At 42.1% G+C, this 72,089-nt stretch overlaps 1 long non-coding RNA gene across 2 annotated transcripts; it reads right to left on the minus strand.

Annotated features, from left to right (window-relative positions):
- Window positions 1-2,981: 2,981 nt before the first annotated feature.
- Window positions 2,982-41,290, minus strand: LOC131401786 (uncharacterized). Of its 2 annotated transcripts, none has more exons than XR_009217963.1 (3): window positions 41,061-41,290; window positions 11,105-11,218; window positions 2,982-3,390 (listed from the first exon to the last, which is right to left on the minus strand). It is a non-coding gene; the product is annotated as an uncharacterized LOC131401786 (long non-coding RNA). The 2 variants fall into 2 exon arrangements; XR_009217962.1 differs by lacking the exon at window positions 2,982-3,390 and adding an exon at window positions 9,759-9,956.
- Between the last annotated feature and the right edge of the window lie 30,799 nt (window positions 41,291-72,089).

Here is a 72,089-nt window from a genome sequence, read left to right on the forward strand (position 1 = left end):
GGGTGGAAACAGACATCACTTAGGAGAGAAGGAGTATTAAGGCACTTTGTGTTTTAATGAAGCACCCAACTCATTTTTTTTCCCACATAAAAGTAATTATAAATTTTTCTGATTTAAAAGCCTGCAGCTCAATTATGTAATTGCCTAATAGGGTATGCGGGTGCTGTGGATCTTATCTGGTCTCAAGGGGACATAATCCGAGTTTCAGCGGCTTTAATGATGTATTTACTCAAGAGACAGGATTGACTCTAGCTGACAGCAAGGGGACCCACAGGTAAACATCATTTACATGTGACTGTTTAATTAGCCATTTACCCAAGAGATCAAAGTAAATATTTCTGAGCTTCATTAGACTCTTAGCCAAGTAATTTTTAGTAGAACTTTCTTAAAATTTGAAAATCTCTTATTCTTAAGATTTTTATCTACAGAGAAATATGTAACTCATGCTATTTACTAAAGGTGTATATTGTTTCAATACAGGGAAACAACCAAAGATACTTGATTTTGCTAATAGTAAAAGCATGACATGTAAATCAAAACAGTCCTAGAACTCACAAAAGCATTTTGTTTTAAAGTTCGCAAGGCTTGCCCTGCCCACGTCATTTTGGTAACATTGTTCTTTACAGCTGTGCATTTCTTCAGTCACAACCTAACCATTTCAGAAACTGCCTGCTTACTTCGATTTTTAAGGACAGATTTTGTGATTAATTTATTGGTAATTTTTATGATTGTCACTAAGATGAGATCAGGATGATTTAAAAGGGAACAAAAAACCTACGAGGGGAGGCAGAATAGCACTTGATTCATAAGTTATTAATTGGGCAGCCCCTTCTCATTAATAATGGAGTTATTGGGCCGGCCCCGTGGCTTGGCGGTTGGGTGCGCGCGCTCCGCTGCTGGCGGCCCAGGGTTCGGATCCTGGGCGAGCACCGACGCACTGCTTCTCCGGCCATGCTGAGGCCGCGTCCCACATACAGCAACTGGAAGGATGTGCAACTATGACACAACTATCTACTGGGGTTTTGGGGGAAAAAATAAATAAATAAAATTAAAAAAAAAAAAAACCAAGCAACACTGAGAGATCCTTTAAAAAAAAAATAATGGAGTTATTATTTGAAAAATTATGAGTGGATTGGTTGTCTGGAAGTGGGAATACGTTTTCTAATATAAACGACACCTTTTTAAAAAAAGATGACTAGATAGGAAAGGGCAGTAGACCACTACTTACTTCACCCTTGACACGGCTGAGATGTGACCTACTTGAGTGAACAAGAATGGAATACAATGTTGTTACAAAATGGTACTAGATAAAATGGACAACAAAACCGGAAAACAAATCCTTCTTAGGATCTACATTTATTGGGCCAGCCCAGTGGCAGAGTGGTTAAGTTCCCCTGCTCCGCTTCAGCGGCCCAGGGTTTACAAGTTGGGATCCCAGGCGTGGACATGTGCATGGCAGGTGCATCAAGCCATGCTGTGGCAGGCATCCCACATATAAAGTAGAGGAAGATGCGCATGGATGTTAGCCCAGGGCCAATCTTCCTCAGTAAAAAGAGGAGGATTGGCAACAGATGTTAGCTCAGGGCTAATCTTCCTGACCTAAAAAAAAAAAGAAAGAAAAAAAAAAAAGATCTACATTTATCAATAGGTGTGGAACGGATCTAAAAAACACAGGTTTTTCCTCAAGAACATGGTTCTTTCTCAAAGAACATTCACACAACTGGTATCATACCTCAAACAAAACAAAACTATAGGTTATTTATTGAGTCACAGGAAGTGCAGTGAAATGAAAATATGTGTGGGAAGGATAGCACAAGATTACCTCTGAAAAGGGGCATGGGCTTGAGGAGAAGCGCACAGGGGCTGTATCTCCGTAATAATTTATTTCAGGAGAAAGAAATTGGGGAGGAAGGAGGTTAGAGGAGGGAGAGGAGGAGAAGGAGAAAAGGAGGGGAGAAGAAGAGGAGAGAAAGAGCAGAAGAAGGGAGGGAAGGTGCGTGAAAGGGGGAGAGAGAGAAGCCAAGAGGGAGGGGGAAAAGGAGGACGGGTAGGAAGATGAGGAGAAGGAAGATGAGGAGCAGGTCTGAGATAAATAGGGTGCAATGGTAACGACACATGTGAGTCTGGGCTGGTAGGCATGGGATTCCTGGGTTCATTTTATCACTCTCTGTTTGTATGTTTGAAATGCTTAAAAAAGCACTTCTACTCTCTTTTAATCAAAGGGGCAAAGAAAGGGGGGCTTGAGAAGGACTGAAGGTGCTCTGAGAGGCTTGAGGGGTGATGGCCGAGGCTCTGGACCGCACAGCCACACAGGTGTGTGACTTCAGTGCAGAGATGGCAAGCCGCGCCTCCGGGAGGGGCACATGCAGAATCCTCGAACTTTGTGCATGATAAAAATAAAAAGGATCAAAGCCAGAAAACCCTATATTACATATAAGGATGAGAAAACATACATGAAACTAGACACGTTCACAAGACATTAAATTTAGGAAAGGAAAGGCCATCTCTCTGAGGATATGGCTTCTCCAGGGAATGACGAGGACCACGACGGGAACGCTCTAAATCTGGGCTCCTGGGTGGGAGCCCCTCCTGCCTTCCTTGGGAGTCTGCTCCATCGGTTCCCTTGTCTCTTCAGCAGCTCACACTCCCCTCTGTGCCAGCTCCTGAGTCAGGCCCCTTGCTGTCTTGTCTGACCCACAGCAGGGCTCGCTCCTCCCCGTCTCAGTCCCACTCCAAGCAGACAGAACTCCCCAAGGCGCAGCAGAGACCTCATTACAGCCCCGCTCGCAAAGCTCTACCGGCTTTTCAGAATCTACTCAACTAAACACAAACTCCTTAGCCTAGGCTGGACCCGGCACAACAAGGCTCCACTCCCTTGGACCTTCTCGCCCCCAGCCCACACACCAGCCACGGAAGACGGCTCTGTTTCCCGGGTCTCGATGGAGTTGAGAAAGAAAACCAGGATGCCACAAGAGGCTTCTAAGTTCCTTGGAAAATGCTGTGGTAGATATGCTTAATTAGGTTAGCTCCAAAACCTGAATCAACTTTATGTAAGGAGTTGAGATTCCTACATAAAACACTATGCAAAAGGCCTGAGAGCAGAAAGTTAAAACCAACCATAAAACCTCACTATTATTTAATCTTTTTTCAAATATGTTAACCATTGTTAAGAACATGACTATTTCCTTAAATGAATAATTTGTACATCTTGAAACTTATTAAAAAAAATAAAAATTACTAACCCCTGTCCTCTGGTCCACGTTTGTGACTAGGAAAACTTCAGACTTCTTAGCTACCTCTTCTGTGATAGAATTATCACGTTCTTTCAAGGTGGCCATGTGCTGACCCAACTGTGCCCTCAACAAGCCTGAGGCTGACGCTTGTTCAGATCTATAACACAGAAATAGGAGACACGTTAGAAATTTGTAGTACTGGGTTACTTATGAGATTCCCATATTTTCAAAGGCCCCTTAATCAAGTTGGTAAAAGACAGTTCATCCAGAAAAGTCTAGAACCTAATATATTCTGGACTAAGGGAATTTCCAGAGTCTTGGTATTTCTTTTTTAATTTTATTTTGGTTATGATTTCATTGCTAGATGAGCATTCTCAACTTTGGCTGCATACTGGAACTACCTGGGGAGGTTTGCAAAATCCAGGTGCCTAATGCCACCCCTACAGAGTCTAGTAAAATTGGCCTGAGGTGTGGTCCAGCCATTGGGATTTTTTAAGGCTCACAGAGCGATTCTAATGCGCGGCCATGGTTTCAAATCACTGCACAGATAGTCAGCCTCCTCTTAAGTGTAGTTAAGAGAAACAGATCACATTTCCATCTCAACAACAGTTGATTCCTGTTATATACTTACTATGAAATTTTTTAAAAATTAAGATATTATTAGGAAAGAGTTAAAAGGAAGCCTATATTGCTGCCTAGACTACGGTATTTAGATACTAAAAGGAACCAGGTTCCCTTAGGGAAATGCCCTGTTCTAGTTCTGGGGCAGGAAATGTACAAGATGAGCCTGGAAAACCTTGTCATACCAGAAAGCATGGAAGCTATCAAAGACTACTGAGTCATGTCAAAAGGCCTCAGAGGCCATCTTGAAAGGGTTCCTGCTGGCCAAAGATGGGACAATTTGAGCACCAAAAAGAACAATGAGTGCAATGGACTTAAACACAGCAAATATATAAAAATGTACAAGTTCATTTAAAAAATAAATAATAAAAAGTTTTAAAAATAATAAAAAATCTTTGGATTCAGCCTCAAAAAGGAAGGAAATCCCGTCACATTCTACAACATGGATGAATCTTAAGGACACTATGCTAAGTAAAATAAGCTAGTCACAAAAAGACAAATACTTTATGATTCCACTTACATAAGACACCTAGAGTAGTCAAATTCATAGAAACAGAAAGCAGAATGGTGATTGCTAGGTGCTGGGAGAGGGAGAAATGGAGAGCTATTTAATGGATACAGAGTTTCAGTTTTGTAACATGAAAAAGTTCTAGAGATCTGTTGCAGAACAATGTGAATGTACTTAACACTACTGAGCTGTACACTCAAAAATGGTTAAGATGGTAAGTTTTATGTCATGTGTGTTTCACCAAAATTAAAAATATAAACAAATAAACAAACCTTTGGAGGCTGCTAGGGTAACAACTTGATATTCTGAAAATTGGTAAGTAAAGGGATAGAATCAAGCATTTATCTTGCCTTTGTGGTCAAAAAATGCATTTCACAATTAACAAGTAGTTGCTGGGAAAAGTTCTTCCAACTAATAAATGCAGAAGAAATTAACAAATTAGAAAAGTCACCATTTTGTAAGTCCAAATTAATGAATGCATCTAGGAAATGATCATAATTTTGTGGAAACTGCATAACAGTAAACTTTATACTGAAGCATCAGTCTATCAATGTTCAAACCCACAGAGCAGTCTTCCTAACAACATGACAACCAGACATCACATGCGGCCTGAGGGGGGTGTAATAAGAAGTACAAGCACTGGGGCAGCCCGGTGGCGCAGCAGTTAAGTGCGTGCACTCTGCTTCGGTGGCCTGGGGTTCGCAGGTTCGGATCCCGGGCGTGCACCAACGCACCGCTTGTCAAGCCATGCTGTGGCAGCATCCCGTATAAAGTAGAGGAAGATGGGCATGGATGTTAGCTCAAGGCCAATCTTCCTCAGCAAAAAAAAAAAAAAAAAAAGAGGATTGGCATCGGATGTTAGCTCAGGGCTGATCTTCCTCACAAAAAAAAAAAAAAAGAAGTACAAGCACCACCTATGACGTTGTCTTGCCAAAATAACTGGGCTGGAGTATAATCATGTATCTGGATTGAACCAGCAGTTTACAGGTGATAGCATTTCGATCCTGATACAAACAAAGCAAATGTAAAATGACTTTTTTGAGATAATCAAGACAAACTCACAAGAAATAGGTATCAGATAAAGTAAAGAATCTTGTTAAATGGTAATGTATTATATCCTTATATGTTAGAGATATAAGTATTTGTGAGTATTTATAAGTAAAATATGTTGTCTCTTTTAAACTACTCAAAGAAAAAAGTGTGGATGAGGGAAAGATAAAACAAGACTAGCAAAATGTTGACAACTGGTGGATCTGGGTGAGGGGTACATGGGACTTCATTATGTTATTATAGTGGTTTTTGTGAATGTTTTAAAAATTTCAAAGTAAAAAGTTAAAAGACAGTGTACTAATGTCTGCAACTTACTTGGAAATGCATAAAAATAAGAGATTGTGACTGATGGATGGATGGAAATATGAAGAGACAGACATATGGGAGTGCAATCAAATGTCAATGGTAGAATCTGGGTGGTGGGTATATGGATGCTCATTACACAGTTCCTTTTACTTTTCTGTATGTTTGGAAATTTTCATAAGAAAATATTTGGAAAAAAAGTAAGTCTAGGTACAATTCAGAACCTTCTTTAATAAATCTTAATTGTTATAATCTTTGCCTGACCTAACTCTAGTTTTTCCCAAGAGTTGAATAAAGTGGGATGGGTCATCGGAATCCTTGAACTTATTTAAAAACTTCCCAGAAGGATTCTAAGGTTTCTGGCTGGTTTGGTAGAAAGCCCCTTCAGCAACTTGCCTTTCTTGGTTCTGTCTAGACCTCACCAATGTCATGATGCCACCCAATTCCTTTGTTCTGTTTCTATGTAAATGAAGCAACCTTTTTCTACATTTGGTTTCACAAGAGATTTCCCTACCGGGAAAATGCAATCACAGGCTACCAGCAAATTCTAGTCCATTCAGCCGTTACATTTCTCATAATGAGTAAATCAATTGTGCTTCTGGTCTGAAAAGATGCTTACTTAGGTTGAGTTAAACTTGGAAACAAGTTGAAGTAGGGTGAATTAAGTTAGTTAAAGTAGTTGGGATGGACTGAATTATCAGAGACCGTCTCGCTGGTGACTGATACACGTGACTTCTGCAGAGGCAAAGCCAAGGCAAGAGGCTACTAATGTCCCCACCAACTGTAACCATCCTTTGGGCTCTGGTATGAAAGAACTAGCTAAGGTTTCCTATAATTATTATACATACCTCACAAAAGGACAAAACCCATTAATTGACTTGCATGGGGTCAAATAGCAAATGAGCTATGGAAGGAGGTACAGCATCTAGAGTCTGTGACTTCTGAACAGTTAAGCCAACACTTACAGCACAAAACCAGGCTTTCGTGCAGATTGATTTCAGGACAAATTGGGTGAGGAGTACAACAGCCATGGCTCTCCTTGCATGGAGTCTTGCCCATGTTTCTACATAAACACACCAAATCAGAAAATTTGCAAAGTGGTACAAAGGATTTTTTTGTGTGTGAGTGAGGAAGACCAGCCCTGAGCTAACATCCAATGCCAATCCTCCTCTTTTTTGCTGAGGAAGACTGGCCCTGGGCTAACATCTGCGCCCATCTTCCTCTACTTTATATGGGACGCCGCCACAGCATGGCCTGACAAGCAGTGCGCTGGTGTGCGCCCGGGATCCTGGCCAGCGAACCCCGGGCTGCCACAGAGGAGCGCGAGCACTTAACCGCTTGTGCCACTGGGCCGGCCCAAGGTACAAAGGATTTAAAGGAGTTTTTTTTTTCTCTTTCGTCTACTTTACATTGGAAAATTTATAACATCAATGCCACAGAGAAAAAACAAAGTTCAATGTCAGCTAAATTATATACTCCTTTAATTAAAAAGATAATAAAAGAATAGACTTTAAACAGTCTATAATTAACTTCATACACTTGGAATGGCTTCCAATCAGAAAACTGCAATTTAAGTAAATGTACCAACATTTCCTAATTACAACTGATTTACAACAGATTGGTAACTTGACCAAAGTTTTAAATGCAGACAAAATAGTAAGTACCCTGAATTTTATTCTGAACATAATAGGCAGAATAAAATAAAGAGGTTTTTACATACTGTAATCCAAATAATATAAAGCTGACTCAATTTTTCAGCATGAGTTTGAGAGCACAATTGGGCAACTGTATCTGAAAGTAGCCACTAACAAGAGACAATTAATTAGTTGCACCTGGAAAAAAAATAAAATAATGAGTACTCTCAATATGGATTTCATATACGATAAAATTACTTAAGTAATCATTTTTATGTTAAAATATGTTTTCCAGAAGGCAATAATGAACAAATTTTTTATCAATTACCCCAAATGACATGAATTATATTTTAATAATTCACGATTGTCTAAAATAACAACTTGGTCTTCCACCTAATAACAGTAAACTTTTCATATGAAGGTCTTTGAACACTTAATCCCTGATATAACAAAAATCAATAATGATGATAGGAACGGTTTTGTTCTTTTTCCTTTTAAGATGCTTCACTTTGTGAGCAGGAATTCAGAAGTCTTCTCACTATCTTTTAGAGTACGCTGTGGGGCAGGTATCCCATTTTGCAGATGAGATTATAGTAAAGAGATAGACCTCGACAGCCATGGTTGGGTCGGGGCACAAGCAGGGCTGCCGCCACACCAAACACAGTTCTCTTCAACAGGCTTTAAGGAGTTCATAACCCATTAGAGCCTTCCTACTCTGCCTGGCTTAGAATTCTAATGACATCAGTGTCATTAACAATTAAGGAACAAAAGTAGATCAGTCTCTCCAAATCTGTGTTTCTGAAATAGTTTATCAAGTTGACCAGTTGACTGCTTTGGTCCAGGGGAGATCTCAAAGCAGATGGGAATATATCACTTAAGGGAGTGCCCAAAATAATTCCTGGGTGCTGAGGGGCACAGAGGGTGGCTAGAGCAAGAAGAGCAGCAAGGAGCCCGATGCCATGATTAAAACTTGTTAGAGGGGCTGGCCTGGTGACCTAGTGGTTGAGTTTGGCGTGCTCCACTTTGGCAGCCCTGCTTCACGGGTTCGGATCCCAGGTGTGAATCCACACCACTCACTCATCAGCCATGCTGTGGCAGTGACCCACATACAAGATAGAGGAGGATTAGCACAGATGTTAGCTCAGGGCTAAACTTCCTCAAGCAAAAAAAGAGGAAGACTGGCAACAGATGTTAGCTCAGGGCTAATCTTCTTCAGCAAAAATAAATAAATAAATAAAACTCGTTAGAAAGAATCTGTATTTAAAGACCTGACTGCTTATCTCTCAAAGGTCATATAAACACTTGGCACTTTTTCCAAGGCTAGACAGTGAACCAGTGACAATCAGTGTGCATTAAACAGCACCCCCAGTCACAACACACAATGCGGCATAAAAGGGCAATCCTAATCGTAACAGAACATAACACTGACATTAGTAACCATTCCTGACTTCTTTATCTGGCTTAAAAAAATGATTGTGGTAAAGAAGCAGTCTTGCAGCCTCCAGATATTAATTTTAAAATTTGTGTTGGTCATAAAGAAGGATCATTTCTTAGGGAAAGCTGATTTATACATAACTGTAGACCAACAGTCATGCAAAATGCAATCTTTCATAATGTAAATCAATGCTCTCTTATGCATGTTGAGAAACTATACAAATGTCTAGTCTAGTAGATGTAGATATTTTATCTCATCACCCACAATCACAGTTTGGCAGCGTAGGTTAAGAGAGTCACACAATGAATCATTTAGTCTAACAAGTCAGTTTGCACAGAGAATTATAAATGCATATATGCTTTCTACGCCACATACCACAACTGTGGTTTATGCAAAATAGTATATCAACAGATACAAAAAGCAGTGAGAAAGAAACAGGGGCCTGGTTACAGAGCCTCACAACACATAATCACCAAATGACCTACAGAGTGCAGAAAGACTCCGCCCCAGACAGCTTCTTCCACCGCCTTGTAAAGGAGTATTTGAGACTGCTGTTTTTTATTTTGCATGATAAAACAACAGGAAAGAGGGGGAGCCGGCCCCCTGGGTTAGTGGTTAAGTGCACGCGCTCCGCTACTGGCGGCCCACGTTCGGATCCCGGCGCCCACTGACGTACCGCTTGAACGGCCATGCTGAGGCCTTGTCCCACATACAGCAACTAGAAGGATGTGCAACTATGACATACAACTATCTACTGGGGCTTTGGGGAAAAAAAGGAGGAGGATTGGCAATGCATGTTAGCTCAGAGCTGGTCTTCCTCAGCAAAAAGAGGAGGATTGGCATGAATGTTAGCTCAGGGCTGATCTTCCTCACCAAAAAAAAAAAAAAAAAAAAAAAAAAAAAAACAGGAAAGAGGATTTTCTTGCATTGCCCTTTACTGCTTCAGGTTGAAAAGTTACTGACCCGGAAGGTCATTTCCAGCATTTTCCACAGTTTGGAGATCACTAGTACAGATGCAGAAGGTAATGTATACACATTCAGGACTTGTGAACCTCATCTTGTGCTCTGTTAAATGGAACATATGATTGGCCAAGTCTTCTTGTGACAAGGCCCTTTTAGAAACCATCATCTTGACTTCTCACGCCTTCATGGGATTTATGCTGAATTCTACTCTGAAGAAAATCATTAACATAAAACAGCCTATGTGGCACACTGAAGGTAGAGAAAATGATGTTAGATATAAGATAACCAGACCCAAAGCCCCTCTCACTCTCAGCGAAACAAGGTCCTTTCAGGTGGGCTTTCACAGACACTCATCTGCTGACCATGCTCGAGAAATAATTTGTTCTCTGCTAGTAAATAGTGGGGATATATTTTAATAAAAGGAAATATAGTCAGTCCCCAAAATAAAAATCAGAGTTAGGTCACTGGCAACAATTATGCAACATGAATTAGGCACCGACCAGGTGCCAACGCTGGACAACCCATTACACAAATTACACATATGTAATTCTATGACTTCAATAAGTCACTCAGATGCCACAAAGCTTCTGAGGCCATGAAAAGAAACCCACACTACCTAAAAGGTGGGTAGAGGGTATAGAACAGATTTCTGATTGACTCAGGAAGGATGTACAAGAATCATGGTTCACATGTGCCAACTACCCTGCAAATAATTAACCCCCTCTCTCTCTCATCCTAGCTTTATGGCCTTTAAGGGATATCCTTGAAGTGGTGGCTCTCAAACCTGAGTGAGGGTAGTTCCATTAAGGGCTCATTAAAACCCAGATGGCTGGGTCTTACCCCCAGATTCCTGATTCAGTGAGGCCTGGGTGGGGAAAACGTGTTCCCAGGTCTTGTTGATGCTGCTGGTCCAGAGACCATACTTGCAGATTGGGGGCCTGTATCTTCTAGATTGGGGGCCTGTATCACCAGCATGACCTTGGAAATTGAGGAATCCATCTGGGGTTTGGACTTGCCAATGACATCCCTCTAGGGTGGTGGCTAGACTAGATTATATCCTGGGTTGTTCACGAAGGTATGCTAATATACCAGATGAAGGCTACCTGTGCTCCCTCCCCCCAAGTAAGCCCTTAAAACGTTGTTCTGAGTAGGGATTGAGTGGATATATCCAATTAACAATTAGAAACAAATACATTTACAAAGAAGTTAATGGTCAAGTCCATAAAACAGTTAAACTGACAACTACAAGTGTCTATCCCAGTGGTGACCGTGTGGACTAGTGTTTTGTTTTCATTTGGAAGCATCTGGGAACAAGAATGGCCATCCTTCCACAGCAGCAATTTCATCCCAATAATACCTGACTTGCTTTTCATGGCTGCCACCTCCAGGTAAGAGTCTCGGAGGCTGGTGAAGGACAGCTGTTCCACAGGCTTCAAGGTCTTCTTTCAGAATGTCACTGTGATTATAGAGCCTATAAAATAAAACAGGTGCTGCATGAGATGTTTATTTAAGCACAGATGGCCCAGCTTCTAGAATCTACGGAGGTTCTTCGTGGTTTATTGACATATCTGTAATATAATCTAGACACAAAAATGCAGCAACCAGACTATCTCTCGACAAAGATGTAAAATGGGGCATTTTGAAAACCTTGTTTGTGTGTATGTGGCAGTTTTAAATCCATCAGTGGAAGTAACTTTTAACCCTTTGAAGACTTTAATGACCTTCAAATCGACAGCTATGCAATCTCATTCCACATTCCACCTGACTGATAGGAATGCTAGATAATCTTAACAGCAGAAAAGGCTAATTTTCTATTGTCAATCATAACAAAGTTAGATCTCCACAACTCATGTGAAATTTACTTAAATCGTCACTGCTAAGAAATTGAAAACTGCTGGCTGGATACTGGTTATGTCCTCTATTTCTGAACGCAGAAAAATGACTATTATTTCTCCATTCAGATCCCACTGCAATACAATTTTCTTTATTTTTAGTAAGAAGAGGAAGGGAGGGAAAGAGGGATTTAGCCTTCATTATCTATTTCCAGTCTACTGGGGGACTGGTCTAGTCTAACAATTTGGCCACTGTTTTAGGTTAGGTCTGTCACGGTATCATAGTAGCTTCCAAAGAGACTGATTAGAAACTTCCTTTAAAAACATGTCTATTTGGGGGAAAGCATGATTCTAAAAAGCTATAGGAGAAGACATCAAAGACAAAACAGTATTTCTACTTTAAAGAAGCTGATGACATACGTAGTTGGGAATATTCAACATGTACTCCAAAAAGAAAATGAAGCAACTTGTAAAGCAATGTGTTAATTAGCAACATCTTACTAACTTGTAGTTCGTACAACAGTGGGTTAAGTTACTGGATCCACTTGATGGCCATGTGCCTAATATCAAAAGGATGAAAGAGATGTGCTCTGTTTGTCTATTAGAGGGTGAGTGACAAGTGTAGGCTCAGGCACCCTGACTCTGAAGCAGGCTTTTATCCTGGGCAGGAAATACAAATGTCGTGTCATGTCCGTCCCCCACCCCCACCCCCCCCCACCCCCCATTCAAGCCCTATTCTGGACCCTAGGCCACCCTATGGGCGCTCCAGTTCCTTGCCGTGTCTCAAGCTCTTGTCTAAACTCTAAGCCTAAGATTCTTAGTCCTTCTGGGCCACATCCTGTGTTGGATCCTTCACCTCTGAGCTCTGCTGCCAAAAACCTTCCATTTTTTGATCGGGTTGTTTTGTTTTTTGTTGTTGAGTTGTATGAGTTCTTTATATATTTTGGAAATTAACCCCCTGTTGGATATATGATTTGCAAATATTTTCTCCTAGTTGGTGGGTTGTTTTTTCATTTTGTTCATGAATGGCCAACAGGCATATGACAAGATGTTCAACATCACTAATTATCAGGGAAATGCAAATCAAAACTACAATGCGATTTCACCTTACATCCATCAGAATGGCTATAATTAACAAGACAAGAAATAACAAATATTGGAGAGGATGTAGAGAAAAGGGAACCCTCATACATAACTGGTGCAAATGCAAACTGGTGCAGCCACTATGGAAAACAGTATGGAGATTTCTTATAAAATTAAAAATAGAAATACCATATGATCCATATATCCCACTACTGAGTGTTCATCCAAAAACATGAAAGCAACAATTCAAAGAGATTTATGCATCCCTATGTTCATCACAGCAATATTCACAACAGCCAAGACATGGAAGCAACCCAAGTGCCCATCAACGGATGAATGGATAAAGAAGACATGGTATATAGATACAGTGGAATACTACTCAGCCATAAAAAAGACAAAATCATGCCATTTGTGACAAAATAGATGGACCTTGAGGGTATTATACCAGGCAAAATAAGCCAGACAGAGAAAGATAAACACCGTATGATTTCACTCATATGTGGAAGATAAACACGTGGATACGGAGAACAGATTACTGGTTACCAGAGGGGAAGGGAGTAGGCGGAGAGTGAAAGGAGTAAAGGGACACATATGTATGGTCACAGATAAAAACTAGACTATTGGTGGTGAACACAAAGCAATCTATACAGAAACTGATATATGATATTGTGTACCTGAAATTTATACAATGTTATATGCCAATATGACCTCAATAAAATAATTTAAAAAATAAATTAAAAAACAAACAAACAAAAAACCTTCCAGACTCCTGGCCTATATGACTTACAGTACCTATAATACTTCTTTTTCCTTTGGCAAAATCTGGTTCCTAATTCTTCCTGGAAGGCTTTATCTCGTCACCACTCAATTCACAAAATAACACCTGCCCTTAAGAAAAGGAAGACAGGCCCATCGGAGGTAAGCCAATTTCAGAGCAGCAAAGGAGAGCACATAATCACTGGGAAGGCAATCAGGAGTTGTGAGGCAGTAGAGAGACAGAGAGCTCCTTGGCATCACAAGGGCTTGACTATGGAGGAGGAACTTCAGCTGGGCAAGATTTAGACAGAAGGGGAGATGACCCTTTAAGCTAAGGGGCGGCACAGGCAAAGGTGAGAGGAAATGCCATGGTAGGAGGGGTGTCGGGACCAGCAAGGACACAAGTCTGGCCAGGTGGGGGTTGCTGTTTGTGGTGATAAGATAGTAATGGGAAATAAAATTCAATATGAAACTCGGGTGAGAAAATAGTAATAAATCTTGCGGATTTCTGAGCTATGGCTGGTTTCTTGAAAGCAGTGTTTTTGAGAGGGTTAGCCTGGCAGCCGTGCACAGATGCAGTTGGTGAGGGGACAGACACGAGACCCAGACACAGCCAGGAGACTGAACTTGTGCTCTAGATGGCAGGGGAAGAGTGTGTAAGTGGGAGAGCAGTGGTGGGGGTGGCAGAGAGGGAGAACAGTCATTCACGGCTCAGCTGGGGGGAAGTCAAGCGCCTACAGCTGGTGGGGTGGGCTCGCGAAAAACTGGGGTGTGTGCCTCACTCAAAGGGCCAGTCACTCCCAGCTCCCACAGTGGAATGTGTCTCAGTGACGTCGATCTTCCTAGTTTTCAAGAGAAGCTGGAAATTCACAATTGCTAGTTTTATTTTTACGTGACATCTCCCAAATTTAAAAATCTGGCAGCTAATTCAAAAGGAGGTTAAATACTATGCTGGACAAACAGAGCTGGTCTGCAGGCTTGGGGTCTCCAGCTTAGACTGCCTCTAGTCTCACCTCCCACCCCAGGTGGTAGACCCTGAGCAAGGACCAGGGCTTGATGTTTTTGCACCTCCTCTGAAATGCTGGTACAATGGCGGAAGTCAGCAGACGCTCACCAATGCTGGGGTACCACAGTGGGGTATAGGCAGGGTGTTCGGGTGGCAGCAGCCTCCCTCCAGGGAGGAGTATTTTATCTCTGCCATTCTTAGGAATGGTGATAAGAGAAAACAGTTTTAGTGGTTTTATTACTGTTTATAAATGCTCTACAGACAATGCACCCTTTGTTGCCTGTATCCCCCACCCCCCCACCATGGTATGCCAGTGCTAAATAATACCTGATTGTCCAGTCAGGACAGATGCCAGATAACCTTTGTTCTTTTCCAATTTGATCAATCCAAATATCAGGCTTACTTAGACTAGCTCTTCTCATACTTGTCTAGGAGCTTCTCTGACTACCTCATTCACAGGGATCTTTCTTATCCCTGAATTCCTTTAGCACAATACAGACCACATCCTACATTGTACTGTTCTCTAGTTATGTCATGTCTGTCTAGTCTTCTCAACAAGACCAAAAGCTTGTTGAGAACAACAACTGGACTTCTGAATTTTTATCTTACTTGAAGTTTCATGTTGCACTCAGCACAATACTGAAGACATACTTAACATCACGAGTTGAATGACAGGCCAAGATTTAAACCTAGATTAGAGAAATCCATGACACCTATTTTTACAGTATGTTTTTATGCGGTTGCTGTTAGACCAGTCCAGGGCTTCCATGGCGTCCATGGCTTGGCAAGGAGCGATCAATAAGACGGCCACAAGTACTGTCTGCACAGAGCTTATGGTCTACTCTAGATTAATTCAGAACCTTCTCTGGCTAAAAGACAAGTTGGTCTGTGCTGAGGGTTTCTAGTAGTTATTTCTCCACGTGATACCTGACTTTAGCTTACAAAATATTCATCAGTCCTTTGCTGAAAAAACCTCTATTAAAGAATTCAAACACTATGGAGCTAAAGATTAAAGACTATGTGTTATAAAAAACACTATCCTAGAATTCAAGACCTCAATTTCTTTCATGTCTTCTATTTGCATTCCCATCAAAATAATTCCAGCTGGAGGGGCATCAGTCTGACCAGCCCATGCCCAGTCCTTCCTGGGGAATATATAGACGGGCCTGGCACTAACACACTGGGCCTTACCATCAGTTTGTCTCTGTGAACTCCAGCAAGTGGACAAACGTGATGGATGACAAGTAATCTCTAGAAGCACAAAAGGCACTTTAAAGAGGTATATTTTATTTTACCCAACAGTGCAGGCAGATAATAAATAAATTTTTTTGGCCAAATTTAAAGTAATTGCTTTCTAGCTTCATTTTCATCTTTCAGTCATACAGAATTTAAGAGAGAATTTAAAAGAAAACAACTCCACTCCAGGCTAATGGGAACACTCAAAGGAAGGTACAATATTTTTTGGAAGCAAGGAAGAAAGAAAAAGTGCCATGCTTTTCCTTTCAGTACTGCAAACTGAGAATTACTTTTTGGCAAAAATGACCCTGTATTAGGGCTGTAGAAAATAAACTTTTCCTTAACCCCACCAGGTAACTTCCACACATTCCCGTGGGTGTTCTATCAGAGTGGACATGTTTCAGTTGCAGCACTAAAGGCATGACTTTCAGGTTTTATTTTCTCTAGGGAACAACAGTCTCAAAATGGTGTGGTAATCACTGCCCATAACTAGTAATGAGTTTACTTCATAATTTACATAATATAATGTTACTTTTAAAAAGTTTTATACATTTACTGTATTTTTAATGAGACTGAAGAATAATAAAGCACCATAGTTGGTCACATCCAGAACAACGTTTTGGGGAAGGAAATTGTATTGCTAAATGAGCAACAACAAAAAGGCATCATCTGCAGAGGTGGTCTGTAGTTCTGAGTGTGGGGTTTAGGAACATCCCATATACAGAACAGTGGGCAAAGGGCAACACGACCGGCCTTTGCTTCCCATTCCAGTGCCTGCAGAACACTGGCCTGCACACTCAACTTCTTCCTTCTCATGGGTTTGACCCTACACTCCTTCCAAAACATAAGAAGGTTTTGATCTTTAAACTAAGAACACATGGCCTGGATAGAAAAGATTACTTTTAAAACCATCACTTTGGGGCTGGCCCGGTGGCATAGTAGTTAAGTTGGAGCGCTCTGCTTCGGCAGCCCAGGGTTCTCAGGTTCTGATCCCGGGTACGGACCTACACACCGCTCATCAAGCCATGCTGTGGTGGCATCCCACATACAACACAGACGAAGACTGGCACAGATGTTAGCTCAGGAACAATCTTCCTCACCAATAAATAAATAAATAAATAAATAAAGTCTTAGTTGCATATTTTATCTCTATTAAAAAAATAAATAAAACCATCACTTGATCACGTTCTGGTTCTGTTTTTCACATTTAATTCCCAAGGAAATTTGTTGATTACAATCAACAACATTTAAAATCCTCCTAAGACCCATGAGAATTGTTAAGTTTAAACAGAAGTAACAGAATGCATTCATGCACCCAACACTTAAAGACCACAACTGCTACAATATATAACTAAGGAGCCAAAGCGGGCTGTTGTCAGTCAAACCCTGATATGCTAATTCAATTTGTGTAGCTTACTGGTCATCCTGAAGCAATTTAGCACCTTCACCAATAAGAGAAAACCTCCAGTGACCTCCCACCCACAGGTACACAAATACAACAGAGAACCAGAGAGGTCTGTAGAAGCCCTACCTCCATAAAGATGCAAATTAAGATTTAAACAGTGTAACAATTGGCGAGAGCTAATCCTTTTACAGAGGTGTAAATGGCTATTGAGAACTGAATTCCGGCTGCTAGCTTTTGTTAAGTAGCATTACAGACAAGTTTCACCCAAGAGCAATGCCACCAATTCTGAAGACTATTGATAAAACAGTTTCATAAAGCCAGTGCAATTTGTTTACTCTGATATCAAGTTTCCTGACCATAAATCCAAACATGTAAATATAAACCACATCGAGAATTAGTGCCCTGGGAAAATAAACTGGGAGGAACTATCTCAAGCCTGACACCCGATGGCTGGAACAGCTGTATGTGCGGCCACAGTGAAGTCTGTATACGGGGTTTTGTTTGCCACACAAAACAGTTGTAGAAAGGACAAACACATACATAGTTAAAGAGTATTTTTCTTTTAACGGGCTGTCTTACAAAACCTATGTTTTGGTGGCTCCCTTGGTCCCCATTGTGCAGCCCCCTGGGTGGTCCCTTCCAGGGGGCCACTTGAAGGGAACACAATGCCAAAAATGAGGGAAGGAGGGGACAGCAACACAAAGGCCAACAGAGCGGGGCGGTCTGCAGCGGCAGGCTGCAGACTAGGGGTCAGCAAACAAGGCTCTCTGTTTAGCCCTGGAAACAAGGGCTCCTTCTCTATACCTGGAAACAGCGTGATTAAGCTGACAGCTTGAATTATGGGCTGCATTTTGTAGGGTATGGTCCGTCTGCGTTAAGGTCCTCTTTATTGTAGCAGAGGCCTCACAAGCAAAACCCTTGCCTTTTCCCCCTCTTTGGCTTCAAAACATCATTCTGTTCCATTTTAATTTTCAGAACTACTCCTTCTCCCATATCACCTTTCCTTTTTTTTTTTTTAAGTTGCTTACTGAGGTGCTGGGAGGCCTGAGAGAATTTATAATAGGGTGTTTCCCTCTACCCTTAAACAGAGATAACCAGCCTGAACCCATAATGAGATTTTAGCAGCCGAGTCATTAGCGATGGCTGCATAAAGGATGGTTCCTTTATGAAATGGATGTGTTCTTTTTTGTTTTTTATTATTTATTTTTTACCCCAAAGCCCCAGTAGATAGTTGCATGTCATAGATGCACATCCCTCTAGTTGCTGTACATGGGACACGGCCTCAGCATGGCCAGAGAAGCGGTGCGTCGGTGCGCAACCGGGATCCGAACCCAGGCCACCAGCAGCGGAGCGTGAGCACTTAACCGCCAAGCCACGGGGCCGGCCCTGAAATGGATGTGTTCTTAATTTGCTCTTTGATAGGTCTGTGGATCCCAAACAACACCTGAGTTGATAAAAATCCTCTTTGCTGGGAAGGTGAACACTGGAAACATTTACTCTTGCTCCTTGGATTTCCTTTAAATCAGCACAGATGTGTCGCCAGTGGGGTGTTGTCATTAGGGTGCTGGCTGCACCCTCCAATCTGAGGTGCACACAACGGATTTATGGAGCCAGTCACCTAAAGTGACCTAGCTTTAAATATCTGCTGCAAAAAAGAACATGGAGGGTAAATGTCTTATCGTACAACTTTATGCCTTTGATGGTGCTCAGGGTAAGCTACCCCAGGAAGCACCACTCTGGTATGCGGATTATTTCGAGCTGAAGACAATAAGGACTCAGAGAACTCAGGAAGAATATTTGAGTTTCCCCTCCCAAACTGCCTAAAGAATTTAAAACAAAAGATCTGTTTCAGGAAGGAGTTATTATCATGACTGCTATAAAGATAATGTAGGATAGAGGTTACAATAGAAAAGGCACCAACAAGCCCATCTTATCGGAAGCTCTGTCTCTCTGGCCACATGCTCTAGATGGCCCTGCGAGGAGTTACCAGACAATCATTTACAAGGGAAGTCTCCATTTGTAAAGGTATCTCCCTCTCTGTATTGGGAAGAGAGGGGATGACCTCATTTCTAGAGACTTATCAATGTAGAAGGTGAGGCCTTAAAACTGCATAATAAACCTTACTCTTGTTTATAGTGCTTTAGTGATAATCTCCTGTAACTAACACCCCCGCCCCCAACATCCTCCTTGTCTTTGGTTGGACATGGTATTTAAGACGAGAATCTCTGCTACTGTGTTGATAAACGCAGTGTCCCTGCTTTCTCCCATGTATACATGTTATTAAACTTGGTATTATTTTCTCCTGCTAACCTGTCTTGTTATTTGGCCAGCCATAAGAACCTTAAGGAAAAGGACTGAGGGAGATTCCTCCTCTTCCCCCGACACCTTTCAGAAATGTAATACAATCAGGCCTTGCATTTTGACTAAATTTAAAGAATACTATGAACATAATAAATTTTTTTATTAGACATTATCATAATTGGTTCTATAATTAAACTCTAGAGGGCGCTTTTTGTAAAAGGGCATCTGATATTTTCAGGGTAGAATCATCTTTGCTGGAGCTTAAGGACTAACAGAGGATCATAAAGCAAAACACCAGACTTTTGCTGTTACACGTCTCTCCGTCTGTCTCCACATGTGTGTATGTGCCGGTGCGGGTGTACGTGCGTCTGTAAGAGAAGAGACAAGGAGGACCAGACTGGGCTGGCAAAGATTATGCTACGTGAGGGGATTCAGGGAGAAGGCAAATCAGAAGGCATGATGGGATGGTGGATGGGCTTACTGAGGGCTCAGGCAACGTTCAGACTCTGAAATAAGTTAGTATGTCACTTCTCTGGGATAAGTGAGTCTCCTTAGAAGCCAATTAACTCTGATGAATGGGAATGGGGTCTAGGGCAGTCACCCTCCACTGAGGGAGAGCTCAGACCTGTAGGGCAGGTCCCTCCCTGGGTTCTGACTCAGTGTTCGGGGCCCACCTCCATGATGACAATGAGATGGGAGTGGCAGCACCCTGGGAGGGCACCAGCAGGAAGGAGACTGAACACTTGGCTATTAATGATTGCCTCCTGCTATGTGAGTATGGTAGAAATCAAAGACAGAATTACTGACAAAATTGTGCTGGTTTTCTGCTGGCTCCTTCAGAGGGCCAATACTGTATTAAAATGAAGAAGCTGAATCAATTTATTATTCAAATGCTCATTCACCTAAGAAGCTGCTAAAAGGAAGCCAAAAGAAACAAGAAAGTGAATGATAACAAACCATCATTATGAATGAATAAAGGGGATTAACCGGGAGGAAAGGCAGGTGGGATGCAAGCTAGGAAATAATGCCCTCCTGGGTAGACCCTGGGAGCCAGGTGAAAAGGCTTCTCCTCAGTGTGGAAGTTCAGGGGATGTAAGACAAGCACATCCCCAATTCCAGGTAAGTACACCTTTCAAAACAGCAGAAACCAGTTTCAGCTGTGCCCATGATTACAGATGTAATAATGCTCCAAAACAACCATGTCCAGCATACATCCATGTAATATATAACATCTGATCAGCAAGCACCATCAATCCCAGACCCAGCACTGGAAATTCTTTTAGGGATTCAATTATCCTAGAAAGTAGTGCTTTTCAATGTTTAAGGTGGCAGAACACCTGGAATTCTTAGAACTTTCTGTAAAATATCATGAAGTACTGATATACGTCATTTCATCACACAAATTAGGAACATTTTTACTAGCGGACAATGAATATATGTATACAATATAAAAATCAAACCACTAACACAAATACCCATGATGAAAAACCAATCTATCAAACCTAACAGGATCAGCTGATTTCACATTTTTCATTATTATTCATTTGGTACTCTCATTCATTTTCTCTTCCAGTAGGCAAGCTATAGCAGGTAACCAAAGTTTTATTAAAATAATTTTGAGGAAGTTCTCAAAATTACAAAGATTTATTTTCCTAAAAATTGGAAAAGACCACTTGACTCAATAGCAGGAGAATTCTACTGGAATATATCTGAGAATCACTGCACTAAAGAAAACGAATCTAGCATTGTTTTAAGCAGCAGATTCAAACACACTTCCAGTCCACAAAAATGACAAGCAAATTAAAATGAATTTACACTGACAAAGGAAAATAGAAAAAAGTTAGACAACTAGTTGAAGGCCATTAAACACAAGGTGTTCAGAAGTGCTCCTCACATCTCTCTTGTAGGTTAAAGTAATACTGTAAGTCTCCTAACTGGGACTCAAAATAGTGAGATTCAGTACAAAAGCACAAGAAAACATATCAAGGTCTCACTTATTGCTTTTTGAGTTTTTCTTATCTGCTTGGCCTATCTGCACAGATTCCCTCACAAAAGCCATCACTGAATGGAAGCTTTCCCACTCAGTTATCAAGCTCAAATGTTCCTTATCAAATCCCACCTTAAAATAACTTTCGTTTTTCTAGAAGCCTATCACCAATAGCTCAACAACTGCTCTTCAAAAGGTGAGAAATATAAGTTTAAGAGAATAAAAGGGAAGATGAGCCATAAGGAACTGATCAAGTCTAAGATCAAGGCGCTGGCTGGCTTGGTTCCTGGTGAGGGCCCACTTCCTAGCTTGCAGACGGCTGCCTTCTTGTTGTGTCCTCACAGGGCAGAGAGAGGAGGAGAGCTCTCTCAGGTCTCTTCTCATAAGGGCACTAATCCCATCACGAGGGCCTGACCCTCATAACCTCATCTAACCTTAGTTACCCACTAAGGGCCCATCTCCAAATACCATCACATTGGGGGTTCAGGCTTCAACATATGAATTCTGCAGGGACACAACTCAGTCCATAAGAACACCGCTGCCACCATCTTGTTCCTGGCCTAAGGATGAGGTCAGCACTGAGGATGACAGAGCAGGGAAACGGAAAGGACCTGGGTCTTTGATGACAAAAGTGAAGGGCAGTATCAACCAATCCCAGGGCCTGCTTTACTCCCGGACTTCCAGAAATAAACAAAAATGTGTTTATTGTTTAAGGCAGTTCGAGACAGTGTTCCCGTTATTTGTAGCCTGGTATATCAAGATAATTAATAGGTAAATGTTCAACAAGGCCAGAAAGCCAAGTTTGAAAAAAGAACTCTGATGGATGGCTTTTCCATAATTCAAATTTACATTTCATTGAAAAGAATTTAAGGGAGGTATCTTAAAATGACGATCCTGCCCCTGTCACTCTGCTCCCCTACCATGTCTCCTTTTTATAAATACCAGTAACAGCAGAATCTTTGCTCTTGGTGTGGCTGGGCCAGCACAAAGCAGGATCGAGGGGCTGTTCATGTGCTGGGTGTGGAGGGATAAGAAAAAGACCCCTGTAGCCCCTGAATGTGTTCCCCTGGCCTGCAGTGGTGCTATACTCTGCCACATGAGCCACTCCTTCAGCTGGAGTGACCAACAGTTCCCTAGACATGGGCCATGCTGGTCTATCTTCAGGCCTGTGCTCCAGCCATTCCTCTCTTAAAATCTGGAATGGCTAATCTCCTTTCATCAGCCAAACCAATCACCATGGCTATTCTGGTTTTCTATTGCTTGTAATAGCTAACCTGAATTTAGTGGTGTAAAACAACAATCGACAACTTTTTGTTATGCTCATGGCTTCTGCGGGTCAGGAATTTGGACAGGGCACAGGGCAGGTGGCTTGTCTCTGCTCTGCAATGTCAGGGACCTCAGTCTGAATATCATGGGGTGATGTGGAACACAGGTGACTGGAATTATCTGGAGGCTTCTACACTCACATCTGGAGCCTGGGCTGGACTAAATTCAGGCTCAGCTGGGCCTGCTGACTGCAACACTGACACACGGTCTCTCCCTGAGGCTTGTTTGCTGTTAGCCCCACTTTCTTGGAAACCTGGCCATATTCCAGTCTCTCCTACCTTATTTGAATCTTAAACAACCAAGACTTGACCCCTAGAGTCTCCTCTCCAACTTTTGAAACCATAGGTAAACTTGTTCCACTCAGAATAAACTACTTTTAGATCTCAAATTTGTATTGAAAGAGGTCTCATTTTTCTGCAGCCCTCGTGGAATTTGGGCTGCTGGTTCCCTCCCTAGCAGAGATGCAGGCCTGCTATATTCTCTCATCAGCCTCCCTAGTCTCTCTTTCCCCCTGCCCTCCCTTTCTCCCTCTCCCCAATCGCCTCCTCCCTCCCCTCCCTCTACATCTCTTATTTGGCTCCCGGAGTGCTGGGATAGGGCCTCTTAACACTCCATAGAGACATCTCCCCAAAAATGTTGTAACTCACTTAAACATCAAATGATAAGAGGGATTCTAGGAAAACAGTGGCAACACAGCCTTTATTTTTAAAAATCTCCCTGAATTCCCTTATATAAATATAAAAAAAAGATAGAACAACTAGGAGAGCAAACCAAAAATTCATGCATAATATCTATGACAAAATTATGTGACAAAATATGAGTGAGTGGAACAAACTACTGATAGCAACTAAACCCCCATTATATCTGCAATTGTACAGAAGGAAGTGGAGGGACAGCAAAAGTATGAATGACGTTCCTGAGAATGCAAGAACCTCCACATCGTCAAGCGGTACTCACTGGCAGGCTGAGGTGAGAAGGGCAGCCCATCTGGAAGGGGGCTGCAGGTCCATTTCAAGGGTTAGAACAGAGGGACTGCGGTAGGTGCAGGAGCAATCCGGGCCCTACCACTCCAGAACCTTACCAGTCTAAGTGCCCTTTCAGCAGAGCTCTGCACTGAGGAGAAGCTGCTGGGAGGGAACTCTAAATTGAACTTAACTGGGACAATAACGGCAGAGGAAGAATCTTCCCATTTCAAGTGGAGGAGGGGAAAAGAGCCAAGGGATCTAAGAAAGTAAGAGGCCACATACAAACATTCTGGGAGAACAACAGAAGAGGGAGCTCTGGAGCCATAAAACTAGGAAAGCCAGCCTGGCCCACCTGCCCCTCCTGAGTGCAGGAGAACTCCTCTCACCAGACATAGGCCCAGAAAAGATTCCAGGTCTCTTTATCAGTAAAGCGCAGGTAACGACACCTCCACTGCATAGGGCTGCGGTAGCAGATGAGATAATGTATGTAAAGCAGCTGGCACAGCATCGGGTACACAGTAAGCACTCAAAGATGATCGAAATTATTACCATTATTATAAACATTAGCATATCAAGTTTATATAACAACCTTAAGCCTAACTCTAACAAAAGATTAAAGATTTCAGTTAGGCCACAGTGAAGTGTGGTAAAACACCACTGTCCCACTCCAGAGGACATTTCCCAAGTTGTCCACCCCGGACTCAGCACCCTCCTCCGCAGAACAGTACTACCCAGTACATAATTGCTCAATTCTGCCTCTCGCCTTCCCTTTCCCCAGCTGCAGGCTGACCCTTTTCCAGCTGCTCACACATCCTTGCTTCAGAGAGCCTCTTACAGCTCCCTGGTCTACGATTTTCCTTTATGATCAATTTTCCACCCTGATTATCTTGTTTCTGGAAGGTATCTCAGGTTTTAGGAAAACTTCTGATCACACCCAATTGGATGATGATTTCCTGGTTGAACTCGCAGACTTCTGGAGCCTCGCTGGTGACCTCATGTACTGATGCTAAGCACAAGCTCTACTTACGGTGCATCATACCCAACACTTCTCAGTGAAAAGGGCTAAATAAAACAAACTGTCCATTTTGTCAGGATTCTGATTCATTGATGCTAGAAATTAAATTTATCAAATTGCTAAGAGTCAGAGTAGGAGAGACAGAAGCCAAGTTCATTTCTGACTTCAAAAAAAAAAGAGGTTGGCCATTCCCTTTATATGTCATGTATGTCCCTGCATCTTGACTTCCAGAACCACACTATCAGATTACCATTAACTATCAAATGCCAACATGTGCCAGCCACTGTACCAGGTGCTTTAGCTGAAAAAATCAATCTGATGAAGATAGTAAACTAGAACTTTGAAGTCAAATTTAATTAGTCAAAAGATGATACTGGTCAAAAGGAGATCCAAGACTATAATCACAAAAGGTCATGGCTCTGCCAGTCTTCCTGTGGTCTAGAGCAGGGAAAGAGAAAGAGAACATTCCAAACAAATCAGTAAGTTCCTGATTTGTTTCTTGTGATCATCTCTAGTTAAAGAAAGGGAATTAGGGACAGGGCTAGCCTGACAGGAGAAATAAAAGGGAACAGGTTCATATTCTGGATAATTTTTCATAAATGTGTACAAAACATAATATTATGAAATCACATATTCTCCATGTCAGCAGACGGTTATGAGTTTGGAAGGCTTTCTAGTAACCACACATAATAAAATAAGAAAGTACTGTGTATAATCTAAAAGGACAAATTGTTAAAAGACTTGGGAGGGCTCATCACAAGGAAAGAAAGATGAAATGGAAGGGGAGAAAACTGTTCCACCAATAGATTTAAAAGGTAAAACACAAACTAAATTAGAAATGACTTTGTCAAAGCTATGCATTTCATAACGAAAACTGAAAGTGGCCAAACAATATCTGGTTTCCCCGGCCTTCATAAAGGAAGCAGCAGCCAAGTGGAAGCGACTATGAGGGAGAAGGGAAGAAGACACACCAGGTAGGCTTCAGGGTGCTGATACTATTTCTTGACTGGGTGGGGGTTACCAGCTGTGTTCACTCTGTGATAATTAATGGAGCAGTACACTCATGATTTGTTCACTAGTATGTAGGCTATACTTCAATAATAAAATTCATTTTAAAAAGAGCACATGACAAGGACTTCTGCTTCTTGTAAAGGCATCCTAGGTAATGCAGGCCAATCCTTGCACTAAGAACAAAAAAAAGTATAAAAAATATCTCTTTGATAGCTTAGAGAGATAAGGCAGTGATGAATTACAGGATCAAAACCTAGAAAAAAAGGAAATTCAGAGAGATAAGCCTAACATCTGGGGCAATTTTTCTTTGAAGGGCATGTGCCAATTCCAGAAAAGGCAGCTGAGAGTCTGAGAAGCTGAGTGGAGCTCCAGGCAATCCCACAGAGTGGGAGAATAAAAACTGAAGTCCAGGTCTACCAACGAAGGGGAACCCTAATAAATCACCCACACTTTGAACTGGAACTTCAAAGGGCTGCTTCCTGTGGATAATGGTGAAACTGAGTCTGGCCCTCAAAGGGACCAAGGCCTGGCTTCACACTGTCTCAATTCTTCAACCTGGATGAAAGGGACCCAGGATCACTTCTGCCCCAGGCGCCTGCCAGAAGCAAATGCAAATCCTCTTTAGAGGAGGAAAACTTCCTTGTCCTCAAATCACTCCCAAAATGCTCCTACACAATATCCATTCAAAAATTGCCAGAGATTTGAGAAAAACAAGACAAGAGTGATTAAAAAGCGAGAGAAAGAAAAGAAAACAGAAGCAGACCCATGGGGAAGAAATGGAGATCCAGTCTCTAAGGTACTTATACTGTCTGGAAAGAAAGTAAAAATATTAATTAACAATAGATTTTGAAAGGTCAGAAACTTATAGATGAAACAAAAATTAGTAAATATATAGGTGATTAGAATCATGTAATTATTAAGCTCGAGCTAACGGAAACATACAGAACCCTACCCAATGAAGAGTGAATATACATGTTTTCAAGCATTATGGGCATTTATAAACATTGGCCATTACTATGGCCAATCAACAAAGACCAAAGCACAGATGTTGTTCAGAACACATTTTCTGCCAACAATGTGATAAAATTGGAAATCTATAATGAAAAGAGAATCCTCTTTTCCCCTAATATGTTTAGAAACAACCAAAAATCATTTTACATAATACCTATGTCAAAGAAAAAGATATAATAATTATAAACATTTAGATAATTAAATTAAAATACTTAAAACTGAATGGGAGTGATAGCATTATTTGTCAAAACCAGTGGGGTGCAAGTCAAGCAGTACTTACATGGAAATTTAAAGCCTCAAAAGTATATGTTCTAAAATGGGAAAGATTGAAAATTAGGCATTCAACTCAGTTAGAAAAAACCACCTGGTAAAACCAAGCAAAGTAAAAAGGGAATAATAAAGATAATAACAGAAACAAACGAGATTTTTAAAAAGCAACAGATGGGATGAAATCTGATTATTTGGAGAAATTAATAAAATAGACAAATCTCATGCAGGATTGATTGATGAAAAAAGTTGGGCAGACAAAATTATGAATGAAAAAGAAACATAATTATTGACACGGTAAAAATTCTAAAATATAGGGTCCAGCCCCGTGCCCTAGTGGTTAAGTTTGGCATGCTCTGCTTTGGCGGCCCAGGTTCAGTTCCCAGGCGTGGACCTACACCACTTGTCGGCAGCCATGCTGTGGTGGTAACCCACACCCAAGATACAGGAAGACTGGCAACAGATGTTAGCTCAGGGATGATCTTCCTCAGAAAAAAAAAAAAAAAGAAAAAAAGAAAAAAAATTGTAAAATATAAAAGCTGCCCACAAATTTGAAAACTTAGAAAAGTATTAAGAAACTAGAAAATTTTTCTAGTACACTCTACATTTTCAAAATTGACTCAAGATGAATGAAAACATCAATATACGTATAAGCATTTAAGAAACAGAAAAAGTAGACAAAAATTGAGAGAATTTTCATCAGTGCACCTGTCTTGCAAGAAATGTTAAAAGTTCTTCTGGTTTTAACCTTTGCAAGTGTTCTCAGTATCCCAGACTCCTGCCTTTGCTCTAGGTCACCCACCTCTTCTGACTGAGGCCAGAAGCCTATGGTGAGAAGGGTGGGAAAGGCTGAGGAACCAGGTTCAGGTCGGTCAATGGAGACTTCTTTTAACATCTCCCGTACAGACACTGAGTGACAATTAATGCCTACTTTGCTGACCATCTGGTCTGAGGACTGCTGCCCTCTTGGAAGCCTGGTTCTGGACTTTTAAAAATTTAAACCAAAATAAAGATAAGGAAAGTCTTAGATTTTTCAGATCAAAGTAGGTGAGCTAACAGGAGAGGCACAGGCAAGACTGGGGAATGAAGTGCCAGGCAGAACAGGAAGGGGATACACTGACAGCCCCACCTGCTGGCACCAGGTTATCTTTTCAAAAGTGTAATGCACAACCTTACTTTGGGAACAAAAGCGATCATTTGTGGGGCAGCAAGAAAAAGCTCAGGGGGCCACTTGTTGAGGGGCAGAGGTCAGGTCCAGGAAAAACAAGAGACAGTGGTGAAGAAAAAAAGCAAGTGAAGCAGACACCTGAAGGCATCATCACATCTGAAGGAACACTGAATCCATAAACATGCTTCCAGCTCCGCTTAGAGTGACTTGCGGGTAAATTCTACAAGAAACACAGTTTTATGCAAGAATTTCAGATGCAAGAACTTCCTTCCCATATTTAACTTTGAAGAGGGGCTAAATTAAAATCACTAGAGGAGATTCACTTCATGTGATCACATTTTTATGACCCTGAGAAACCAAGGCTTTCATTTATTTAGTGTAAAAGGCAGCATTACGTTTTGCTGTCAGCCATACTCCAGGGGGGAAGGAACAAAGCAACTCTGCGAGTGCTTTGCTCAGCTTGAAGAAGGGCACACAGCACTTCCTCAGCTTATTTGAGGCTGGAAGGCACAAAAATCAATACGGACAGAGCAAAAGGTCAAATTGCCACCGCTTAGTTTTCTTTTCTTTTCCTAATTAAATAATCTCATTTGCTTCTGGAGCTTCCTTATTCAACCTAATGAAATATTATCTCTGATATTCCAGTTTTTTAGGCAGTAGAGAGTTACTGGGAACCAGCCCAGGGTATCAGTTAAGAATACAGACTCTGGACCCAGACGGCCGAGCTCAAAGTACACTGAGCCACTTTGTGACTTTGAACATAACTTCTCTGTGTCTCAGTTTTCTCCTTTGTAAAAGGGTAATGATGATAGGAATAAATGGATTATTATAAACAAAGCTCTTCACAACAGTGCCTGGCACAGAGTGGGTGCTATTGAAGGGTATATCACCATTATGATTGTGATTTGCATGGTAGAGCACAGAAATTAAGAGCATGAATTCTGGCATCCGGCGGTCAGTTCGAATGCTAGCTGCACCTCTAAGGTTATTTAATCCTTCTAAACCTCACTTGAAATACTCCACTTGGCATCTGCAGCACAACTTCTTCTTGGTTCTCTTGATTCTTCCCTGCAGCTTCGCCTCAAACTCCTTTGCTGTTTCCTTCTCATTTTCCTGACCTTGAATGTGGAGCCAGGCCTTGGGCTGCTTTCCTATTCACACTCATTGCCTAATGTTCTTCTCAGGGTCCACGGCTTTAAAGTGCATTTATACTCTGATGATTCAGTAAAGTTGCAGGATACAAAATCAACATACAAAAATCAGTTGCATTTCTATATAACAATCCAAAGAAAACAATCCCATTTACAATAGTATCAAAAAGAATAAAATACTTAGGAATAAATTTAACCAAGGAGGCAAAAGACTTGTACATTGAAAACTACAAAACATAGCTGAAAGAAATTAAAGGAGAGACAGACAAATGGAAAGATATCTCATATTCATGGATTGGAAGATTTAATATTGTTAAAATGTTCACACTATCCAAAGTGAGCTACACATTCAATGCAATCCCTATCAAAATCCCAATGGCATTTTTCACAGAAATAGAAAAACCAATCCTAAAATTCATATGGAACCACAAAGGACTCTGAATAGCCAAAATAACATGGAGAAAATGAACAAAGCTGGAGGAGTCACATCTACTGATTGCAAAACATATTACAAAGCTACAATAATCAAAACAGTATGGTACTGGCATAAACACAGACACACAGACAAATGGAACAGAATAGAAACCCAGAAATAAATCCACATATATATAGTCAACTGATCTTTGACAAGGGCATCAAGGAGGCACAATGGGGAAAAGATAGTCTCTTCAACAAATGGTGCTGTTATTCACGTGCAAAAGAATAAAACTGGACCCTTATCTTACACTATACACAAAAATCAACTCAAAATAGACTTAAAAATCAACTTAAACGTAAGACCTGAAACTGTAAAACTCCTAGAAGAAAACATAGGGGAAAAGCTGCCTGACATTGGTCTTAGCAATGATTTCTTAAATATGACATCAAAAGCACAGGCAACAAAAGCAAAAATAGATAAGTGGGCCTACATCAAACTAGAAAATTTCTACACAGCAAAGGAAACAATCAACAGAGTGAAAAGGCAACCTACAGAATGGGAAAAATATCTGCAAACCATATATCTGATAAGAGGTTAACATCCAAAATACAAAAGGAACTCTAACAACTCAACTGCAAAAAACCAAATAACCTGATTAAAAAATGGAGAAAGGATTTGAATAGATATTTCTCAAAAGACGATATATAAATGGCCAACAGGTATATGAAAAGATGCTTAACATTACTTATCATCGGGGAAATGCAAATCAAAACCACAATGAGATATCACTTCATACTTGTTAGGATGGCCATTATTAAAAAAAAAAGGAAAGAAAAGAAAAGAACAAGTATTGTTGAGGATGTGGAAAAACTGGAACCCTGTGCACTATTAGTGGGAGTGTAAAATGTTGCAGCCGCTATGGAAAACAGCATGGAAGTTCCTCAAAAAATTAAAAATAGAACTACCATATGATCCAGCAATCTCACTCTGGCTATTTATCCAAAAGAACTGAAATCAGGATCTCAGAGACATAGCCGCACTCCCATGTTCACTGCAGCATTATTCACTGCAGCATTATAGCCAAGAGGGGGAAACAAACTAAATGTCATCGACAGATGAATGGATAAAGAAAATGTAGTATATAAATGCAATGGAATATTATTTAGCCATAAAAAGAAGGAAATCCTGTCAGATGCTACAACATGGATGAACCTTGAGGACATCATGCTACACGAAAGAAGTCAGTCACAGAAGGACAAACACTGGTTGGTTCCACTTATATGAGATATCTGAAGTAGTCAAATTCATAGAAGTAGAAAGTAGAATGGCGGTTGCCAGGGGCTGGGGGAAGAGGGAAATGAGGATTTACTGTTCAATGAGTATGACGTTTCAGTCGTTCAAGATGAAAAAGTTCTAGGGATATGGTATACAACAGTGTGCTTACAGTTAACAATATTGTACTGTACATGTAAAAATGTTAACTTTTCAATAAATGGTGCTGGAACGGGATATCCACATGAACAAAAATGAATCTAGACACAGATCTTATACCCTTCACAAAAATTAACTCAAAATGGATCACAGACCTAAACGTAAAATATAAAACTATAAAACTCCTAGAAGATAACATAGGAGAAAGTCTAGATGACTTTGGGTATGGTGATAACTTTTTATTTGTTTATTTATTTTTTATTTTTTTCTGAGGAAGATCAACCCTGAGCTAACATCCACGCTAATCCTCCTCTTTTTGCTGAGGACGACCGGCTCTGCGCTAACGTCTATTGCCAATCCTCCTCCTTTTTTTTTTTTTTTTCCCCAAAGCCCCAGTAGATAGTTGTATGTTATAGTTGCACATCCTTCTAGTTGCTGTATGTGGGACGCAGCCTCCGCATGGCCAGAGAAGCAGTGCGTCAGTGCACACCCGGGATCTGAACCCGGGCCGCCAGTAGCGGAGTGCGCGCACTTAACCGCTAAGCCACGGGCCCGGCCCTGGTGATGACTTTTTAGACACAACACTAAAGACATGATCCACGAACAAAATAACTAATAAGCTAGACTTCGTTAAAATTAAAAAACTTATGCTCTGCAAAAGATAACATCAAGAGAATGAGAAGACAAGCCACAGACTGGGAGAAAATATTTGCAAAAGACACATCTGATAAAGGACTTATATCCAAAATATACAAAGAGCTCTTTAAAACTCAACAATAAGAAAACGAATAACCCAATTAAAAAACGGGAAAAGATCTGAACAGACACCTCACCAAAGAAGATATACAGATGGTAAATAAGCATATGAAAAGATACTCAACATCATATGTCATTAGGGAACAGCAAATTAAAACAAGAAGATATCATTACATACCTATTAGAATGGCTAAAATCCAAAAAAACTGACAATAACAAATGCTAACAAGGATTATAGAAACAAGAACTCTCATTCATTGCTGATGGGAATGCAAAATGGTACAGCCACTTTGGGAGACAGTTTGGGAGCCTCTTATAAAACTAAACATAGTCTTACCAAACAATCCAGCAATTGCACTCTTCGGTATTTACCCAAATGAACTGAAAACTTACATCCACACAAAAACCTGCACATGGATGTCTACAGCAGCTTTATTCATAATTGCCAACAATGTGGAAGTCACAAAGATGTCCTCCAGTAGGTGAATGGATAAACTGCAGTACATCAAGACAACATAATATTATTCAGCACTAAAAAGAAATGATCTATCAAGCCGCAAAAAGACATGGAGGAACCTCAAAGGCATATTACTAAGTGAAAGAACCCAATCTGAAAAGGCTACATACTATACGATTTCAAGAATATGACATTCTGGAAAAGCCAAAACTATAAACTGTAAAAGGATCAGTAGTTAGCAGGGGGTGGGGGTGGGGGTATGAATAGGTAGAGCACACAGGATTTTTAGGGCAGTGAAAATACTCTTTATGATACTATAATGATGGATACATGTCATTATACATTGTTCAAACTCATAGAATGTACAATACCAAGGGTGAATTGTAATATAAATTGTGGACTTTGGGTGATTATGATGTGTCAATGCAGGTTCATCAGTTGTAACAAATGTACCACTCTGGTGTAGGATATTGATGATGGGGGAGGCTATGTATGTGTAGGGGCAGGCGGTATATAGGAAATCTCTGTACCTAATTCTTAATTTTATTGTGAACCTAAAACTGTTCCAAAAAATAAAGTCTTAAAAAATGTTAAGAGGATAGATCTCATGTTATGTATTATTTTATTTTATTTTATTTATTTATTTTTCCCCCCCTAAGCCCCAGTAGATAGTTGTATGTCATAGTTGCACATCCTTCTAGTTGCTGTACGTGGGACGCGGCCTCAGCATGGCCGGAGAAGCGGTGTGTCGGTGCGCGCCCGGGATCTGAACCTGGGCCGCCAGCAGCGGAGCGCGCGCACTTAACCGCTAAGCCACGGGGCCGGCCCTGTATTTTTTTTTAAAACACAAAAAATATATGTATATCCAGAATTTGACACTTCTCACTGCTGCCACCCTGACCCAAGGCACCACCACCTACTCCCTAGATTACTGTAATATTCTCTAAACAGGTCTCCTTGCTCCCACCCTGTCCCCTACAGTTCATTTTCCATTAAGCAGCCAGAGTGGTTCTTCACCTCCCTTGAAGCACAATCCAAAGTTCTTCCGACAGCCTACAAGACCCTTTGTGATGTGGCCCACTGATATTTCTCTCACTCCATCTCCTACCTTCCTCACTCACCTGTTGTGGTCCAGCTGCACTGGCTTCTTTGCTGTTCCTAGAAACACCACGTATGCTGCCACTAGAGGGCCTCTGTACTTGCTGTTCCTGCTGCATGGTATTCTCTTCCTCAAGATATATCCCACTCATCTCCAAGACACTGAAGGAGAGAAATGAAACATAAATTGATAAACAAACAAATATACCAGGGTGAAAATTAAGGTAACAAAGAATAAAGCAGGTTAAATAGACAGAGAAGGCATGGGTACAATTTAATGTGGCTTACTCTCACTCACTTTAGATCTCCTCTCAAATGTCAAATCACCACAGAGACTTTCCCTGCGTATCCTACACTAAATTGCATCTATGCATTCTCTATGCACTTAACCTGCTCGTTCTTTGTCATAATATTTTCACACAGATTGTTTATTGGTTTGTGTTTTCTTCCTCCCCTCCACACGCATGATCATAAATACCATAAGAGCAAGAGTAGTGCCTGGGACAGAGTAGGCACTCAGTAAATATTTAATGTTAAATGAACAAAGTCCTATACTAGCTATCTATAGACTCGTAACAAACTACCCCAAAGCTTTGTAGCTTAAAACAACAACCATTTTGGGGCCGGCCCCGTGGTGTAGTGGTTAAGTGTGCGCTCTCCGCTGCTGGCAGCCTGGGTTTGGATCCCGGGTGGGCACCACGCACCACTTGTCAGGCCATGCTGTGGCGGCATCCCATATAAAGTAGAGGAAGATGGGCATGCATGTTAGCTCAGGGCCAGTCTTCCTCAGCAAAAAGAGGAGGATTGGCATGGATGTTAGCTCAGGGCTGATCTTCCTTACACACACACACACACACACAAAAAAAAAAAACAATAATAAAAAAAAAAACACCACCATTTTATTATATCTAATGACTTTGTGGATCAGAAAATCAGTCAGGGCTTGGCTGAGTGGATTCTTCTGTTTTAGGTATTATTGAGAGAGGTTATTCAGTGATATCAGCTGGTGGATGCACTTGGTAGAGGGTCCAAGAAGGCTTCGCCTACATGTCTGGTACTTTGGAGGGGATAGCTGCAAGGATGGGCACAGCTGGGACCACAGTCTAGAGCACCTACACATAATTTCTTTACCACGGCAGTCTCAGAATAGTCAGACTTCTTACATGGTGGTTCAGGGTTCCAAGAACACATGTTCCAGCAAAAAGAGTGGCAACTGCACGGCCTTTTATAACTCAACTTTGGAAGTCATAGAGGATCAATTCTACCATGCTCTATTTGGTTGAAGCAGTCATAAGCCCATCCATATTCAAGGGAAGGGGAGAGAGATCCCATCTTTTAATAAGAGGAGTGTTGAAGAATTTGCAGCCATATTTCAGATTGCTACAACCCCATACCTCACAGTACAGAGCTTTGGGCCTACTAGGTATTCAGGAAATTTTGGTTGACTCAAAATGGAATTACAAAATGGGATTTTCAACTAAGGTACTATAACTAGAAGAGAGAACAGTTTGGTTCTTTAATACAGGGGTTTATAAAAAATAATTAATTTTAAATGGTCTACATAATTTCAAAACCAAAAAACTAAACATCAAACTCAAAACAGACCATCTATGAGGGGCTCACCAATAGACTGGACATAGCTGAGGAAAGAATCAGTGAGCTTGAGGATATGTCAGTACAAATTTCCCAAACTGAAATGCAAAGAGAAGGAAGAATGAAAAAAAAATGGGACAGAACATCCAAGAATTGTAGGATAATTACAAAGGGTGTAACATACAAGTAATGGGAATACCAGAAGGAGGAGAAAGAGAGAAAGGAGCAGAAGGAATATTTGAAGTAATAATGGCTAAGAATTTTCCGAAGTTAACAACATATACCACCAAACTACAGATCCAGGAAGCTCAGAGAACACCAAGTAGGATAATTACCCAAAAAATCTACACCTAGGAATATCACAAAAATCCTTAAAGTGTATGCACCTAACAACAGAGCATTGAAATTCACAGGCAAAAAGTGATAGAACTGCAAGGAGAAATAGATAAAGCCACTATTATAGTTGAATATTTAGTCACCTCTGTCGGTGACTAACATATCCAGCAGGTAAAAAGCAGCAAGGATATAGCTCAACTGAATAGCACCATTAAATTGGATCTAATCGACATTTATAAGATACTTCATCCAACAACAGCAAAATACACATGGTCACATGGAACGTTTGCTAAGACAAACCACATTCTGGGCCATAAAACACACCTCAACAAAGTTACAAGAACCGAAGTCATAGAAAGTATGTTCTCAGACCACAACAGAATTAAACTGAGATCAATAACAGAAATATAGCTAGGAAATCTCAAAATATTTGGAGATTAAACAACACACTCCTAAACACATGGGTAAAAGAGGAAGTCTCAGAAGAAATTTAAAAATATTTTGAACTGAACGAAAATGAAAATACAACTTATCAAAATTTGTGGGATGCAGTGAAAGCAGTGCTTCCAGGGAAATTTATAGCACTGAATGCACACATTAGAAAAGAAGAAAGCTCTAAAAGTCAATAATCTAAGCTCCCACCTTAGGAAACTAGAAAAGAGAAGAGCAAATTAAATTCAAAGTGAGCAGAAGAAAAGAAGTAATAAAATTTAGAGCAGAAACCAATGAAATTGAAAATAGGCAAACAATAAAGAAAATCAAAAGACAAAAAGCTGGTTCTTTGGGGAAAAACCCAACAAAATGGATAAACCTCTAGCCAGGTTTATTAGTCTGCTCAGGTTGCCATAACAAAATATCACAAATTGGGTGATTTAGACAACAAAAATTTATTTTTTGCAATTCTAGAGGCAGGGAAGTCCAAGATCAAGGTGTCAGCTGATTTGGTTCCTAGTGAGACTTGCAGATGGCCACCTCTCACTGTGTCCTCACATGGCAGAGAAAGAAAGCTCTGGTGTCTCTTCCTCTTCTTTTAAGAGACCAGCCCTATTGGATAACGGCTTCACCCTTATGATCTCATTTAATCTTTATCATCTCCTCATAGGCAATCTCATTTAAAGCTCAGGGTCCTCTTCCAAGTTCACTGGTTGTTGGCAGAATTCAGGTCCTCGTGGCTATAGGACTGAGGCCCTCAGCTCCCACAGGGCACATACCATCGTCTGCCACGTGGCCTTCATCACAAGATGGCAAGTTTGCTTCTTCAGGTGAACAGGAGAGTATCTCAGCTGCTTTGAATCTGATTTCAGTAAGTGCCCAGTCCCTTTTAAAGGTTGATCTGTTTAGGTCTGGCCCACCCCGAACAATTCCTTTTTGATTACCTCAAAGTCAACTGATTTGGGGACTTTCATTATGTTTGCAAAATTCTTCACCTCTGTCACGTAACATAGCCTAATCACAGAAAGGAAATCCTTCAAACTCACAGTCCTGCCCACAAGCAAAGTGAGGGGATTATACAGAGTGTACATCAGGGGGCAGGAACCTCAGGGGCCATCTCAGAATTCTGCCCACCAGTGTATACAATTAATCCTGATGAAACTAATGATGTCAGATTAATTCTCCTAAATCAAGTTACTCACCATACCACTCTTCTCTTAAAATAACCTTCAATAGTTCTGGAAAACACAGAGAAGGAACTTTAAATTCTTTACCCTGATATTCAAGGTCTTTCTCAAACATGACCCAGGCAACATTTTAAACCTTTACTCCAACAAGCCCTGCTCAATGAGCCCTTAGTCACACGCCTTGCTCTGCCCTCCCACGCCCTTTGTGTTCTCTGTATCTGCATTCCTTCTTGCACTCTTCCTCCAGACCTCATTCACTCCTTTCCCTCCTCCTTCTTATTCAAGCCTTTACAGCCTTCAAGATGCTGCATCAACACCCCGGGATAAAACCTTTCCTGACCCTTTTGACTCACACTGAGGTTATCTTCATTTGAATTTGTCCTCAAGTACTGTGGTGGATTGCAAAAAGCAACCGTAATCTTCCCATTCCTGTGTGCAATCATTTGCAATGTGACTTTGCCACTCATCCCATCAAGAGGTGGATTATATTTTTTCACCTCTTGACTCTAGGCTGGGTCCTGTGACTTTCTTTAGCCAATGGGACATGAGCAAACCTGACACAAGCAGACACTTTAAAGCATTTGTGCACTGGGGCTTGCCCTCTTGCTGTGCTGGGAACCCTGCTACCACCACCAGGTGACTGAGGTTGGACTACTCTACTGGACGATAAGGGACACCTGGCCAAATAATTCTTGTAGCCCCAAATGACACTGGGCCAACCACCTGGCACCTGAAAAATAATAAATGTCTGGTGTTTTAGGTCATGGAGCTTTGTACCAATGTTTGCAGCAAACTACTCTTTAACAATGAGATTCAAGGTCCTCCTTTTTAACAACATTGCTTTTACTCAGCTTCATTCTAATATGCTTCCTTGTGAGAAATGTGAATTATAGCTTGCAGTGAAGGAACTGTGCAGGAAGCACAAGCTGGTCTTCAATTATCTGGAAATATCCATGGGGGTGGGTCATGAACCTTCTCAAAGATGCTTGGCTTTTAAACAGAGAAGCAATCCATATGTCCATCAACAGATGAATGGATAAACAAAATGTGGTATATCCATACACTGGAATATTATTTAGCCTAAAAAGGAATGAAGTTCTGATACCTGCTACAACATGGATGAATCTTGAAAATGTTATGTGAATTGAAATAGACCAAAAGGACAAATATATAAGGGGGACAAAAAAGTTTTGGAAATAGGTAGTGGTGATGGTTGTACAATATCATGAACATAATTAACGTCACTAAATTGTACACTTAAAAATGGAAAATTTTATGTTATATACATTTTAACACAGCATTTAAATATTAATAATATAATATGCCAAAAACTCATGAATTATACACTTTAAATGGGTGGATTGTATGGTACGTGAATTATATCTCAATAAAGCTGTTAAAAAGTTTTTTTAAATAAAACAAACAAAAAACAAGAGAAAACACCACCAAAAGTCACCCTTGATTTCACTTTTCTCCTCAGATGGAAACTACGCTGCATACTGCACATCTATTTTCCCTTCACTGCCAGGAAGCTTAAGACCAAGTTTTATGTTCAAGGTCAGCAACTCAGCTGGCACATAGATGTGCTCAAACATAGTATCTATCATCATTCTCATCAAATCAGAGGTTCCGCTTTCCTGTTCAGATCCTTCTATGTGTCTTGCTTTGTCCCATCTCTCGATCTTTGTTAACTAAAATTCATTCAAGTGACTTTTCTCCAGGCCCCCAACAGACCCTAAAGTAAACTGAGATAATGAACCTTTGAGGTCATAGTATTAGCTCTGTAAATATGACACTATAGTCTCAGATGAATAATTAACCCTCAGAGCAAGGAGAAGAGCTCATGCTAAAGAGGAAATAAGAGAACGCAGCGCCTCAAAAGCGGTGAGGATGTCAGCAGGTTAACCAGGATCATTTAAACCACCTTCAACCTATTCCTGGGTAGTACTTTTTTTTTGTTTTGTTTATTTATTTATTTATTTTTTCCCCCAAAGCCCCAGTAGATAGCTGTATGTCATAGATGCAAATCCTTCTAGTTGCTGTATGTGGGACACGGCCTCAGCATGGCCCGAGAAGCGGTGCGTCAGTGTGCGCCTGGGATCCGAACCTGGGCCGCCAGCAGCGGAGTGCGCGCACTTAACCGCTAAGCCACAGGGCCGGCCCCTGGGTAGTACTTTTACCACAGAAAAATCAATGGGCTCAAATTTGGTAACAGACAGAAAACAACCATTGCTGACTGACCTTTCATCCTGGGACCATTCCATTAGGACAAACTATTCAAAAATTCCCCAAATGCCCATATTTTCTAACAAATTTTGGAAAACTATATCCCAAAATTCTGAGGAACTTGGCTTTAAGATCATAGGAAAAAGTCAGTCATATAGGAGAAGGAGAGAGAGAACATTCTTAATTCTATACACATACCCAACTTTTTTCATCTCAGAAAAAGCCTGAGTCCTGGGTAAGTACGCTAGTCCCCCAGTTAATCCACCAAACTACTTACTTGTCCAATGAATTGCTATAAAAAGAAGCCTACAAATACGAAACCCAAAACAGATACATTCTATCTCTAGTAATAAAGTTTCTGATGATGTAGTATATAATACCTGTACCTCTTTGACGAGAGAAGTATTCTTACTAGAAAAATCCAATGGGGGGCCAGCCCGGGGGCACAAGCGGTTAAGTGCATGCGCTCCGCTGCGGCGGCCCGGGGTTCGCTGGTTTGGATCCCGGGCGCGCACTGACGCACCACTTGTCAAGCCATGCTGTGGCGGCGTCCCATATAAAGTGGAGGAAGATGGCCATGGATGTTAGCCCAGGGCTAGTCTTCCTCAGCAAAAAGAGGAGGATTGGCAGATGTTACCTCAGGGCCAATCTTCCTCACACACACACAAAAAAATCCATTTGGCTTGCCACTCTAATAAATCAAATTTCCCAATGACAGGAACCATGTTGGTTCTTCCATCCACAGTACAAGTACTTTGTACTTGGATGTGCTATTAATAAATATTTCTTGAACATCACTTTAAAGTCAATCAGACTATAAATTAAAATTTTCACCATAAGTAGATAATGAATGGTAAGAGGCAATACATTAAAGGTGCAATGCTGCTCTAAAAGAGAACATATCCCCTCATATACAAGGATGCCCACTTGGCTTTTCACTGTTGCTGGGACTGTTGGAAAGAAAGAGTGACGGCATCACAGTGTAACAGAAAATTCTAGTGGTGGCATGTGGGTTGGGGAGGCAGGCTGTATGGAAGGTCTGCCCCAACGGCCTCCGTGTCATTCCTATGCCCCTAGCCTTGATTTCCTCATTTTTAAAAGGCGAGATCTACCTTAGTTTATTACATAGGTTCCTTCCACTCCTAAAAGAGATTTGATGCTATTAGAGTTATTTTTCATTGCAGAATTGGTTTTCAACAGTTTCCATGTTTTCTACACAATTCCACCTAGTACCTCCAATCAATAATAAAAAATTACACATGAGCTTTCATGAGTTGGATATTATAATAAGTGCTCAAAATGTATAACACTGATGTTGTTCCTATTTAACATTAAAGATTCCAGTGTCCTCATATTTACATTCAGAAAAGGAAAGCTGGCTTAGATATACACTTAGAAGAACTTATTAACTCATATTTAATCGTATGACAAAAATGACACCATGGCAAGGGATATTAGGATTAAGCAAATTAATTAGATACAAAGTTCCTAGCCTCTAAAGCTGAATTCCTAGTAAGTTTAACCGTTTGTCACCTTCTGTGTTACCACAACTTCAAAATGATTTGTTTTCTTAAAAGGCTGGAGGGTAGGGGTGGGGGGAATGACTTATGAATTAACCAGGGATTGTTTGGATATAATTATAAACTGCAAATCACCATGATTTCAATGATATTCAGACTTTTAAAGCTATTTTATAAAAAAAGAAAAGAAAGCAAATTAGACCTTTGCTAAGAGATTATTTATGAGTAAGGAACTTATACATTCATGACTGAGTGTTCGACAATACATTCCCAGTGGAATGATCTCTAAAAATGTCTATAATTAAAAACAGAATAGTAAAAAAAAATTCAATGGCTTACTCTCTTGTTGGTGAGTTAGTGGAGGATTCCTTTTTTGAATCAGGAGAGCTTAGAGTTTGCAAAATACAATTATGTTTTTCGGTGGATAGGGCACCTCTTTCTTGCTCAGAGTGGATTAATTTTAAGGCCTCTATTCCATCTTCTCCCTCCATCTTGTCACTCGGATTTGGCTGTGGTTCTGGACTCTCTAAAATCAGATCATCTTCACTTACGGCAACTGTGAGGTCACTGCTGCTACTCAGACTTTCCTCTTCCTGCTATTGCTGCATTTTCCTGAAGGGCTTCTGTGCCTCGGGGTCCCCGTGAGGAGGATGATCTGGAAGAGGGGATATGAAGAGACTACTGATCACTAAGTGCAGGGAGAAGCGAGGTAAGACGTTCCACCTCACGGAATGGGATTATTCATCAGTTAAAACATGTAGAAACGATCCATGATTAATTACAGTATTTAAAAACTCATTAAAAATATTTTATTAAATATATTAAAAATATAACAATGAGTTTAAAAATCAGAGAATTCGCTTGTAAGAATATTTCCACATACATATTTAAGAATTCATTAGAATGGAATTTGTTGGCAAAGTCACCACTGTACTTTGTTTTTTGACAAAAGATAAAATTAGAGAGTACACTTTGTTCTTACATAAGACCACTACCACCCAGAAAAACTAAATACCAACAAAAATCAGCAAACAATCTCAGCCTCTCACCCCACCTGAGAAACCTTCCTGAGCAGAATGCTTCTCTTGAGAACACTTACTTTCAGATGCACAGTATTCTGAGACTGATATCGGAGCGACTGGTAGTCTGGCACTGTCTTCCTTGACTTCAATATGTTCCCGTGTCAGTATTTCTCCCTCTGATGCCCCTGATCTGCTGGAACTGTCACACTTTAAATCAGTGGTTCTGCTCCCTGGACGTAATCTTCCCCGTAACAGGGAATGGAGTTCAGCAGACTTTTTGCTTTCAGATAAATTACTCTTGCCGTGACGTGAGTTGCTTCCTATCTCCAAGCAATGAGTCTGTTCCTCCTCAGACAATGGGCTGGCTGTGACTGGCGTTTTCTCACCAATCTGAAGAGATGTCCTTCCATCTATTTTGTCAGACTTATTTAAGCACTGTGTGCCACTATTAGTGCAGACTACATAGCTGTCTGTCACATCACTGCTCTGGGCTGTCTGTTGCTGTGAACGTGGGTCAAGAATTGTTCTGAAGTTCTTCGTGGGTTGGGGAGATTTCTGCTCTGTACTAACATCTCCAGCGCTTGAGATGGCTGACATTTGGCGGCCCATAAAGATTGTTGCTGGTTGATACAATCCTCTTGACACAGCTGTCCCCAAGTTAATCCCTGCCTGCATTGCAACCTGCAGCACCAAAAGAGACGTGAGTTAAATGTACTGTGTATGAACAATTAGGTTGTTTAGGTTGTTTTCAGAAATGAAATGAGGAAAAGGAAGCATCACCATTGAAATCAACAGCTACCATGTTTATAAAACTCATGGCTTCCTACAAAATGAATGAGCAAAAAACTGGTATAGTCCATACTCTTTAATTTTAAAAACAGTGTTGGTTCACAAAGCAAATATTGTCAAGGAACTATGGAATCTATATTTTTCAAAAAGAAATGCATACATTGCACAACTATGTGAATGTACTTAACGCCACTGAATTGTACACTTAAATGTGGTTAAGATGGTAAATTTTATGTTATGTATATTTTAGCACAAGGAAAAAAAAAAAAGCTGTGAGTTCTAGCCACTTTCCTCAGAGATGCTCAGATTTGATGGAGCTAGGAAGGTACCTGATGGAAAAAAAAAAAAAGGGAGAGGGAGAGAAAGAGATGCATACAAAGGACTACCAGAGGTTTCAAAACTCTATTTCTGGTAATATGTGTAATATAAAAAACCCTCCAATAATAACATTCAAGATTGCATTATAATATTCTGCATATGTGCAAACAGCCATAATTTCTAGTCAACCTCAAATAACAACAACAGTTTTTCCTGAACATTTTCAAATAATTTTAAATACATTTAAAGCAATTTAAATTTACTGGCACGTCTATCAGGAGAATGAACATTGTCTCTTCCTTGAAAAGAGAGAGGGGAGGGGAGAGGTGGAAAAAGAAACAGAAGCAATTGGTTCAGTGGCTTGATCAAGGACGCACAGTGGGAAGCAGAACTGGAAGTAACAACCCTGAAGCCTTGAGGAATTTAAGTGCTTTTCTTCCAAAGAGACCAAAGCATCTCCACATATACAGTAGCATTTAGTTCACAGAGCCCTACAGAATAGATGGGGAGACATATTTGCACCCCTTTTCTGCATATGGAAAAACTGAGGCCCAAATGTTCAGACAGAAAGTGCCATAAACACAGCTGAAACAGAATCAGGTGTTGCTTCTCTTCAAATATACCATCTCTTCTATTCCAAAAAATAAAAGAAACAACTTTGATGTTAAAAACAAATGAACAGAGATGTCAGAGAAAATGGTAGAATAAGAACCTCTCAAAATTCTATGTTTCATAAAAGAAACAGTGACACTGGAAAACATCTTCGACACTGGAAAATAACTTAGAATTCTGGAGATTAACCACAGGCTTGCAGCAATCAGGGGAGGATTTACTCAAGAAAAACAACTGAATCTTGGTAGGAACAGTACACTTTATGGTGCTTTATCTTGTCCTATTCTCATTTCCCACTCTTCAGGTCTGCGGTAACTTTGAAAATCCACAGCCTGTAACCCAGCAGTCTAACAGCTACTGGAAGGAGTGGAAAAGAGATGGAATTCCTTCAACATCCCATTCTCAGAGAACTGTCATTACGTGACTTATCTGGTGGTTTCCTGGAAGGCTACACTCACAAGACTGTCTTTTTTTGACTTGACTTGAAGCTCACACAGTGCAAAAAGCCTTCTCCTTGGGGGTATTTGTCAAAAATAATCAGAGACAGGGGGCCGGCCCGGTGGCGCAAGCGGTTAAGTGCGCGCGCTCCGCTGCAGCGGCCCGGGGTTCGCTGGTTCGGATCCCGGGCGCGCACTGACGCACTGCTTGGCAAGCCATGCTGTGGCGGCGTCCCACATAAAGTGGAGGAAGATGGGCACAGATGTTAGCCCAGGGCCGTCTTCCTCAGCAAAAAAAAGAGGAGGATTGGCGGATGTTAGCACAGGGCTGATCTCCTCACAAAAAAAAAAAAAAAAAAAAAAATAATCAGAGACAGGGGCCGGCCCAGTGGCGCAGGCGGTTAAGTGCACGCACTCTGCTGCGGCAGCCCGGGGTTCGCCGGTTCGGATCCCCAGCATGCACCGACGCACTGCTTGTCGAGCCATGCTGTGGCGGCGTCCCATATAAAGTGGAGGAAGATGAGCACGGATGTTAGCTCAGGGCCAGTCTTCCTCAGAAAAAAGAGGAGGATTGGCATCAGATGTTAGCTCAGGGCTGATCTCCCTCACAAAAAAAAAAAAAAAAAAAAAAATCAGAGACAATTGTTTAACATCAAGGCTGTATATAAAAGTTGGGCAGTAGATAACAGTTGGGCAAACAACAGGCTAACTAAAAACCTTAAAAGGAAAAGCTGGTTAACAAGATGTCCATAGGGGGCTTTGAAAAGCTCCAACACACTCCTGGAAATCCAGATGGCCACCTGCACGCTCAGGCCTTGGGCATGCTCAGGAAAAGTCCTGAGAAGGGCCTAAGCTCTCACCTCAGGCTCACCCTGAGGCTCTGTGCAAGCACTTAGTAAAGGTCAAGGTGGAATCGTAAACTGCCTGGATGAGGGCTGAAGGTGTGCCCGAAGACACACTCAAAGCCCCTTGGCAAAGACTGTGAAACTTACTGGTTTTAGGCATTTCAAAAAACTCTGTCTAATCACCAAGACAAAAAACAACAAATGTTGGAGAGGATGTGGAGAAACAGGAACCCTCATACACAGCTGGTGGGAATACAAATTGGTGCAGCCTCTATGGAAAACGGTATGGAGATTCCTCAAAGAATTAAAAATAGAGATGCCCTATGATCCAGCCATCCCACTACTGGGAATCTATCCAACGAACCTGAAATCAACAATCCAAAGAGGCTTATGCACCCCTATGTTCACTGCAGCATTATTCACCATAGCCAAGAAGTGGAAGCAACCTAAGTGTCCCTCGACTGACGACTGGATTAAGAAAATGTGGTATATATATACAATGGAATACTACTCAGCCACAAAAAAAGACAAAATCGTCCCATTTGCAACAACATGGATGGGCCTGGAGCGTAATATGTTAAGTGAAATAAGCCAGAAAGAGAAAGACAAACACTGTATGATCTCACTCATATGTGGAATATAAACCAACACATGGACAGAGAAAACTGGACTGTGGTTACCAGGGGCAGTGGGGGTGGGGGGTGGGCACAAGGGGTGAAGGGAGTCATATATATGGTGATGGACAAACAAAAATGTACAACCCAATATTTCACAATGTTAGAAACCATTAAAACATCAATTAAAAAAAAAAGAGAGAGAAACCTCCACAGAAAACCCCCAAAATGAAATGGTAGTCAGAAACACAAAGGAAGAGAAACAATGGAAATATAGATTAGGTGGGATTAAGCCCTCATGTATCAATAATCACTCTAAATGTAAATTGATTGCATTCTCCAATCAACAGACACAGAGTGCTGGGGTGGATTAGAAAACAAGACCCAACAATATGCTGCCTCCAGGAAACACATCTCAGCTCTAAAAACAAACAGGCTCAGAATGAAGGGATGGGAGACAATACTCCAAGCAAATGGCAAATAAAAGAAACTAGGTGTTGCCATACTTATACCAGACAAAGAAGACTTCAAGATAAAAAAGACTATGAGAGACAAAGAGGGGCAGTATACAATGATAAAGGGGACTTTCCACCCAGAGGACATAACACTTATAAAGATATATGCACCTAACACAGCAGCACAAAAGAATATAAAGCAACTATTAATAGACCTAAAGGGAGAAATTAACAGCAACACAATAATAAAAGGGGACCTGAACAACCCACTTACATCCATGGATAGATCATGCAGAGAAAGACAACAAGTAAATAGTGGAATTAAATGAAACATATGATTAGATGAACTTAATTGATATATATAGGGCATACCCTCCCAAAACAGCAGAATACATGTTCTTCTTAAGTGCACATGGAACATTCTCAAAGATAGACCATATGTTGTGAAACAAGGCAAGCCTGAATAAATTTAAGATTGAAATCATATCAAGCTTCTTTTCTGACCACAATGCTATGACACTAGAAATCAACTACAAGAAAAAAGATGGGGAAGTCACAAATATGTGGAGACTAAAGAACACGTGACTGAAGAACCATTGGATCAATGAACAAATCAAAGGAGAAATCAAAAATACCTGAAGACAAATGAAAATCAAAAGACAACAAAACAACTCTTACAGGATGCAGCAAAAGCAGTTCTAAGAAGGAAATTCATAGCAATACAAGCACACCTCAACAAACAAGAAAAATACCAAATAAGTAACCTTAAACTACACCTAATAGAACCAGAAAATGAAGAACAAATGAAGCCCAAAGTCAGCAGAATGAGGGAAATAATAAAAATTAGAGCAGAAATAAATGAAATAAAGACTAAAAAAACAGTAGAAAGGATCAATGAAACAAAGAGCTGGTTCTTTGAGAAGATTGAAACAAAATTGACAGACCCTTAGCCAGACTCACTAAGAAAAAAAGAGAGAAGGCTCAAAGACATAAAATTAGAAATGAAAGAGGAGAAATTACAACAGATACCACAGAAATCCAAAGGACAGTAAGAGAATACACTGAACAACTTACATGCCACCAAATAGGATAACCTAAAAGAAATAGATAAATTCTTAGATTCCTACAACCTCCCAAAACTGAATCAAGAAGAAATAGAGTAAATGAACAGACCAATCACAAGTAAAGAGATCAAAATGCTCATCAAAAACCTCCCAAAAAACAAAAGTCGAGGACCAGATGGCTTCTCTGGAGAATTCTACCAAATATTCAAACAAGATTTAATACCCCTGCTTCTCAAACTATTCCAAACAGTTGAAGAAGATGGAACACTTCCTAATTCATTCTATGAGGCCAACATCACCCTGACAGCAAAAGCAGATAAGGATAGCACAAAGAAGGAATATTACAGGCCAATATCACTGATGAACACAGATGCAAAAATCCTCAACTAAATATCAGCAAATCGAACACAGCAATGTATTGAAAGGATCATATACCACGATCAAGTGGAAATTATACCAAGGATGCAGGGATGGTTCAACATCCGCAAATCAATCAATGTGATACACCACATTAACAAAATGAGGAATAAAAGTCACATGATCCTCTCCACAGATGCAGAGAAAGGATTTGACAAGATCCAACATACATTTATGATAATAACTCTCAATAAAATGGGTATAGAAGGAAAGTACCTCAACACAATAAAGGCCATATATCACAAACCCACAGCCAACATCATACTTAATGGTGAAAAACTTAAAGCCATTCCTCTGAGAACAGGAAGAAGACAAAGGTGCCCATTATCGCCACTCCCATTCAACATAGTACTGGAGGTTTTGGCCAGAGCAATTAGGCCGGAAAAAGAAATAAAAGGAATCCAAATTGGAAAGGAAGAAATGAAACTCTTGCTGTTTGCAGATGACATGATTGTAATTACAGAAAACCCTAAAGAATCCATCAGAAAACTATGAGAAATAATCAACAACTACAGCAAAGTTGCAGCATACAAAATCAACTTACCAAATCAGTTGCAATTCTATACTCTAATAATGAACTAACAGAAAGAGAACTCAAGAATACAATCCCATTTACAATTGCAACAAAAAGAAAAAAGTGTCTAGGGATAAATTTAACCAAAGAGGTTAAAGACCTATACAATGAAAACTAGAAGACATTATTGAAAGAAATCAATGATGACCTGAAGTAATGGGAAGATATTCCATGCACATGGATTGGAAGAATAAACACAGTTAAAATGTCCATATTACCTAAAGTAATCTACAGATTCAATGCAATCCCAATCAGAATCCCAAGGACCTTCTTCATAGAAATAGAACACAGAATCCTAAAATATACATGGAATAACAAAAGACCTCGAACAGCCAAAGCAATCCTGAGAAGAAAGAACAAAGCTGGAGGCATCACAATCCTAACTTGAAAATATATTACATAGCTATAGTAATCAAAATGGCATAGTACTGGCACAAAAGCAGACTCATAGATCAATGGAGCAGAACTGAAAGCCCAGAAAGAAAACCACACATCTGTGGTCAGTTAATCTCTGACAAAGGAGCCAAGATCATACAATGGAGAAAGGAAAGTCTCTTCAATAAATGCTGTTGGGAAAACTGGACAGCCACATGCAAAAGAATGAAAGTAGATCATTATCTTCCACCATACACAAAAATTAACTCGAAATGGATAAAAGACTTGAATCTAACACTTGAAACCATAAAACTCCTAGAAGAAAATATACGCAGTACAGTCTTTGACATCGGTCTTAGCAGCACCCTTCCCAATACCATGTCTACTCAGGCAAGGGCAAGAAAAGAAAAAATATACAAATGGGACTACATGAGACTAAAAGGCTTCTGCAAGGCAAAGGAAACGATGAACAAAACGAAAAGACAGGGCCAGCCCTATGGCTTAGTGGTTAATTGCGTGCGCTCCGCTACTGGCGGCCCAGGTTCGGATCCTGGACGCGCATAGATGCACCCCTTGTCCGGCCATGCTGAGGCTGCGTCCCACATACAGCAACTAGAAGGATCTGCAATTATGACATACAACCATCAACTAGGACTTTGGGGGAAAAAAAAAGGAGGAGGATTGGCAATAGATGTTAGCTCAGAGCCGATCTTCCTCAGAAAAAAAGAGGAGGATTAGCACGGATGTTAGCACAGGGCTGATCTTCCTCACAAAAAAAAAAATGAAAAGAAAACCCACCAACTGGGAGAAAATATTTGCAAATCACATATCTGACAAGGGATTGATTTCCAAAATATATAAACAACTCATACAACCCAACAACAAACAAATAGACAATCCAATCTAAAAATGGGCAGAGGATATGAACAGACATTTTTCCAAAGAAGATATAGATAAGGCCAACAGACACATGAAAAGATGTATAACATCACTAATTATTAGGGATATTCAAATCAAAACTACAATGAGAGATCACCTTACACCTATCAGAATGGCTATAATTCCCAAGACAAAAAATAACAAATGTTGGAGAGGATAAGGAGAAAAGGGCACCCTCACACACTGCTGGTGGGAATGCAAACTGGTGCAGCCACCAGGGAAAACAGTATGGGAGATTTCTCAAAAAATTAAAAATAGAAATACCATACTTTTGAGCTATCCCACTACTGGGTATTCATCGAAAGAAATTGAAATCAACAATTCAAAGAGATTTATGCACCCCTGTGTTCACTGAGGCATTATTCACAATAGCCAAGACATGGAAGCAACCCAAGTGCCCTGCTACAGATGAATGGATAAAGAAGATGTGGTATGTATTATATACAATGGAATACAACTCAGCCAGAAACAAAAGACAAGATCGTCCTGTTTGCAACAACCTGGATGGACCTGGAGGGTAAGATGTTAAATGAAATAAGCCAGACAAAGACAAATATGCATTATTTCACTCATATGTAGAAGATAAACATACACAGGGATAAAGAGAACAGATTAGTGGTTACCAGAGGGGATGGTGGCTGGGGATTGACAGAGGGATAAAGAGAACAGATTAGTGGTTACCAGAGGGGATGGTGGCTGGGGGTTGAGTGAGTAAAGGGGCACATATGCATGGTGATGGATAAAAGTTAGACTACTGTTAGTGAGCACGATGCAGTCTATACAGAAATTCACAAATAATAATGAACACCCGAAATTACACAATGTTAAAACCCTTTATAATTTCAATAAAATAATTAAAAAAGAAAAAAATAATAATTCATCCTTTTTTATGGTTATATAGTATTCCACTGTGGGGAAATACCACACTTTGTGTATCCGTTCACCAGTAGATGGACATTTGGGTTGTTTTCTGTTTTTGTATACTATAAATAGGTTGGTATCAACATGTGTGTACAAGTCTGTGTATAGACCTACGGGTTTATTTCCCTTGGATGGATTCCTAGGGCAGGAATGGCTGGGTAGACTTATGTAATTATTAAAGACGCATCCAAGCTATTTTTCACCAGCACTCGATGAGAGTTTCAGTGACTTGACATCTTCAACACTTGCTATAGTCAGTCTTTTTACTTTTAGCCATCCTCAAGTGTGGTGGAATCTCATGATGACTGTCACTTTCATTTACCCAATGACTCATGTTGTGAAGGAGAAAGCGAGCCACATACAGACTGGGAGAAAACATCTGCAATACATATCCCTAGAAAAGGACGTGTATTTATAATATATAAAGAGCTCTTATAACCCAATAGTAAGAAGACAAGCAATACATCATGGCTTACCAGGAGACAGCAGATCAGGCCTGTGATGAGCACCAGGATTCCCGGCAAGCAGATGAGGATGAGGGCCCAGAAGGGGAGGTCTGGGGAGACAAATGGTGGGGTGAGCCACCTCCTGTCATCGCCCCAGGGCTCCTGCTGACCCCACTGTGCCTCAACTGTCCTTGACAAGGGTTGGCCAACTTTCCTCATCATCCAAGACCCTGTGTGCATGGTTCTCTTCAATGAGGCACAGCATCAAGATACTCGCCCCCTACTGTGGGCTGGGGCTTCCTGCAGGTTTACCAGGCTTCTCAGTCAAGGTGTCATCTCTGTTGGGAGAATATTCTGGAAGTGAATGAAATGGAGAATGCATGTGAGTGTGTTTCACTCTTTTTAACAGAACTTTTTAGACACAGAAAAATAAAGGGAACAGTCTCATAAACATCCATCATCTGATTTAACCATGTATATTCCATCCAATTAAAACAATATTTTATCAATGTATAAATTATTAACACTTGCCAACCTTGATTCATCCCATGTTTTCAATGAAATATTAAAGTCAAGTAGACATCATCATGTTTCACCCCATTTTAGTTTCCATCTCTAAAACGTGAGCACACATTCCTACAAAATCCAAGACCATTATCACAGAACAAAAGTTTAGTAAATTAAACCAAATTCATAACTCTGGGCACAGAGGATTGAATTTGAGCTGGACTTTCTTATGACGGCCGGGGGGAGAATGGGTCATCACAGTTGGCAAGCCTATGGGATCTCTCTAAATTTGTAAATTCCCACTCAGAAGTGTTCTTCTCTGCCTAGAAACACATTCATCCCCTTCTCCTTTATCTATTTGCTTAATATTCATTTTCTAGGATTAACCTACAATGTAATATCCTGCAGGAAGTCTTCTCTGATTTCCGCCTGCAAGTATGAGTTTGTTCACATCAATTAATTGATAATTTTCAATTCTCTATTCTTGTTATTGCCAGCTACAACATAAACTCCAGGAGGGTAGGACACACAGCACCCAGTGGGCTTGGGGGGAGGGTGCATGTCCCCCTTCTTGTACCTCTACCGAGACAACCTCTTAGAGGTGTGTTGTCTTATATGGAGCAGCAACAAGTCTCTTTTTGAATTAAAATTAATTTTAGTTAAATAAAATAAAAATTCTGGTACCTCAGTAATATTAAAACTCAGTAACAATAAAGACCAGTCCCAATACCGTCCTTCGAGCACTCAACAGCAATATGTGGCTATGCACTGGACAGCACAGATACAGAACATTCCACCACTGCAGAAAGTTCTAGTGCATTGGTGCTCATCTAGAGTGGGACTTGGCAAACTATAGCCTGTGGATCACTAACCACATGACCCCCAAACCTGTAAGTCTGCTTCACACACAGCTGGAGGCCCTCACTGACCATCTGGCCCAGTGGCTTTCAGTGCAGAGATAAGGAAACAAAAGTCCAGAGAGGGGAGGTGACTAGTATGAGGTCACAGACTGTCTAGGAGAAGGTGAGGACCTCCTATATTACACTGGTGTCCTTTTCTCTCTCTCAACGCTGGGTAAAGACTGGGGGACTATGCCACCTCCTGCCAGCCTCAGAAGGTTCAATGCTCTCTCAGCCCCAGGCATCCAGAGTCCCCAGAAAGGCCTCACATCCTTTCCCAATGAGCAGGGAGCCTTACCATCCCCAAGGACACTCTTCCTGTCCAGGGTCAAGTTCTGCAGCTGGGTACCATCTGGCTCAGCTGCAGGAATTCCTCATAGATGGCAACTCTGTCCAGTCTCTGTGCCAAGGCGGCAAGGTACACAGGGAGTCCACTTCAGTGTGGTTACTGTCGGGGACAGACCTGGAAGGGCACAAAGGATGAACAAGAGTGTCTGGAATTCTACCCTGAATCTAGATTCCCTGCTTCTGGGTCCTGTTCAAGAGAACTTTCTGCAATAATGTAAACATTTGTCTGCACTACCAAATACACTCATTATTAGCCCCATGTTGTTATCAAGCACTTAAAATGTGGCTAGTGTGTGTGAGTGAGGAACTGAATTTCTCATGTAATTTCATTTAAAGTAATTAATTCATAAATAAATAACCACAGGGAGAACATTTTTGAAACTTTGGAGTAAGCACTTCTGCAAATGCATAAAAACAATGAGAACACTGGTAAAAATGGTCAAAATCAACTTTTCAGAAGTCTAGAAATTAATCAAAGGCTTGTAAGAATCTGAGGAGGGTTTAGTGAAGACACACGGTGGAATCTTGATAAAGGGAGCAAACTTCGTGGCACTATAACTTGCACTATTCCCATCCTGCTCTCACAACATCTTCCATAACTGTGAAAACCGTCAGTCTCAGAACCATGGTGGCTGAGACAACCCGCAGCACAGCAGCCATAATGGGTGTGGAGCTCTGAAAAGACCCCTCCCCACCCAACTGCAACTAGCTGACCTGCCTGGCAGCTCCCCAAAAACGCCCCATGTTCAGGGCTTGTCGTTACTAGACTCAGAGCTTGCCCAGGGAGGAAAGTCTGTCCCCAGGGCACTTGCTAAAAACAATCAGGGCTAATTGTTTTATATTGTAGCTGCCTGAGGGAGTGATACCAGCTGAGGCAGGCAAGAGGTGAGCCAACAACTTAGAAGAAAAATTGGGGGAATGAGATGTCCACAGGGGGCTTTGAAAAGCTCCAGGGTATTTGCGGACATCTAGAAGACCACAAGGGCTCAGGCGTGTGGCACGCCCAGGAAAGACTTGAGAACATCTTAATCTCTCACCTCTAGTTGAAGGGTTGGGTTAATATCTGAAAACTTGATTATGTAATACACCATATTAATAGAATAACGGCCAATACCACACAATCTCGACCACATATACAGAAAAGAATTTCACAAAATACAGCACCCTTCATGTCTAAAAAAGAAAACACTGAACAAATTAGGAATAGAAAAAACTTTCTCAACCTATAAACAGCATCGATGAAAAACCCATGGATAACACCATATTCAATGGTGAAAGACTGAAAATTTCCCCCTAAGACCAGGGACAAGACATTGATGTCTTCCCTCATCTCGCATGTTAATCACAGGCACCAGAGGCTCTGATGAGGGCAATTAGGCAAGAAAAAGGAATAAAAGAGACCCAGATTGGAAGGGAAGACGTAAAACTATTTGTTTTGCAGATGAGAAGATATTGTATCTAGAAAAACCTAAAAAATACACCCCCCACACACACAATATGTGCATCGTATCCCAATAGGTGTATAAAAAATTTTAATTGCCCCATCTGGTTAGTGGCTCCAATATTGGAGAGCACAGTTAGACCGCTAATATTTGTTGAACCTTTCCAGAAGAGGAGGAGGAGGAGGATGCTGGAGGTTGGTGGCCCCAAATGTTAATGCTTTTCTCAACCCCCGAAAACCTATGGAAGGAGATGCTAGGATTAGCTGACAGGGATGTGGGGCAGAATGGGCACCATGTCAGTGACTTCCAGATCAAGGATGTGTCACGGGAGCTCAGAGCCATCAGCCACCAGCTCAGCCAATGTTTCCAATCTCCTCAACCCACATCAAGTCAGTGACCAGGCAGGAGTGGAATATGTCTCACAGCTGGCTGCCTCTGTAGAGCTTGGTGACGTAGAACAAACGCGAGGGAGAGTGGGTGAGATGGAGGTCTCCTGGAGACGCAGGGGGCCACTGGAGCCAGTGAAAGATCACAGACCTTGGGGCAAGGGAGACCTGACTTCAAATCCTGGCTCTGCCCCTAACTCACTGTGTGACCTTAGGCACAATAATCCCCTTTCTGAGATTCAGTTTACCCATGTGAGAAATGGGGCAGGCAGCTAGGACATCACCTCTGGACACTGAGAGAACCCAGGCACGCAGGGAAAGTGAAGGGTTGAAACAATCATTTAACAGATGTAAGTCAGACGGAGGAATGACGGTGCCCTCAGGGCAAGGAGCGATGCGAGAGGGGAGATCCCACCTGGTCCTGGGTGTCCCTCAGCAGGGCGGTGTACTCCGAGGATGTGGGCTCCGGGTTGCTGAGGTTCCAGCTGATGATGTGGAAATGTAGCTGGTGCTCTCTCTGGATGGATAAACTCTGGGCTGCAGAGCCTGGAGCCACCGAGAGGAAGAGCAGACAGGTGGAGACTCTCCGCTCCCAGCACAGAGGCTTGGTTGCCCACGGGGTCAGGATGGTAGGTGCAGACGGTGTCCACACTGCTGGCATCCCCATCCTTTTCAGGCCTGGGGAGAGAGGGATGTGGGGACTCTAGAGAGAGGTCCTGAAACCTCTGGGCTGGGGGCCAGAACAGGAAGGAGGAAATGGGAGGACGGGGGGAGACTGAGAGAGGGGTGGTCACAAAAGTGGTCATTAGGGGCAAATACTCAGGGGAGGGTCTCACCTGAGGGAGAACAGTCTGCAACTCAAGGAGAAGAGGCCCAGGCTGCTCTTCTTGAACAAGGATCCAGCTGGGGAGGAAGGAGGAGGAGGAGGAGCAGGAGGGACAGGGATTGGGGGAGGGGCTGGGTGGGATTTAACCCAACAGGAGCTGCTGGAACCAGGGTCTCCCCAGGCTCTGCAGGACCCTCTCAGTGGAGTTGAACGTGGCTGAGCCGTTGCTCCTGTCTGATGAATACCAGAGGGTAGAGATGGGGAAGGTGACTGTGAGGGTCTTCAGGTTGTGCCCCAAAGCTGCAAGACGAGAGGGAGAGCGATGGCCATCACTGAGAGCTGGCCTGAGACCACACCAGAGTCCTGCACTCATTATCATCTGTCATCTTCTCTCCCAGGGGCACCACCACCCACCCGTGTGGTCACCCAAGTCAGAACCAGCACATCTGCTCAGCTCCTCCTCCCTCCCAGTAACACCAATTCCAGCTGCGCACCGGTCCTCACATACACTCCCTCTCTCCATCCCTGTCCCAGCTCAGGTCTTAACTTCCTTCACCCGGACCAACACCCCAGCAGGCTCACTGGATGCTCTGTCTAAAGGATGTTCTACAAGGACCACTAGAAGAATCTTTCTGAAATGAATACCTCACTAGGGCCACCACTGCTCTAGTACCACCCATGGCTCCCTATGGCCTTCAGTGTTTAGTTCAACCTTCTTGACCTGGCACTCAAGGCTCTACTCAATCTGGCTCCTGCTGACCTTTCAGTCTCATTTTATCCATGTACTGCGGGTTAAACTTCATGCTTCACGCAACCCAAATTCGTTTCAATTCTCCCCATACGGCATGTTGTTTCTGGCTGGAGCCTTTGATCATGGAATCTTCTGGGCCAGGAAAACCCTTCATCCTCTAGTTGCCAGGGTCCCTACTACTTATTCTCAAAGACTCCATTCTGGTGAAACTTTCTCTAGCAAGCTCTTCCCCTCCAAATTATGCCAGGCCCTCTCCCTGAAACCTCCCACATTGTACTATAATGGTGTGTTAATTTCACAAGACTCGGGGCTCTCTGAAGGCTGGCCTTAGACTGAATCGTTGGTATAATCTTTGTGATCAGCATGATTGCCCTAAAACCAGAATTTCACACCCTGGCTTCCCAGCTCCTGGACCACAACCGGCTGGTAGAGGAGTGGGGCCGGAGAGCTTCTCTTGGGAAGGAAAAGGGGCCCCCAGACACCTGTGGTGGCTTCTGGTGGCACAGGTGATGATCAAGTATGCAGGGACGTGGTGGCCGGCTCGGGAGCTGTGGCGAGGGCTGTCTCAGGGAGGGACAGAGTGGGAGGAGCCCCCAGGCTCACCCGGGCTCCAGCAGTGGCTGTCCCAGGACCACCATTCACAGGTGAAGCATACATGAGAGTGAGGGGAGGGGTGAGTGTGTGAGTAGAGGGATGAGCAAGCCTGTGGATGAGAGGAGCCCAAGAGAGAGAGATATGTGAACAAGAGAGACTGAACTCGGAGGAGAGACAGATGGACGGGCAGAAAACTGGACAGACGGATGGGATACCTGGAAAAGGAGGACCAAGGGCGGGGCTTTAGCAGAATTAAAGTGAAAACCACGTGGGGTCAGAATGTGGTGGAGAACATGTCTGTGTCTAAGGCTTTCTCACATTGGGCTGGGACTCTCCACCAGAACCCGGGAGGGAGAGAAGAGATGAATTAGGGCCCTTCCAGGTGCTTCCCTCACCAAGGACAGCGGGTGAAGGAGAACAAGTGCTCCCCAACCCCAAATGCGGACGGGACCCAGGATGTCAGGGCCAGGAATACTCACTGGTGGTAGTCGGGGCTGCGGCTCCATAGGTGTAATCTGTGGAGAGAAGGCGAGAGGAGCTGAGCAAGAGCTGGGGTGAACATAAAGGATTAAGGGAGAGGGAGGATGTAGGGAGCTTTGCGGGAAAATCAGAGGGGAAAGCAGAGGGGAAGAGGGGAGGGGTGATCAGGGGGTAGGCAACGAGATGGAAGGTGGCTGGACCCAGTGATCACACAGTGATGAGAAGACTGATCCCAGACCAGGAGCATAGAGAGATGGATCATAGCTCACTTTAGAGCAACGGAGGCAACACAGAACTCTGACTGGGAGAGAGAGTGTGGCTGTAGCACAGCCCCTCACCACTGACGTAGAGGCTGTCCCCGTCCAGGGTGAGGGAGCCCAGGTGGGTGACACCCTGGGTCTCATGGCTCAGCTCCCAGTAGAGTCGCTCTCTGTCCAGCCCTGGACCAGCGGGGGTCAGAGTGGAAGGTGCAGATGATGTCCACCCCAGTGGCTGCCCCACCCTTCTCAAGCCTGGGGGAGGGAGAACCTGGGGACATGGAATACTGAGCAGGGGTCCTTCTCGGTGTGGAAAGCGAGAGAGGGGAAGGGAGGAGGCTGAGGGAGAGGCTGAAGGGGCTGCTCTGATGTCTGGAGGGGCTCTCCTCGGTGTCTCCCATGTGAGACAACCCCCTCACAAGTAAGGCCTGACTTCCTTTAGGATGTGGAGGGGGGCCTGTGAGTGACAAAGAGGGGTGAACACACAGACCTGGGTGAGGGGGCGCCTGCAGGTCTGCACGGACAGCAGCGATGAGAACAGTCAGTGCCCTGTGCCATCTGACACATGCAGGCAAGAAAGTACTGTTACCTTCTCTCGGTTCTACACTCCAAGGTCTTTTCTTTCTACTTCTTTCCTGCTCCACAGCCATCACCCAGGCCTAGGCAACAGTCACCTTATTCCTCATCTTATTCCCAGCACCTCCCATCTCGCCTCTTAAGTCTACATTCTTAAACATGAAGTCCATCTGAACCCACGTGCTTAGACCAAACGCTAATCACATCCTCCTTCTACTCGCATCTCTCCAGAGTCTTCCCACTGGTCTTAGAACAGAGTCCCAAGTCACCCCTGATCTGGTCCTGCCTGTCCCCCCTCGCTGGCGTGGCTCACACCCCTCCCCCTGTGTTGACTCGGCTCAGCCATCCCTCTTCTCAGTTCATGGACACACCAGGCTCTCTGCTTCAGGGGTGTCCTCATGCGGGTCCCTCTGTCTGAAACGCTCTCTTGAACACACTCCCACACCCTCACTCCAGTCTAACCTTCCAACTAGCTAAATCCAGTCCCATCTCTAGCTCTCAAGCTAAATATCAGTCCTTCTCAAGAGGGCTTCCCTGTCCCCTCAGGTTGAGTCACCTTGTGCCAATCTCCCACATCACTCTCATCATTAACTGTCTAAAATCCAAATTCCCAAATACAATATAAATTCCACGGAGGAGGGACAAGGTCTCTCTGGTTCTCCAGGTCCCCATGCATGTGGCCCAGGGCCTGGCTCATCAGATGAGGAACCATCCCGGTTTGTCTAGGACTGCCCTGGTTTGAACACTAAACGTCCTGTGTCCTGGAAAACCCCTCTGTCCTGAGTAAACAAGGATGGTGGGTCACCATAAATTATACACTCAAAGACTATCTATTGCATGACAAGCACACATTCCCCTCAAGAACATCACAGGAAAGCTAGAATGAAAAAGGCACACACACATACACACACAATTAGTAGAGGCCAACAACTAAATACAAAATTACTTAACAAGATTCTCTGCAACTTGAATCACCAGACCGTTATTTCAGAAAAGTTTCAAGAAACAAAGTTAATTCCCTTTAGAAGGCAAGGTGGTGAGGACAGTCTTTTTAGAGACTAGTGCCCTGCACTGTAATCTACAGTGTTGCTTAGTACTCCTCGAAATGATTGGAAATGTCATAAAGAAAAAAATGCTCAAAATAAATCTGGCTACTGGCAAATTCAATGTTAAATTTGTTATTAATACAAAGAAGTTCCAATCATCTTTTTCCCTCAATGCTCCTATATTTCAAATTTTTGTAGAGGATTTATAGGACTTTAGAAGTCAAGTTGAATGGGTCTAAGGAATGTTGCTGAGTATCCCTGCTAATATTTAATGGGACGTCTTCTAATACTATATACACATGCAAAACATTTCTGTATTTATATTATATATAAATCCTGACTTTTAAGTATTATGCAATGCCGGTAAATCTATATTTTCTACTATAATACACATTTGCAGTTATTTATACTTGTTTTATGTGTTCTTATTTGCATATAACTGTACTTACTGAAATATTTACCACACAGAACCACACACAGCTTACCATCTTTCACTTGAATATAATCCATCAAACATCAATAATTTTTCTCAAGATACCCTCACTCTCAGTGTCCATGTGGTGACAACCTGAGCCCAGGAAAGCCCACTAGCAGGTCTTCTGCACAGCGGAGGCTGCCGGAACCTGCTGGTACCAGGTCGACAGGGTACTCACCTGGTCACACAGAAATCCATGGATCAGCGAGGACAGGTGGACTCTGAGCCTGCTTTCACCTCAAACTTGAGCTCCACGGATGCTTTCCGTGTCTGAGGGGGGAAAAAAAGCGCAAACAAGCTTTTGAGGCCTTTTATAGGGTGTTGGATGGAAAGGCCACCCAATTCACTTTTCTTTTTTGTATTAACTGATTTAACTGTAACTGTTGGCTGAGACTGGATTTTCCCGATTCCTATCCAGTCACCTGCTCCCCAAGATGGGAGGAAGCAGCTTCGTGCTGTGTGCACTTGTGTCGCTCAACTCACTTGGCTGGACAGAGACTTTTTGGTGACCCCAGACCCTTTAAACAAGTTTGTCATTTAGGGACCCTGTAAGTGACTCGCTGACTTATAAACATTTCCCACACTTCATTCAGGGCTCGGGAGATTTTCAGGCCCTGGAGCAGGTCTCCCAACCTCGGCACCACTGACATCTGGGGCCGGATGATTCTCTGTAGGGCTGTCCTGGGCCCCGGAGGACGCTGAGCAGCATCCCTGCCTCCCCCCTAGATGCCAGGAGCGCCCCCATTAGTAACAACCCAAACACCGCCTCCAGACGCGGATAAGCCCCCTGGGGACAAAATCACACGGTGACGGTGACAGGGAGTCTGAGGAGAGGCCGGCGGCGCCCGGAGCCGGGAGGAACAGCAGCCTCGGGCGCCCTGACGAACATCCCGGGGAAACGGGGCTCCGGGGGGACGGGGGGACGCCGGGCCCTGACAGGGCTGCCCGTGGCCCAGGCCCCTCCCTGGACCGCGACCGGAGACTGGACAGCCCGCCACTCACCGCGGGTCGCCCCTTCGGCCGAAGGTCCACGGGAATCCCGTCCGCGCCGAGAAGACTGGACACACCGCGCAGACCTCCCGCTCCATCCACGGCGCCGCCCGCGCTTCCGCTTCCGGTCTCGGGCGGGCGTTCTGGGAGAACGGACGTTTGGGGGCTCCGGGTTGAGGCGGTGTGAGGGGCGGGGCAGGGGGGCGGGGCGGGGCGGGGCCGCGCCCCCAGCCTCGGGGGAGGTGTCTAGTTTCTAGAGTTAATGTGAGGCAGGGCCGCGGGCTGGGTCAGCACCAGGGACAGGGACCAGGTCTAGGGGCGGGGCTGTGGGTGGAAACCAGTTCTAGGGGCGGGGCTGTGGTCGGTGACAAAGGGCGGCGGGGCAAGGGGCGGGACCAGGCTGTGGGCGGAGCCAGGCCCGAGCGTTGTGCGGAGACCAGTTCCAGGGGCGGGAGGAGGTGGGGGTGGGGCTGGAATAAGTCAGGCCGACTTCACAGTGGGAGGAAATCAGCTCCAGGGGCGGGGCTGGAGGCGGGGCTTTACGTGGACCCCTAGACTGTACAGGTAGCTGGATGTTGAACAGCTTTTCTTCATTCCTTTCCTCACGTTTATACAGCCTCATAGAATGATGTGCCCATATTTAGAATTATAAATTTTTTGTGCTTGTTTGCTCTTCTTAATTTCATTAAAAAATTGGGTCATATATTCACATTTCTCTACAACTTACTGTCCCAAGACAGTAGATAAGGATATAACGCTATTTTAATTTTAATTTAAAAATCTGGGGGGAGGGAGGCCACTACGTCGTAGATGCACGTATAGGAAAACTTCAAAGAGTGGTGCAAAGTCAGTAAAATATTCTCACTCTATCACTGTCTCCCAGTCCTTTTGCACAGAGATAAACATCCTTTTCTCCTCTATCCTTCCAGACATACTGTGTATATGTGGGCCTGTGTATATGTTCAAGCCCAAGAGGGAGGTCCCCAAGCAAAACCTGAAGCCCATGAATTGTCTCATGCGTCAGAAGTTACTGAAAAGAGATTTAAATTTCTGGTGGAAGGAGATGAACTAGTGATGAATCCATAGGAAGACAAGAAAGAAATAAGGGAATTTTACCATTTAAAAGGTCAAAGGAAAAAGTGAGAAAGAAAATGTGTTCATAATATCTGATGTAGCACATCTCTGGATAAGATTCGTATGCTATAAAATGGTAAACACTTATGTCATAAAACAGTAGACATTGAAATTTGATTTATCCTAATTCATTAAATAGTTATATTGGGCAAGGGGAATTATGTTTTTAATGTATGTAAGAACTCTTCATGCTGATTTTTTCAGAGAAGAAAGAAACTATAAATAGTCAAAAGATGAAAAATGGAAAAGTGTATGAGTAGCTAATATAGAAATACAGATTTTCAACCAGAAAATTTAAAAAGTTGTTTTTGGAACCAGAGTCAAGAGTGGGGAAGGTAGCTTTTCATTATAAGGCTTGAAGTATTATTTGAAAGATGTGCGTATAGACACACACACACGCACACACACGGGAGCCTGAATTTGTATTCCAAAGGGATCCTGTAACTCTACAAATAATTTGTTACAAGGATTCACTTTACAACAGTAGAACATACTTTGAAAACTACAGACTTCAAGCCAAAAAAAAAGCTCTCATCATTCCGGTGGAAAAATGAATGGGGCATCACTTTCCAACCGACATGGTGATAAGCATTTTACATACATTACTCTTGAGTATTTTCACAGCAACCCATAGGAAGAGGGTATTATCTATCTCCATTTTGCAGATGAGGAAATTGGTGACAGCATATTGCTAAAATTTTCATATAAGTTCTCAATAGATATTGTTTTATGTTAAAATTGTTTATTGAATTTTCTTTTCATTAATAAAACGATATATGCCATTCTTACAAATAAGCAAAGGGCGTGTAAAAACAATTTAGCAAAACGACAGTTTCCTTTTGATATAATTAAATATAACAATCACTTTATTATTTTTCTGCTCTCTGCCTCACATCTAGGAAGATATTTCCTATCCTAAAGGCTTACTAGAAAACTCTACTAAAAATCAAGAATCAGGGAATACCCATATTATGCAAGGTTCCTGAATACATGCAAAAAAAGCCCTTATAACAAGTTTTTGTACAAAAATCTTAGATCATTCATGAACTGATAACAACACAAAACATGATTAGGCAAGGTATTTCTGTAGAATGACAAATATTTAAACTTTAGACATTTAGAAAGGTAGTTCATTACAGTAACTAATGTGTATAAGAAGAAAATTTTCAAACTCATTAAGTGCCAGGAAAACGTTTGACAAAGGCACTGCAATATTATTCACAATAGCCAAGAGATGGAAACTACCTAATTGTGCATCTGTGGGTGAAAAGATTAAGAAAATCTGGGGCATCTATACAATGGAATATTATTCAGCCTTAAAAAGGAAAGAAATCCTGTATTCAGAATTGCTTGCCTGGATCATTTCAGTAGTCACGTGCTTTCTTGCTTAGCCCCCTCTGGTTCATTCACCAACCAGAAACCAGGGTGATCCTTTCACAATGTAAGCGCCACGACCTCTAATGGATCCCTAAAAGAGATTTTGGAGGTAGACTTCCTGGGTACCAGCTGTGTGACCTTGGACAATTATATAACCTCTAATATTCCTCATCCATACAATAGAGGTTAATAGTATTGTCTCCATAGCATTGTTGTGAGGATTAAATGAGTGAATACGTGTCAGATGCCTAGAATGTGCCTGGCACATGGTAAGGCAACATGAAAAATTTAACTGTAAATATAACCAAATTAAATATTGTGATGGCCTGTTAATTAAGTTGAACAATATGAAATTTCTAATATTCAACCATTTTGACCCATTATTATTGTTGAATAAATGATAAAACTCAGTCTAGGCAGGTTGTGTAGAGTCAAAAAGGATCGGATAAATGAAAATATTATTAGAAAAAATAAGCTGAAATAGATTGCTTTGCAATTTACAAAGCAGTTTCTCATACTTTGTTTCATTTACTCTCTAGAGAATGCTTTTCAGGGTATTATTACCACTGACTCTGAAGGAGTAACTGACTTGCCCCAAATCACACCACATTAAATAACACAATTAGAGTGGAAACATCATTTCGAGTATAAATCCCATATGATATTTTGTTTTCCCTGCATAATATCATCCATCCTCTCAAGAAAGCGATGAAATAATGCTGATTCATAGGAACTTAGTCTTAAAGAGACATACTCTCAGATGATAAACACTATGTCTTTGAAACAGGGGTGTTGCGAGAAGAAACATGGGACCCATGCTTTCTGGGTTTTCAAGTCCATACTTAGAGTTCTGGGAAAGAGTAAAAGAAGGGAAAGGGTGAAAAATAGTCCAGAATGAAAAATGCTTGACGTATATGTAACTTTATTGATCACCTCAAGATTCTCTTTTTGTTTATGGTCTGTGTCACCCTACTAGAATATAAATGCTCTTAGGGTAGATCACTGCTATCTTGCAGCAAATGGTAGGGACTGAGTAAATATTTATTAAAGGAATGAAAGTGGCCTGAATACATCTGCTCTTGACTCACCAGAGAACAGCCCCATACTAGGCAAATGGCATCATTAGTATAATTTTAAAAATCATGTCCTCATTAACTCGTAACCATGGATTCAAGGCTCCCATTTATTTCATACTTTCTAAGTACAGAAGAATTCTGGTGTATTAGGGAATGTATCCACAGCCTTGCTGTAAAATAAAGCAAGACTTTTTGGCCCATTGATTGCTGGTTCCAGCAGGGCCCATCTCTATACTTACCTCTAAACAATTAACTATAGGTTTATTATCCCAATGAACAGCAATTTGGTATGGAACCTGTTTTATCAGTGTCATGCAAAAGTAGACATTTGATATGTCTTTAAGTGGTGATATGGATAATAATGTTGATGCAGAAGAAGACAACTAAAAATTCTCTCTGATCTTTGTTAAGTGTATCTGGGCGAAGGGTATCTTGGAATGACTGGATTTCAGACCTCAAAAAGACTCATCCAACTCTTCATGTTACAGGTGAAGAAAATGAGGTCTAAAGATGTTAAGAAATTTGACCAGGACTAATTCCTGGGACTAGAGAGAGATCCTCTGATTCTCAGCTGGCCACATTGTCATAGCATCTCCAGCTCCAAACAGCCAAGAGAAGCAAGTCTGTTGATTTCTAGGTAGAAGTGATTCCCCTGCACGTTTTTACTTTCTCTCTCTTAGATGCCTGCTCTGCCCTGACAAGGAATTTATCCGATGTTTACGCTACACTTAAGAAGAGGAAAATGCTCCTGGCAAACATTATTGTGATTCGGTGTGGCACTGGAGAGCGCAGTCATGAAAAAATGAGAATCAAAAGAATAAGAGGTAAATAATATTAGAGAAGAAGAGAAAATCTATTATTTGAGTGGGACATAACTTATAAAGTTTACAACTGGTAAATAAGTTGAGTAATGTTAAAGGAAGCTGTAATTCCTATATGAAACATCAAAAATACTGTTATATGAGCAAGAATTAGTTTAAACACAAAGGAAAAGAAAGGGTGAGTCCACTCTCTCTTCCCGACCTGGGACACCCATTGTTTCCTGCCCTTGGACATTAGAGGTGCTGGTTCTCAGGCCTTCAGACTTCAGCTGAGTTATACCACCAGCTTTTCTGGTTCTCCAGCTTACAGATGGCAGATTGTGGGACTTCTCTGCCTCCATAACCTCGTGAACCAATTCCTGTAATACATCTCCACATCTCTATGTTTATATATATTCTATTTCTGTTTCTCTAGACAACCGTGACTAATACACGTGGATGACAAAGTCCATAGTAGGTGCACAGAGAGGAACTTTCGCAAAGCAAAGGAGGCTCCCCCACCCAACAGGAGAAAGCAACTCATCCTATCCTGGCAGCATGCATCAGCACATGCACGCGCGCACACACACACACACAAACACAGCTAACTTTAGAAATGTACTCAAGCTCAAACTCTCTCTCTCTGCCCTATAGGTCATCACAGTGGTTATTTCCACATGGCATGTTATAAATTCTTTGCAGTTTATTATGTCTTTCCTCGTGTTAAGACTAGGTCAAACAGGGGCGGTGAGTCTGTTTAGCTTTTTTGTAGATCACAGGTTTTACACCAGAGTTTTGCATGTAGTAGGTGCTCTATAAATAGAACGACCAAATAGTTTTCTCTCCAAACTGGAACATATTGAGGAATGAAAAGGGTAGTATTAATAATTATGATAGGACAACAGGAAAAATATCTGCTGAAGACAGAAATTGAGGATTTAAAAGGTAAGGTGAACTGATCAGTTTTACATTTTAAACAGATCACTGTAAGTAGAATCTCGTAGGCTGATTACAGGGAGAGAGGATTTGGAAATCTTAAGCTGTAATTGCCAATTTATTGCAGTATACCAGAAAAACTTGATATCTTTGCATAAATGTAGTTAAGTGGATGGGTTTAAAATATTTCAGGAAGTGAACTTTTAGTATTTGAATTAGATAGGTAGGTAGGTAGGTAGATAGATAGATAGACAGATATAATATACGAGCTCTTTTTGTGTGCCAAGCCATATGAGAACACTGTTGAGGGAAACATCTAGAAAATCTACATTAGTCATGTCTATATGGAGTATCCCATTTAGTGAGAACTGAATATTGAAAGAAAGAGATGATGCACATATAAGTAAAGTAGAACAAAATATCAACAAAGAGGAAAAATGGAGTTTTGTAATTTAGGTTGCTAGAGCAGGAGAGTTCACTGTGTGGGAATGGTATTTTGTGTCATTTCTGAAAGGTGATTAGAAATGATTCAAAAGTGAAGAATCTGTAGGAGGATTCAGGAGGGTGGATGGATGGGTCATTGATATGAATGTGGGGTGGCAGAGTGTCCAGAATGACACTCAGGGACAGACAGGATATTAGCACAAACAAGTGAATTTGGGAACACTGAGAGAGAAGTGAATTATTTGGGAAAGTGTTTTTTTCAATTTGGAACCTGGACACTGTGAGTCGAGTCATCACTGATGGGCTGAGTGGGCAGGTAGATATTTGGGTGTGGGGGGCAGAGTCAGATCTGTGCTGATTCTTTGAACATTTTTAGCTCATTAGTGGTATTTGAAGCCAGTGAAATGGATATGATTGCCTAGTAGGAGGGTGCAGGTGGACAGCAGATGTCAGAGCAGGGCTGACTTCTGGGAAGCATCAGGCATTGTGGGTTGGTTATAAAGAGAAGCCAACAAGTGACTCAGGAAGTTTGGAGCAGGAGAAGGACAGTGTAGCACTGGTGGATCCCAAGGACAAATGAGCTTTCTAAAGGAACTTGAAGGCCACAAAGTCACATGCTACTGCAGGACATGTCAGACAAATAATGAAAAGGCCACATTGGAATAGTAAGAGCCGTGACCTGTGAGCTAAGCAAGAGAAGCATCCACAGAATGGGGACATGGGATCGGTTGCCAGTGTGGAAACAGAGGCATTGGGATGTAAGTGAACTTTTCACAATGAGTCCCTGTCAGGAGGAGGAGAGGGAGGACATCGAGGGTGAGGAGCATTAGGAACAATGGATAAGGGATTGGTTTGTAGATGGTAGAGATTTGTGCATATTTGAAACATGAGGCATGATCCCAGTAGGGAGGTGATTGAAAGTACTGCGAATATTGAAAGCATAAGGTCATTGAAATGGAAAGATGAGATGAAAATCAGAATGGTTTTAGCTAAGAAAGAAATATATCTGTATAAAACAACAGAAATGGTGTGATAAATGAATTGCTTATGCGGAAAATTTCTAGATCTGATGACTAGAGTGTGAAATAGTTCTTGTGTGGTGGTTAACAATTTGTCTGTGAGATATGAAGTAGGTCAAGAGAAAATAGTTTTATGGAACTCAAGAAATGGAAAGAAATTAACAGAGCATTCAGGAAGCGTTAGAGAATGCATGGAGGCCCATTGGTTGCTGTTGATTCTCTGTTGGGACCCCCAGGCTCCTCGTGTGCTCTCTCTTCAGCGGTGATCCTCAGTGCAGGTGTCAACATGGCCTGGCAGGTATTTGGAATCATCCAAAGTCAGAGGCTTGCAGGGCAGATATGATGAGAGTAAAGAATTAGGGAGCGTGGTGAGTGGGTTATTGAAATGATGGACCACAGAATCCAAGATTAATAGGGAGGAGTAGGAAGAGAGAAGGAAGAGAGCCTTGTTAAGATACTCTAACTGTAGTAATCTATTTTCTTAAAGAATGGTTGTATACAGTAGAGTTCTTTGTGTAAAAACTAGAAATGTGGAAATTTGTGGTGGGAATGTGGTGTTTCTGAGTTACTGATTTGCAAGCAGGAGAATTTTGGGTGAAAACAGGCTCTGGGTGTGGAAGTGAGTATCTAAAGGTGGAAGAGTGCGTGATTTCATTAGAGATGGGAGACTCAAAGGAGTTATGGAGTCCTTGGATCTCTGTGTCCCAATAACGTAGGTTACAGGGTACCAGCATGTGTATAGTTGTCAATGATAGAGAAGGGAAGAGAATAACATCCTTAAGCAAGACGGAGGAGGCAAGTTGGTCTGGATTTGCACTGATAGTGACACATCAGCTTGATAGTGTCCCAGAATCCCGTTCTCAACGTGTGATGCCTATATCAGCAGCATCAACATCAGCTGGGAACGTCTTAGAAATGAAAATTCTCCGTTGCCTCCCCAGACCTACTTGGGTTGAGTTCCAGCAATCTGAGTTATAAAAACTCTGCAATGATTGTAATGGACAGTATGATTTGAGACACATTTCTCCAGGGAGAGAAAGAGAGTGCAATATCCAAATGAGCTGCGAACATTCTCCATGGATGGTAGTCTTCATCCTCCTCTTTGTTCCAATTTTGCATTTTATTCTGTTTTTAAAGAGAAAGCTCAAAAAATATGTCCTAACTTCATAGTAGAAACAATGAGACCATGAAACTAAAACCAAGTAGAAAACTGAAGTTCTATACAGTCTGAAGGCTGAGCAGCTGTATATTCCAGAGGTCAGTTACTAGAATCACTTCCCATCCTGGCAGTGAGGTCATGTGCAGTCAATGGGAGGAGACCTTGGAGAATCCCCAGCAAGTCTGTGGATACAGGAGACTGCAGGGACTCCAGGCCTGCAGCAGTGAAGGAGAACTCTTAAGTCCTTTGGATTCACAAATACCTTAAAAACAGTAGCACTGGGGGGTCCAGGTGAATCCCTGGGCCGTGGCTGGAGCTGAGGGGTCTGCACACCAGCCCTGGGCCCACCCCTGGCCAGTGTCCATATTGGGCAGAGATGAGTCCTGGTTTGGGTGTGGGTCTCTCATAGCCCCTCTGCAGGCAACGAGCATCTTTTGGAGATATCAGGAGACAGACACAGAAAGTGAAGAAAAGCATGGGAGGGAGTGACTGTGGCCTCGAGGACAGACGAGATTGCCTGGGAGGCAGAGAGAGCAAGGAGCCAAGAAAGACATCCTGAAAACACAGTGAGGAAAGCAACACCGGTGCTGAAGAAAAAGAGAGTGATGTGGTTGAGAAATTCCCCATGAGACAGGCTTGACTCTCACAGCATCTCTTTGTAACGTCCATCGTGATCTTTACCTTTCATGATAACATCAATTTTTATTTACTATGAGTTTTCTTCCTTTTTATATTAAAATTGATAGGATAATCGATGCTGAGGAATTAGTGTTTTGAACTTATATCTGTTTTTTCATTGAGTGTTAACTCAATGAAGAGATGATACCTACTTGAATGAGATTTATCTTTTAATATATATTAAATCTGATTCCATAAATTATTCTGATTTTGCATGTAATTTTTTTTTTTTTTAGCTGAGGGAGATTCACCCTGAGCTAACATTTGTTGCCAATCTTCCTCTACTTAGTATGTGGGTCACCGCCACAGCATAGCTGCTGAGTGTTGTAGGTCCACACCTGTGAACAGAACGTGGGCTGCCAAAGCAGAGCTTGCCAAACTTAACCACAAGGCCAGGGGCCAGAACTATGATTTTGCATCTAATTTTAACATAAAATCCATCAATCTTTCTCTTCTTTGTCACATGTTAATTCAGACATAGGTCATTTCTGTATCATGAATTAAGTATCTCTTGTTTGTTACCTGGCAAACCTGTGTAGCTTTGATTTTGGAATCTTAAAAATGAGCACACCCCCTGGAGGCATTATTTTCCCCGTAGAGAACCTTGGCAGCAGACTCATTGCCTTCCTTCCCACACTAGATCCAGAGTCGTGGAAATGTGTTCACCTTGCACACAGCACAGAGCACATAGGAATTACTCCACAAACATGTGGTAAGTGAACAGTTGGTGGCATCATCAGGTCATTCACAGAACGAGACTGAGAGAGAGCTTCCTTAGGTCAGGAAGGAGAAGCATTCCTTTATATTTTCAATCAATGTTTTAATTTGTAACATTGTAACGTGAACATCGAGTATACTATTTGTATCAAAATTGTGTTCTGAAAGTTTTCAAAAATCTCTAAATCTCAGAGTAGAGGAAAATCAACCTCTGTGAACCTGTCACTTGCTTCAAAAATTATCAACTCGTATACCATCTGGCTTCGTTTACCCTCACACCCACCCCGCTAGAGTTAACCAGCTGAGATGGCTGAGAGCACATAATTTCAGCTGTAAATATTTTCAGTTTCTCTTACAGATGAGGGATTTTTTGAACACAAACACACTAATGTTATCACACACAAAAATAAAAGTGTCATTCCTATAATCAACTATCTGGTCAGTATCCAAAGTCCCCCAGTTTTCTCAAGGTGATTTCCTGGTTTTGCATTTTATTGGAGTCAGGATCTTTAAAAAACCCTTTTTTGCAATTGCTTGATGTGTTTCTGAAGTGGCTTTTACTCTCTTACTAGTTCATGCATCTTGATGTTTGGGTGGGATATGCCTGTGTGTGTTTACATGTCTACACCGAGGTGTGAATTCTTTCTTTCCTGGATGGCAGTGCCCTGGCAGGAAGGGCCTGTCCTGTGGGAACCAGGATTTCTACTCTGCATCTGGCTGAACTGAAAAGGCGTCCCTGGGTGACACTTGCAGCCTTCAGAAAGGAGGGGGAAGAAGTACCAAGGAATTCAAGACAATGGCCCTTGTCTTATAGGGTGTTTCCAGGGCATGATTTTCAAAATGCCGGGTGGTAACCCTTTAGCTCCTAGTCGTAGGGTGGATTCTGGGTGTGAGCTCAGAGTAGTGTCTGTTTACCACCCATGTGGGAAGCGTTTCAGTATTTTAATTGGTAAGTTTGTGTCTGTTGTGTCTGTGTTGTCTAAGATGGGTTGCATTCCCCTGCTGGACCCACTGCTATACCTGCCCCTCTTGTGCCTCATCTTTCAAAACTCCCAACAGGCAAGTTTCACATCCCTGTAACACACATCCACATAACCACAGCAAAGACTGGGGAAAAGAACACAGTCATCCCAGGGGCTACGTGCTCTGTGCGCTCAGGCCCAGCTGCCCCTTTGGGACAAGTCAGTAACAACACGACTGAGTGTGTAAACTAGTGATTGTCTGAGACCATGGACCTCAGAACACCAAGGTCCCAGATGTCACCCTAGGCAGCAATGGACAGTGTGGGTCATTCAGTGGCCAGGATTAAGGTCTATTATCTTGGCAAACCAGAGCTCAACCCTGATCCATCAGGCCCAGCCAGGGAGGAATGGCCACGATGTACCTGACAGAGAGGCTGGGGGCCTTCTAGGGAATTTCTGCCCAAAAAGAATCATATAAGGAAGTGCGAGGATGCTGGAAATCCTAGTTCACAGGGAGTGGTAAGGTTTATGGAAGAAAGTCCTGTTGTAGGTTTAAAAGCTGCATCATGAATCTTTTCTTCTGGATATGAAACAAGTGAGAAAAGGACTTCCATGGCATGGGGCAGGATCCCAGGAGGATTCCAATCTAGGCGAAGGGTGAACAGGGAGCCCTAGAGGCGGCCTGATGGGGATGTCCTGTCGGCCCGTATTCCATCAGCACATGGTCTTCCTCTGGCCTTGTCTTTTCCACATGCAAACTTTTATCTTTTTACATTTTTTCCTCATTTAGTGTTGATGCAAATCCAGAGACTGATTAGAAAACGGTAACTTCCAATATTTGGTCAAAAGAAACCTCAATGGGAGGAGCAGAAAACATTCCTTCTTCCTGGAAAGCTGTAGAAAGACAGCCGCTGTCCTGGGGAAGGACATGGTCCTGGCAAGTGGTATTTGAAAGACATCTACATTTCAGTGGTTGTTGCTCTGCCTGGGAAAGCCCCTCCAACCTCTACATCCAGGGAGATCTGAGGGGCTGTCTCCGCTCCTGGCCCAGGAGAACCACACTGAAATGCACCTGTCCTCTGAGGAAGGGGGACTTGAGAGTGTCATTCAGTAGCGAGGGAGGGGACTGGCCATCCTCCCTTCTCCCACATACCATAAGCTCTGACCATACATGTGTTCTTAATTCAAGGCGGAATGTGAGATTCTGTGTCTCATTTACATGAGCATAAGAAGTGAAAGAACCACACCACAACACCCAGGCTGTGACACAAACAGAACTAACTGCAACATTCAAATCTGATATTTACTCTTAAACATATACTAATGCTCCTCCTCAATGGATAAACAGTCCCTGGGGTGCAGATGTCAGGGATTTGGAGGGGGGTCGTGCCCTCCATCTGGGGCTTTAGGGGAAACCAGGGAAAGTCTTCAGATGTCTCCTTCACTTGGGGTGGGGGGGAAGAGCTGAGCCGGTGCACCCCGAGGGTCCCAGTGGCCCTGCTCAGGAGAAGCTGAACTTGTGGTCTCCAGAGGGTTATGGCTCATTGCCAAGGGCACGGTGGCTGAAGAGAAGAAACAGACTATTTTGGGGTGCCTCCCTGAGATTCACGGCACACCTCCCTGCCCCCCTTCACTTTTATCCAAACCCTGTGCCGAGTGCT

This window comes from Diceros bicornis, assembly GCF_020826845.1.
Source record: "Diceros bicornis minor isolate mBicDic1 chromosome 16 unlocalized genomic scaffold, mDicBic1.mat.cur SUPER_16_unloc_1, whole genome shotgun sequence".
Lineage (NCBI taxonomy): Eukaryota > Metazoa > Chordata > Mammalia > Perissodactyla > Rhinocerotidae > Diceros > Diceros bicornis.